Source organism: Rattus rattus, chromosome 2 (genome assembly GCF_011064425.1).
Source record: "Rattus rattus isolate New Zealand chromosome 2, Rrattus_CSIRO_v1, whole genome shotgun sequence".
Classification (NCBI taxonomy): Eukaryota; Metazoa; Chordata; class Mammalia; order Rodentia; family Muridae; genus Rattus; species Rattus rattus.
In genome coordinates this window covers 34,792,316-34,853,263 of record NC_046155.1, presented here as the reverse complement: position 1 = coordinate 34,853,263, position 60,948 = coordinate 34,792,316, and the positions used below count along the sequence as shown (strand labels likewise).

Genomic DNA, 60,948 nt, shown 5'->3' with positions numbered 1-60,948 from the left:
GATCTTAATTTCCTATCTCTTCTTACTCATATACCATTCCTCAGTTATTTGGAAAGGAATTCTACGAAAAATGTGCTGGGTCCAGCGAGCTTGGCAGTTTTTGACATCCTAACATCGAACTTCATGATCGTTTTCTGACCGAAAGGACAGGTATGGGGGGGGTGTTTAAAAACACCAGTGTGTAAAAAGGTCTTGCACCCGCCGAACAACTCGGAACCATCATTAAATAAAAAAGGGACAATCTGGGCCACTACGGTCCGTGGAGTCTCCATGACCACGAAAGATGTCCGAGGCTGAAGCTGGCAACCCCCATTTGCTGGAGATTGAGGTTCGGGTAAACAAGGATTAAGGAAACCCTACTGCGAAGAGGCGGAAGGCGAAAACAAGCTGGTCCAAATCTCGTGAGCCGAGGCCCCCTTGAGGGCGGGGAGCCGGAAGTCTCGCGAGATGACCAGGTTTTCCCGCGAAAGAGAAGCGCGCGAACTTCTCGCGCCGTGGGGTGAGTGAGCCGACCTGCCTTGCTGCACTGTGAGGAATTAGCTCGCGGCGTTTGAGGAGACCGGAGTCCAGCCATGCCTGCGGAGCGGCCCGCGAGCAGCAGCGGTGAGCCGGCGGCGTGGAGGCTGTACCCCGGGGAGGGAGGAACCGGGCTGAGGGGGAAAGAGGCGTGAGGAGCCGCCGGCGGCGACCTTGTCTGCTGGGTGGCACGGAAGGGTGTCCACAAGTCTCCCTTGCACCTCTCTTCAGGAGCTGGGTCCGGGCAGACGTGCTTTGCCACCCAGACGCTAGCTATGGCTTTTGCTTCGGATGCAACCGGGAAGGGAGGAGGGCCGTGACTTTCGCTAACTTGGAACTTAGATCACGTTCTGAAAGCCCTGCATCCTCCCTTAGGGCCCTTGGCTCCAGAAATGGCTGAGCAAACGGAGCCTGCAGTGATTACCCCAGCCATGCTGGAGGAGGAAGAACAGCTCGAGGCTGAGGGACTTGAGAAGGAACGGAAGATGTTAGAAGAGGTAATGCCCCGTGGCCCGAGGCGCTTTCCGCCTTCCCTCCCACCCCGGGTGTTCTTCACCTCTTGCTTGGCTTTTCCTTGAACTTCAAAGCAGCCCTGGCCACTTGGCTATTCCCTACTTGAAATCTTGGCAACGTGCTTGATGGGGTCGTTTGCAACGTTTCTTGAGAGAACGTTTCAAATTGCTTTTTTTTGGTTATTAAGTTTTAGCCAAAGTCACTGATGAATACTTTGTTTGGCCATCTTTGCTTTTTAAATATGTACTCTCACTGTATGGCTGCTGGCTAACATTAATCTTTAATGCCCAGAGTCATAATGTATGTCCCACTACACAGAGATGGTAGAAGTTGACATCAATCAAAGGCTGGGCTGTAATCCAGGTCTACTGATTATTCCCTTCCCCTCTGTTTTTCTGTTGAGTTTGTTTGTTTTTGAGACAGTATTAGGCTGGCCTCCGGACCCCAGGGTCCCTCTGCCTAGCTTCCTTCCCAGTGCTGGGATTACTGGAGTGTGCAATCATTCCCTACTCCTAAGGATTTCTTAGCAATTTATTTCTGTTTGCTGCCTAAGTGATCAACTTGCTTTAGTTTTCTATAAGTAAGATTCTTTAGCTAAAGTTGAGTTGTACGTTTTCGTGACAAGTTACAGTATTTGTAGTTTCTTTAAACAGAATCTTTTAAAACTTAGTAAAAGCAGCTTTTAACATTTGGCAAGTTCTTGATTAGTATTATGAAGTCCCACCCTGCCGCTTAATTGTTGCATATGTAGGAAAAGGTGTTATATTCATGGGAAGTTCTTAAATCCTTAGTTTTTTCCTTTGCATTTATTTCATCCTGTCAATACAACATGATTCTCTTTGGGATTTTTTTAGTCTTAATTTTGTAGCCTAGGCTGGGCTGAAACTCACAGTAATTCTCTATTCTGAGCCTTCTGAGTGTATAGGCCTGTGCCACCTTTTCTAACTTATATTCTTTTTTAAAAACATTTTTTTCCTTTGTTATTTTGAGAGGTGTGCGTGTGTGTGTGTGTCTGTGTGTGTGTGCATGTGTGTGTGTGTGTGTGCGTGTCTGTGCGTGTGTGTCTGTGTGTGCGTGCGTGCGTGTGAGTGTGTGAGAGTGTGGTATTCATTGGAGTGCTGGGAAACAAACCTGGCACTCTGTAAGAGCAGGTGCACTGTCCCCTGCTGAGCCATCTTTCCAGCCCAGATTATTTTCCCAAGTGAACAAGCTGAGATAGTTGATCATAAAGTAAATGTGCCAGAGTCCAGCTGCAGCAGGGCTCAGGTCTCAAAGAGGTGTAGAGTCAGCAGGGAAGGAGACTGACACTGTCTAAAGACAAGTCAAATCGGCCAAGACCGCTGGTTTATTGAAGGCTTTACACCTTTTATATTCTATATTTGCATAGTAGCTTAATCACAGGTAATGTTGAAAAAATGATCTCACAAATTGTTAAGTTCAGCAAGATTCTAAGTCCCTGTTGTTCTCTTAGTTTCAGCAACCCTTTACATCCCCTCCTGCAGGCTGTCTGCCTTTGTGGTCAGGAGGTCCCAGACATTGAGTCCTGAGAAACACACACTTATGAGCAATTTCATTCCTCAAGGGGCAGTGTTTGCACAATAAGCATTGAGCTGTTTCCTACTTGGGTTCCTGTGTGCCTTCCTCTTACAGTACGGGCCTGCTCTCCTCGTTCTCTCACCAAAGGGAAGGTCCTGTATTTTACTCTTCTTTCATTAGCCTACCATCCCCCTTCAGTGGCTGCTGCTCTGTATAGTAGAGGGGAACAAGTCAGCCTTAACTTCTTAACAGAATCTGGTTCTCGTAGGGATACCATTCATCCTGTAAGTCGGGGAATCAGTTGCGGACACTATCCTATACTCAGAAACTGAACTCTTGCCCTCAATTGCCAAGGCCTCAGACTCTGGGTTCCCATTGTTTCTGTCAATTGTGTGCTTTCGTCCTTGGGAGTAGGTGTAAGTGCCTAGGAGTTTCTGGAACCATCTTTCAGTTAATAAATCTTTAACGCCTCTACTCTCAGTGCCGAGGGCACAATGGGGGTTCTTGTGTGGGAGTAGGCAGGGTTAATCATGCTGTTAATTCTCTGTGGTACAGGCTTTCCTCCAAAGGATTATCTTATTTAGAGAGATTACTATGTATACAAAGCTCATATAGCATTTCCCAAAGGAAAAAGCATAAGGAACTCCCATAACAAAATCAAAGATGAAGGTAAAAGGATGCTGCAGAACTGTGGTCGGCAGTCCTGATATGCTGGAACTTTGTCAAGCAGCAGTGGTCTCCAAGCAGGTCCACACTATCAATATTGCAGTCAAATTTCATCTCAGGCTGTGTCCATGTTCCTGTTCCTTGAAAGATATACTGTAATGGAATATTGAACTTACCATAAATAGAAAGCCACTTGGTTTAGGAAATTCACATTGATTATGATTCACATTACATATTTTGTATGTCAGTCTTCCATATTGTGTGTTTGTGTTGCACATGAAGAATGAACAGAAATTGATGTAAAGTGTCTTCCATTCTCCATTTAATTAAAAATTATTAATGTGAGTGGGTCTGTATATCCCATGGCACATGGTGGAAGTCAGAGGACAGCTTTATGGAGTCTGTTCTCCTTCCATCTGCCTTTATATGGGTTCCAGGGATTGAACATAGGTTGTCAGGCTTGATTGGCAAGAACCTTTTTTTTTTTTTTTTTAAATTTTTTTTATTTATTCTCCATTAGTTTAAATCCAGGATGGGTACAGCATCACACAGATTCTGTGTCCAATGGCCTTTGCAGGAAGGTTGCTTCGGAATTTGGCACGAACCATGCCACTGTTTCCATGGGCCCGAGTTACTTTTCCCCAGATCTGTTTTGTTTGGTTTGCCTCCAGGAGTCACGGTATTGTTTTTTGCTTTGTACACATAAGCACACCTCTTGCCTAAGTAGAACTCAGTTTCATCTCAGGCATAAACACTTTCAATTTTAAGAAGATCCGTGTGCTCTCTTTGGTTCTGGAGGCCTCGCTTGTAGCCAGCAAAAATGGCCTTGCACCACAACCTTGCAGACATACTTGTTTTTTGTTTTTTTTTTTTTTTTTTAGAAGTCCTGTTCCCAGCAGGCCTCCAAATGCCTTTTTTTTTTTTTAACTGACTCATTTTAAGATAAAACCTCTTATTGATCATCCATCATACCCATTCATCTAGATAGGATAGGACAGCAAGCCCCAGGAATCCTCCTGTCTACAGGTCAGTGTTGAAATTACAAGCTTCATTGTGCTCACTTTTATGGGGTTCTGGGAGTCCAAAAAGCTATACACATAACTCAATAAATGTTATATAAAAGTAATACAAAAAGTAGAGGTTTGTAATTCAAAAGTGTAAGTGACATGAAACCAATGATCTAGGTGGGTGTGGTGGCCCATGTGTAATCCAGTATCTGGGAGGTAGATGCAGGAGAATCAGTTCAAGGTCATCTTCTGTTTGAGTAAGTTTGAGGTGAGCCTCAGCTCTTAAAAGAAAGCTAAAGCATAAAGGCAGAACTCTGGGGAACACAAAATGCTGGCATGGATAGTAAGACCTGAGCAGTACCATACGTACAGTGAACTTCGAGAAGAGGTCTGTACTGATGAGACTGCTCAGCCGGTAAATTGTTGGGTGTATGAGACTGGCGATCTGGAACTGGATCCTCAAGACCCATGTAAAGGTAGGAGTGAGTTAACTCCAAAGTTTTCTTTTGCTTTTCACAAATGGGTGTGCAAGCCTGCAAATGTTGCCTTTATACAGACAGACAAATAAGAAAGAGGTTTATTTCAATGTCACTGTTTTGATCCAAGGTTGAGGGGCTGAATTTGGTGATGACATTCTTGAAGGCTGAATCTCCAAGTAGCAGAGGGCATCACATAGCACAGGATTTGTTTTTTCTGAGTTTTTATTTTGAGGTAGGATATATATCCCAGGTTAGCTTGGAATTCCCTTTATAACTGTGACTATCCTTGATTACTGGGATTAAAGGCATAGGCCACTGTGCCTGGGCAACAGCAGTTTTAAAGTTATAAAAAGATGTGGTAGCCTCTGGCCAGTGAGAGTTTTGTTTGTTTTGGTTAGCATAAAAGTTATGGATTTCATATGGTATTTTTCATACATGTCATATTTTGTTGTCAATTTCTTCCCTCCTATTTTCCCTCACCCCTCCTTTTAGTGGTTTTCATTCTTTGGGTTTTGTTTTTGTGTTTATTCTAATTTTCTTTTCATTGCTTTGTTTAGTGTACTTGAAGACAGAGTCTTGTATAGTTAGGCTGGCACCTAACTTGCTGTGTAGAAAGAAGGATGGCGTTGAATAATATTTGTGCCTCTTTAATTTAGTATCCTGGAATATTTTTCTTTGGATAGGCTCGAAAGTCTTGGGACAGAGAGTCCACTGAAATTCGGTACCGCAGACTGCAGCATTTGCTTGAAAAAAGCAATATCTACTCAAAATTTTTGTTGACTAAAATGGAACAACAGCAGTTGGAGGTATGTATGTGTGATTAACTAGAAAATAGGTTAGGAGCAGCTTTTTGAAGTATAAATTAGTACAGTTAAGTGTAGAGATTTCAAGTTTATTCTTTGAATTTAAAAAAAAATTATTTTATGTTAATGATTTTGTTGTCTGCGTATTTGTATGTGTACGTACCATGGTCTGCGAAGAAGTATTAGATCCCCTGGGATGAGTTACAGACACTCGTGGGCTACCATTTGGGTGTTGGAAGTTGAACCTGGGTCCTGGAAGAACAGTCAGAGCTCTTCATAGCTGAGCCGTGGCTCCAGATCTTGTTTTGACCAGTGAACGTATAGATTTGTGTAATCACCAACACAATTGAGATAATGCGCATTTCCATTCTATAACATACTCTTATGACATCACCAAACTTTATGATGACTCTCACTATTGATTGGTAGTGCTTTACCAGGATATTATATTAGTGGAACCACTGTATTACAGTATTATAGAACTTTGGTTTCATTTTATTTTCTGTCATGTAATTCCTAAAGCCCTGGGTTCTCCACAGTGGTATCTTTTTGTATACTGAAGCGTTAACACATTGTTGGGCCTAGAATTTAATCCTGAAACAGGATTAGAGGTGTACACCAACCTCAAAGTTGTTAGTTGATCCCTTGTGGTCATTGCTTTAATCATTCTTACCTGTGTAGTGAAGCCCCAAAGAGGCATGAGAGCGCCTGTTTATGGATCAATTGGAAGAATCGTGTTCTGGAGAGAGCACTGAAGCTCTAGGCCCCTTTTGCCATGCTGTTCCTTACCTATGTCTTTATTAGGTATTCATCAGTATCTTTTGTAATAGATCTCATTTCATGGTCAAAACAAAGGTTGAACAACTTTTGAACATTTCATTTGGCAGTGGGATTGAGGAGGACTGGGAGCCTAAGCGTTTAGTCTGTAAGATCTGGTACTTTAGGACAGAGAGATTATGTAGAGTCAGAACTAGATTGAGTTGAGTTTCGATGTTCAGTAGCTGTATATTCACTGCTCGCATTATGTCAACAAAAAAACTCAGCTTTTCCAGTTAAAGTACAAAGTTTGAGCAAGTAATTGTTGATGAAAGAATAGGAAAAACCCAGTTTTTTCCCTTCAGTATAAGTTAACTAGGTATGTACTCTTCTATTTTTCAGATTTTATTATGTAGTACATTTATCGGTTAAATTTTTTTTTGATTTTAAAAAAATAAAATAAAATAAAATTTTATCGTAGACTGGCTTTGAACTCAGGATCCTTCTGATTCTGCCTCCTTAGTGCTGTGATTATAGCCGAACACTATCATGAGCAACTGCTTTCTCTCCTTCCCTTCCCTCTATTGTCTTTATTTCTTTAGCGGTACTAGGGTTTTAATCAAGTGTTAGGGTTCATCTCAGATTACTAGGCAAATAATCTGAGTACTCTGAATACACTGACCCCTACACATACAGTTTCCGTTTTAGGATATCTGTCTGTCTGTCTATCTGGGAAGGCTAGGCTACCACAATTGTATGAATATTCCCATCAAGTTTTTCATCCTGTCTGTCTTCATCAATTTTTCCACTATGTGCTGATATTTTTCTAGTATTACAGATTTATTTGCATTTTCCCTTGATCTTATAGCATATCTGAGTATCTTTTTTATGTTTGAAAATCTTCTCCTCAAAGTCACTTAAACCTCATTACCTTATAGACCATTTTCCAGAATATACTTGTCTCTATCACAGTGATCAACTAAGACTTTACTACATTTGCCAAAGGTCTTTGGAAACATTGTTCAAATCTTTGTGGTAAAATAATAAACACAAAATAAGTCTTAAGCTTAATGAGTTATAAGACAACTTCTGTTTTAGCCATCTCTTATACTGATGTGAATTAGTATATATACATACATATCTTGCTTAAAGTTGAAGATACAGAACCAGCGAGATAGCTGAGCAGGTAAAGGTGTTTGGTCTCAAACCTGGCAACCTTCCTTTGATTTTCAGCCCATGTAATCAGTGTCATGGATGTGTTCACATATACACACAAAAAATGAAATTTTGTTAAGATAAGTTGTAAGGTAAATATGACACTGCTCTGTAGGACTTCCTTTTTAGTTTAGGGAGTAAACTTATTCCTTTTCCTTTTTTTTTTTTTTTTTTTTTAAATGGGCAGATTGTTTTACCAATTTATTCTTTCTGTTGGTTGTGGCTTTGACCACAGACTTAGAAGTACTTAGCCTGAAATCTGAGAAACCAGTTTTCTCTGCTTCTCAGATCTCTTTGGTACTTAACCTTGGAGATGTTATAAGTTTTCAGTTTTGAATTTTATCTCATCTCAAAGACTTGGTTTCTGTTTGTTTGCCCTTGAGATTGAACTCAGGCTGTGAGCTAAGCAGTCAGAAGGTTTTCTTCTCAGAGTTCACTGTCCTTTTGAAAACTTGTTTAATATAATTGGATCTCTATTTAGTTCTGTGTGGCAGAAGAGGTAAGTCTGTTTCCTATAATCCCATAAAGCCTAGAAGTAAAAGTTCTTGTTTTTAATTGTTAGGTAATTTTTTTTTAGTTTGAATACATGATGATGTAATTGTAATGCATACTTTTTGGCACAAGTCCTAAGGAAAAAAAATTATCTTACAGGAACAGAAGAAAAAAGAGAAGTTGGAGAAAAAAAAACGGTCATTAAAAGTTACAGAGGTAATACGATGAGCCAGTATTTCTTTTTTTTTTTCTTTTTTTCGGGGCTGGGGACCGAACCCAGGATCTTGCGCTTCCTAGGCAAGTGCTCTACCACTGAGCCAAATCCCCATCCCCGAGCCAGGATTTCTTAGTGCTGGGGATTCTCTACCTCTGAAAGAGTCATCCTTTTGGGAAAATTGTTACTTATTTCATCGCATACTTAATTTCAGATTTATTCTTCCATTGTCTTTTAAAAAATATAATTTATGTGTATGTTTTTTGTTTTGCCTGGATGTGTGTAAGTGTACCATGTGTGTGGAATGCCCCTGAGAGCCAAGAGTGGGTGTTATATATTCAGCTTGTCCATCTGTTTGGTGCTTGTTGCTTTAATTTTCAACTCTTTTCAAGTTTTCTTAGAGTGTAGCATATTTTTTTAAAGTTGCATTTAATATCAATATAAAACTTCCTGATATATATATGTATGTGCATATATATGTTTTTTGGTATGATCACGCACTATGTTTGAATGACCATGGAGTATTAGAATAGGGCATTGGATCTTCCAAAGCAGTTGTTTGTGACCTTCCCAATGTGGCTTCTAGGAACCAAACTGTTTGTAAGAACATGAAGTACTATTAACCATTGAGTCATCTTTACAGTCCCTGATCAATACCTTTTATGTAATGCTATGCCTGGTGTACACACAAGCAAAATGATCATGAAATTTCAAGGTTGATCATCTGGTTAGTGAATTCTAGGCCAGCTAAGGCTATATAGTGAGAATCTATCAAAACAAACAAAAAAGAAAGTGTAATAATATAAGAATCCTTAGTAAAAATAACATTCTAGGGTCTTGAGAGGTAGCTCAACAATTAAGGGCACTGGACGTTTTCCCAGAGGCCCTGGGTTCCATTCCTAGTACCCACGTGGAGGTTTTATTGTTCTGTTTTTTTTCTAGACAGGTGTCTGGCTGTCTGGACACTCACTCTGTAGACCAGGATGCACCTGCCTCTGCCTCTGCCTCTTAAGTGTTGAGATTATAGACGTGTGCCACCACCACCTGGTTCACATTCATGGTTCTTTCTAAGGGAATCTGATGTCCTCTTTTATTGGCACCAGGGGTGTACAGGGTGCACAGAATCCACATGTAGGGAAAACATAAAACTAATAAAAAATAGTAACATTCTAAATCTTTGTTTTCTAGGGTAAAAATTTAATTGATGGAAATGAAGAGAATACAGGTAATAGACTTTGTTTCAGCTTGAAGGATGTATGTATGTTTGTATTTCTGTTTTTAGCTGCTATTAAAAAGTTAAATGGTTTTGTTTTATAGTCATGAAAAAGAAAAGAGGAAGAGAAGATGAATCTTATAATATTTCAGAGGTCATGTCAAAAGAGGTAATAATATAAGGAGATTACATAATGCTTGATGTCTAAAATCTACTGTTGGTTTTACTTTAAAAATGTATTTACTTGCTGGGTGGTGGTGGTGCATGCCTTTAATCTTACCATTTTGGTGGCACAGGCAGGCAGATTTCTATGAATACAAGGTTACTATGGTCTACTAAGTTCCAGGATAGCCAAGGCTACACAGAGAAATCCTATCTCGAAAAACATAACAAAAATGTATTTATTTAACTGGACTGAGTGATGCATGCTTTTTAATTCCAGTAATTGGGAGGCAGAGGCAGGCAGATCTCTAGTTTCCAGTGTGGTCTACATTGTTTCAGGCTAGATAGGGCCTATCTTAAGTGAAAGGCATTTATTTGATAAAAAAAGAATTTTATTTTATTTGTATGGTTTTGCTTACTTATATATATATGCAGTGTCCTCAGTCCAGAAGAGAACATCAGATCCCCAGGAACCAGAATTACAGAAAGATTGTGAATTACCATGTGAGTGTTAGGAATTGAACTTAGGTTCCCTGGAAGAGCAACCACTGAGCCATCTCTCTAACCCTAATATTAGCTGTTTTTGTTTGTTTGTTTGCTTGTTTTGTTAATAGAGTCTAAGTGTATCAATCAGACTGGCCTCTAACTTGGAATTCTGCTACCCTAGCCTTCTGAGTGCTGGATATACAATAGTGTGCAGTTATCAATCTTCATCATGTTTATTAGGTATCAAGTGGATTTTTTAAAATTTAATTTTACACTCCAGATTTTATTCCCCTCCCAGTCCACCTTCTGACTGTTCTGTATCCCATACCCTAACACCCCTACCCCACTCCACCCCCACCCCCGTCTCTACAAGGATGGCCCTACCCCATTCCCCCCACCCCCCCAATCTTCTAAACTCCCTGGGACCTCCAGTCCTTGAGGGTTAGGTGCATCTTCTCTGACTGAACCCAGACCTGACAGTCCTCTGCTATGTATGTGTTGGAGGCCTCATATCAGCTGGTGTATGCTGCCTGGTTGGTGGTCCAGTGTCTGAGAGATCTCAGGGGTCCAGGTTAATTGAGACTGCTGGTCCTCCTACAGGGTTGTCCTCCTCCTCAGCTTCCTCCAGCTTTTCCCTAATTCGACAGAGAGGTAAGCAGCTTCTGTTCATTGGTTGGGTGTCCATATATACATCTGACTCTTTCAGCTGCTTGTTGGGTCTTTCAGAGGGCAGGCATGATAGGTAGGACCCTTTTTTTGAGTGCTCCATAGGCCCAGTAATGGTGTCAGGCCTTGGGGCCTCCCCTTGAGGTGGACTCCACTTTGGGCCTGTTGCTGGACCTTCTTTTCCTCAGGCTCTTCTCCATTTCCATCCCTGTAGTTCTTTCAGATAAGAACAATTATGGACTGGAGTTTTGACTATGGGATAGCAATCCCATCACTCACCTGATGCCCTGTCTTTCTGCTGGAGGTGGGCTCTACAAGTTCCCTCTCTCCACTGTAGGGCCTTTCATCTAGGATCCCCTGCTTTAAGTCCTGAGAGTCTCTCATCTCCCAGGTCACTGGTACATTCTGGAGGGTCCTCCTAACCTCCTACCTCAAGGTCACCTGTTTCCATTCTTTTTGCTGGCCCTCAGGGCTTCAGTCCTTTTCCCCCACAAATACCAGATCATGTTCCCCTCCCCTCCATCCCCTTTCCCTTCCAGGTCCCTCCCTCCTTTCTTCTCCCTCCCAAGTGGGATTCAGGTGTCCTCACTTGGGCCCTTCAGTTTGAGTTCTGTGGACTGTATCTTGGGTATTCTATACTTTTCTTTTCTTTTCTTGGTTAATATCCACTTATTACTGAGAGCATACTGTGCACATCCTTCTGGGTCTGAGTTACCTCACTCAGGATGATATTTTCTAGTTCTATTCATTTGCCTGCAAAACTCAGGATGTCCTCATTCTTCATAGCTGAGTAGTATAACAATGTGTAAATGAACCACATTCTCTGTATCCATTCTTCTGTTGTGAGACAGCTAGGTTGTTTCCAACTTCTGGCTATCACAAATAAGGCCTCTATGAACATAGTGGAACATGTACTCCTGTGGCCTGGTGGGGCATCTTTTGGGTATATTCCCAAGAGTGGTGTTTCTGGATCTTTAGACAGGACTGTTTCCGGTTTTTTGAGGAACCTCCAAATTGATTTTCAGAGTGGTTGTACTAGTTCGCAATCCCGCCAGCAATGGAAGAGTGTTCCTCTTTCTCCACATCATCACTAGCATGTGTTGTCACCTGAGGTTTTGATCCTAGCCATTCTGATTGATATAAGGTAGAATCTCGGGTTTGTTTTGATTTATATTTCTCTAATCACTAAGGACTTTGAACATTTATTTAGGTTCTTCTCAGCCATTCGAGATTCCTCTGTTGTGAATTCTTGGTTTAGTTCTATACACCACTTTTTGATTGGGTTGATTGATTTTTGTTTTTTGGTGGTTAGCTCCTTGAGTTCTTTATATATTTTGGATATTAGCCCTCTATTGGATGTGAGGCTAGTGAAGATTTTTTTTTCCCCAATCTGTAGGATGATGATTTGCCTTATTGACTATGTCCTTTGCCTTACAGAAGCTTTCCAGTTTCATGAGGTCCCATTTGTTAGTTCTTAGAGCGTTAGCCACTGGAGTTCTGTTTAGGAAATTTCCCCCTTTGCCAATGAGTTCAAGGCTCTTTCCCACTTTCTCTTCGATTAGATTGAGTGTATCTGGTTTTATGTTGAGGCACTTGATCCACTGGATTTGAGCTTTGTGCGAGGTGACAAATATGGGTCTATTTTCATTTTTCTATATACAGGCAGCCAGTTAGACCAGCACCACTTATTGAAGATGCTTTCTTTTTTTCATTGTATATTTTTGGCTTTGTCAAAGATCAAGTGTGCCTAAGTGTGTAGTTTTATTTCTACGTCTTCAGTTCTAGTCCATTGATCAACCTGTCTGTCTCTGTATCAATACCATGCAGTTTTTATCACTATTGCTCTGTAGTATAGCTTGAGGTCAGGGATGGTGATTCCCACAGCAGTCTTATTGTTAAGAATTGTTTTCCCTATTCTGGCTTTTTTGCCTTTCCAGATGAATTTGAGAATCGCTCTTTCCATGTCTTGGAAGAATTTTGTTGTGATTTTGATGGGAATTGCATTAAATGTGTAGATTTTTGCCTTTTGGTAGGATGGGCATTTTTACTATGTTAATTCTGCCAATCCATGAGCATGAGAGATCTCTCCATTTTCTGATATCTTCCTTGATTTCTTTCTTGAGAGACTTGAAGCTATTGTTACAGATCTTTCACTTGTTTGGTTAGACTTACCCCAAGATATTTTATATTTCTGGCTATTGTGAAGGATATTGTTTCCCTAATTTCTTTCTCAGCCTGTTTATCCTTTAAGTAGAAGAAGGCTACTGATTTATTTGAATTAGTTTTACATCCTGCCACTTTGCTGAAGTTGTTTATCAGCAGTAGAAGTTCTCTGGCAGAATTTTTGGGGTTGCTTATATATACTATCATATCATCTGCAAATAGTGATACTTTATTTCTTCTTTGCCAATTTGTATCCCCTTAATCTCCTTTTGTTGTTTCTAGCTGGCACTTCGAGAACTACATTGAATAGATACAGGGAGAGTGGGCATCCTTGTCTTGTCCCCGATTTTAGTGGGATTGCTTCAAGTATTTCTCCATTTAATTTGATACTGGCTGTTGGTTTGCAGTAAATTGCTATTATTATGTTAGGTATGGGCCTAAATTCTTGATCTCTCCAATACCTTTAACATGAAGGGGTGTTATATTTTGTCAAATGCTTTTTCTGAATTTAAGGAGATGATCTTGTGAGTTTGTTTATATAGTGGATTATGTTAATGCATTTTTGTATATTGAACCAACCTTGCATCCCTGGGATGAAGCCTTCTTGATCTTGGTGAATGATGGTTTTGATGTGTTCTTGGATTCGGTTCGCAAGAGTATTGAGTATTTTTGCGTCGATATTCATAAGCGAGATTGGCCTGAAGTTCCCTTTTTTGGTTGTGTCCTTGTGTGGTTTAGGTATCAGAGTAATTGGCTTCATAAAATGAATTAGGTAGTGTTCCTTCTATTTCTATTTTATGGAATAGTTTGTGGAATATTGGTATCAGGTCTTCTTTGAAGGTCTGGTAAAATTCTGAACTAAATCCATCTGGCCCTGGGCTCTTCTTGGTTGGGAAATTTTTAATGACTTCTGTTTCCTTATGGAATAAGGGCCTGTTTAGAAAGTTTACCCGCTCTTTTTTAAGTTTGGTATGTGGCATCTGTCTAGAAAACTATCCTTTCTAGTTTTGTTGAGTATAGGCTTTTGTAGTAGGATCTGATGGTTTTTTTTGAATTTCTTCTATTTCTGTTGTTACATCTCCCTTTTCATTTCTGATTTTGTGAATTTGGATACTGCCTCTGGGCCCTTTAGTTAGTTTGGCTAGGGGTTTAATCTAATTTGTTGATTCTCTCAAAGAACCAGTTATTTGTTTTGTTGATTGTATTATTGTCTTTGTTTCTATTTGGTTGATTTCAGCCCTGAGTTTGACTATTTGCTGCCTTTTACTATTGAGTTTGGTTTTTTTTTTTTTGCTCTCGAGCTCTCAGGTGTGCTATTAAGTTGCTAGTATAAGACGTTTACAGTTTCTTTATCAGGGCACTTAGTGCTATGAATTTTCCTCTTAGAGCTGCTTTCATTGTGTTCCATAAATTTTGGTATGATGTGTTAACATTTTCATTAAATTCTAAAATGTCTTCAATTTCTTTATTTCTTCCCTGACCAAATTATCATTGAGTAGAGAGTTGTTCAGTTTCCAGGTGTTATGTGGGCTTTCTGTTATTTTCGTTATTATTGAAGACCAGCCTTAGGCCATGGTGGTCTGATAGGGTGCATGGGATCATTTCAATCTTGTATTGGTTGAGGATTGTTTTGTGACCAATTATATGGTCAGTTTTGGAGAAGGTACCATGAGGTGCTGAGGTGTATTCTTTTGTTTTAGGGTAAAGTGTTCTGTAGTATTTGTTAAATCCATTTGGTTCATAACCCCTATTTTCACTGTGTCTCTGTTTAGTTTCTGTTTCAATAACCTGTCCATTGGTGAGAGTGGGGTGTTGAAGTCTCCCACTATTACTATGTGGTGTTCAATGTGTGCTTTAAGATTTAGTAAAGTTTCTTTCATGAATGTAGGTGCCCTTGCATTTGGGGTATAGATGTTCATAATTGAGACTCTTTCCTGATGGATTTTCCCTCTGATGAATAGGAAGTGTTCTTCATCATGATTGATAATTTGTTTGAAAGTCTATTTTACTGTGTATTTGTATGGCAGCTTCAGCTTGTTTCTTGGGACCATTGCTTGGAAGATCTTTTTCCATCCTTTTACTCTGAGACAGTGTCTGTCTTTGTTATTGAGGTATGTTTCTTGTATGCAGCAAAATGCTGAGTCTTGTTTGTGTATCCAATCTGTTAGCTTGTATCTTTTGATAGGTGAGTTGAGTCCACTAATATTGAGTGATATTAAAGACAGGTGACTATTGGTTCCTGTTATATTTGTTTTTGTGAGTGGCTTCATGTGCTTGTGATTCTCTCCTTTTGGCTACTTTGTGAGATGTTTAATGTCTTGTCTTTTCTTTGGACTAGGTATTTTCCTTGTGTTGGAATTTTCCTGCTACGATCCTCTGTAGGGCTGGATTGGTAGATAGATACTGTTTGGATTTGTTTTTTTACTGGAATATTTGGTTAGTCCATTTATGTTGATTGAGTTTTGCTGTGTATAGTAACCTGGGCTGACATTTGTGTTCTCTTAGAGTCTGCATGACCTCTGACCAGGCTCTTCTGGTTTTCATAGTCTCTGAGAAGTCTGGTGTAATTCTGTTAGGTTTACCTTTGTACGTTACTTGGCCCTTTTCCCTTGCAGCTTTTAATATTCATATTCATTCTCTCTCTCTCTCTCTCTCTCTCTCTCTCTCGATCAGTGCGTTTGGTGTTTTGATTTTTATGTGGCGAGAGGATTTTCTTTTCTGGTCCAATTTGTTTGGTGTTCTGTAGGTTTCTTGTACCTTTATGGCCATCTGTTTCTTAGGTTGGAGAAATTTTCTTCTATAAATTTGTTGAAGACGTTTTCAGGTCTTTTGCGCTGGGAATCTTTGTTGCCCTCTATTCCAATTATTCTTAGATTTGGTTTTTTCATTGTGTCCTGAATTTCCTGGATTTTTATTTTGTGGGGTAGTTAGGAGTTTTTTATGTTTTGAGTTTTCTTTGACAGTTTTGTTAGTCTCTTCTAAGGTATTTTCTACATTTGAGATTTTCCTCTTCTATCTCTTGCATTCTCTTGGTGAAACTTATACATCTGTAATTCCTGATCTGTTTCCTAGGTTTTCCATATCCAGATTTAGCTTTGTATTTTGTTTATTGTTTTTACTTCCACTTTTAGGTCTTGGATCGCTTTTTGTAATTCCTTCACCTGTTTGATTGTGTTTTTCTGTATTTTTTGATTGTGTTTTTCTGTATTTCTTGAAGGGATTTATTTGTTTCTTTAAGGGCTTCTACCTGTTTACCTGTGTTTTCCTATTTTTTTTAATTATTTATTTATTTTTTTTTTAAAGATTTATTTATGAGTACATTGTAGCTGTCTTCAGACACACCAGAAAGAGGGCATCAGATCCCATTACAGATGGTTGTGAGCTATCATGTGGTTGCTGGGAATTGAACTCAGGACTTCTAGAAGGGCAGTCAGTGCTCTTAACCACTGAGCTATCTCTCCATCCCTCCTGTATTTCATTATTGAATTATTTACTCCTTAAAGGACTCTATTATCTTCATGAGATAGGATTTTAGGTCAGCTTCCTGATTTTCAGCTATGTTGGTGTATTCAGGGCTTGCTATAGTGAGAGGACTGGGTTCTGATGATACTCAAGTGTATTGGCTTCTGTTGCTTATGGTCTTGAGCTTGCCCCTCACATCTCTAGTACTTGCTGGTCTGGGTGACTCTTGTCTGGAGTCTGCCTCTTTTGTTCCTGGGTTGTTTCAGGTCTCCTTGTAAGCCTGTGGCCCTGGCTGTAGCCGACCTCCTGTGGGGCCTTCCAACTGGAGGGTCTTCAGAGGGGCAGAGAAGCTGCTGATTTGTTGTCCTGGCTACAGTAGATCTCCTGGGAGGCCTTCAGACTGTTGGGTCTTCAGAGGAGCAGTCATACTGTTGTCCTGTGAGAAGCTGTTCTCTGGGGGAGGGGAAGGGGGAGTGTGTGGGGGTTACAGACTGGGGTTTTGTTTTTCTGTGTGCAGTAGAACTCCAGGGATGCTTTCAGTCTTTTGGGTCAGTTGTCTTGCATGCCACAGAGCCTCCAGAAAGTCTTCAGACTGTGGTGTCGGTTGCTCAGTTGCTCTGTGTACAAAGAAGCTCCTGGGATGTCTCTGGTCACGGTGTCCGATGCCCTGGTTGTAGCAGATCTCCTGAAGTGCCTCAGGATATTGTGTCAGATGCTCTGAGTGTAGTGGTTCTTCTGGTATGTCTTAGGATATGGTATCTTCTGGGAGCAGACTAGCTAACATTCTGTCCTGGCAGAAAGGACCAGGTGAAAGGGGAGTGGTATTCAGCAGGTGGGGGTTTTGGGGTGTGATGTTTCCCCAAGTCCACTGGGCTCCCAGAGGCAGTAGGAGGGTTCTTACCAAATACTCTTGAGTGCAGTGGATTTTCTGGTATTCCTCAGGATATATAGCTCTTCTGGGGAGCAAACTAGCTAGCAGTCTGTCCCAGCAGAAAGGACAGGATGGAAGGGGTATATCAAGTGGATTTTAATAAAATTATAACATTCTTGGTAGAGAAAGTAAAGGTTTCTGGTTTATAGGAACAATGTGTAGAGATTCATAGACTACTTTGTATGGGGCTACAGCAAAGATGCTAAGAAGTGCTCATGTAGGAAGATGGTACCAGCCATTTATCGAAGGAATCCATGAATCTTTGGTTTACAGATACACGCACCTTTGTACATAATTCAGACCTGAAGAGAGCTTGAGGTTCCTTGGAGCTGTAGTTAAAGATATTTGTAAGATGCCCTGATTATTATGTGTATACAGGAATTTTGAATTCTGGTACTTATGATTGTATAGTAATCTTTGTTAGTTTTTGGGCCATTTTCCCAATTCTTTTTATCCTTTTTCCCCTTTGAGGCAGAGTCTTACTGTTTAGCTTGGCTAGCTTAGAATTAGCTGTGCAATAAAGCTGGCCTTGAACTCAAAGAGATCAGCATGTCTCTGCCTTTCTAATTCTGGGGTTAAAGTCATATACTATTCTCAGCTCATGCTTTAAAGTATTTCATTCCAGTTCTTGTCGCTGAACTCTTGCTTCTTCATGACCACCCCCAACCCTGGGGCCTAACTCAGTCAGCTATGCATTTGTGCATTGACCACTGTTCACTATAAAAGGGCACATCTTTAATTAAGGATGAGAGTAATTTACCTGGGTCATGCTGTTGGGCTGTGGAAGTGGCAGTCCTTTTTTTGTTTTGTTTTATTCTTCAGAGACAGGGTTTCTCTGTTTAACAGTCTTGGCTATCCTATAGACCAGGGTGGTTCAAACCACCTGTCTTTGCCTCCTTGGTGCTGGGATTACAGGCGTGCACCGCTAGAGCATGGTAGAAGTGGTAGTCTCATACATTATTAATTTTTATGTTTTCAATCTTACAGGAAATTTTGTCAGTGGCTAAAAAACATAAGGATAATGAGGTAACATTTTAAATTTTATTACTATTTGTGTCTCTGCATGAATGCATATGCATGCCATGGTATATGTTATGGAGCTCAGAAGAACAGATTGAGGGCAGGGTCCTTTACCTGCTGTGCCATCTTGCAGGCCCTTTTCTCTTGTTTGTTTGTTTCTTGTTTACTTTATATTAATTTAGTTATTGGATGTATGGCATGCAGGTATCAGGACAACTTGTAGAAATTATTTTTTTATCATGTGTGGGTCCTTAGGATTGAACAAGTCAGACCATTCATCATCAAGGTTGCTAGCAAATGTTGAGCCATCTTGCCCTTTCTAACATTTTTAAGGAGAATTTATGGCATTTTGAGTCTGGTCTGGTGAACCTGGAGGATTATGAGTTTGAGTCCTGACTGGCATTTATCATGAGTTCAAGGCCAGCCTGAGATACATAGGAGGTAGTTACAAACAAAGAAGGCTTTTCTAACTGGTAAAAATCTTTAATTGATTATTAAGTTATTATTGAGTTTCAAAATAGGTATATACTGGCATTCCTTTTTTAAAGATTGTTTTTATTTATGTGTCTATAAAATACACATATGCATTTAAGTACATGAAGAGGCCATAAAAGGGATCTCCCAGAGCAAGAGTACAGGCGAGTGCCGGCAAGTGAATTCTATTCTTCTGCAAGATCTCCAAACTGTGAAGACCTAAGCTATGTCTCCAGCCCTATTATTTTTTTGTGACTTCACATTTATATGGGAAAGGAAGGTCTTGGAGATTGTGACTGTGCATACAGATTTCTTTCTCTAGAACTAGTACCTACAGTATGTAGATTTTGTTATATTTTCTTTTTTGATAAAAGTCTCATGCATGATGCATGTGTGTGCTTCTCAATGTATATGTGGAAGTTAGGACAACTTTAGAGTCTGGTTTTTCATTGCAACTCAAGTCTCCAAGATTGTACAGCAAATGCTTTTACCTACTGAGCTATGCCACCAGCCTGTTGCACTTTCTGATAGATAAATAGTGAACATAGTAACATTTAATACCAAGGCTTTAATTAAATATTTCTCATTACAGGATGAAAACTCTTCCACTACTAATCTTTGTGTAGAAGATCTTCAGAAAAATAAGGATTCAAATAGTATGATTAAAGATAGATTGTCTCAAACTGTTAGGCAGAATTCTAAATTCTTTTTTGACCCAGTTCGGAAATGTAACGGACAGCCTGTACCCTTTCAACAACCCAAGCATTTCACAGGAGGAGTGATGAGGTGGTACCAAGTAGAAGGCATGGAATGGCTTAGGGTAATGAGTTTTCTCTCTTTTTATTTTTAAATTACTTTTGTGTCTATGTGGGGATTAGGGTGTGCACCACAGCACATGTGTATGTATCAGAAGATGATTTTGTGGAGTTGATTCTCTCCACCTTTATGTTAATATTTTACAGTTGAACTTAGAAGACTTGCATCCCAAATGTTTTTATCTGCTAAGCTGTCATGTCATTCCAGATTTTATCATCTTCATCATTCTCTTTATTTGGTGTGTGAGTGTGTGATAAGCATGTGTTGACTCATGTGCTGCCGTGGTGTATGATTTGATGCGTCATAGTAACTTGGGAGTTAATTCCACCTTGAGGATGCTGGGGATTGAATACAGTATAGCCTAGCTTGCGTAGTAGGGCTTTTATCTGCTGAGGACTCGGCACCATTTTTTGTCTTTAAAACATGTTTTGTTTTTGTTTGAAAGAGAAGCAAGTTTCACATAACTTGAGACTGGCTTGGAAATGGTGAGTCAGGAAGGAACTTGAACTCCTGGCCCTGCTGCATCCATTTCTTCAAGTGATGGATGGCATTGCATTTCCTATGAAACCTGTCTTGAGTTGTCAGTGTAGGTGTGTATGCCAGCTCTGCCAGCTGGCTCAGGAGCTTGTGGAGACTCTCCTGCCTTTGCAGGAGTGCAGGGATTACAGGTGCATGTGTGCTGCTGTGTCCAGCTTTTGTGTGGTTTGGGTTTCCAAGCACAGTTCGTTAGTCTCAAGCACATTTCCCCAGCCCTTGTCTTACCTGCTTTTGTTTTGTTTTTAGAGACACAGTTTCACTTTGGAGCTTTGGTTGACCCAGGTTTCACCACATACTTAGGCTAGTGTAGTCTCGAATTCAGAGGTTCATCTTCCTCTGCTTTCTGAATGCTGAGATCAAAATTATGTAGTGCCACACCTGATACAAGGTTTTTAATTTTTGATCTTGCATATGGAATCCTTTCTCTAATTAAGAAGCATGATACACTACTATGCAAAATTTTCCATTTTAATATAGAAGAAGTATTTGCATTTTTTTTAACATTTATTATTGTGTGTGTTGAGTGGCGCATGTGCGCCTTGTACTGGTTGTCTGCTTAATCCTTGAGAGTGCCTTAGATCCTTTCTGGCTGGCGTTGCAGGTGACTGTGGAATACCTAGGGTAGGTGTTGGGATGCTTTGGAAGAGAAGCAAGTGCTCCTAACTGCTGAGTCCTTGTGTATATTTTCTGAGTGTTTTAAAGTGGAAATTTTAAATTTTAAAATGAGTGTTAGACCTTCAACACTTTCTATGTTCTAGATAAAGGACTTCTTATAACTTAGAGTTTATTATGCTAAATTCATAGTTTTGATTATGCTTTTAAAAATGAAGCCTTTGTTAATTCAGGAAATGTTTGTATTAACATTTATGTATAATGCATTCTTTTGTACAGATGCTTTGGGAAAATGGAATTAATGGCATTTTAGCAGATGAAATGGGTTTGGGGAAGACGGTTCAGTGCATTGCTACAATTGCTTTGATGATTCAGAGGGGAGTACCTGGACCTTTCCTTGTTTGTGGCCCTTTGTCTACACTTCCTAACTGGATGGCTGAGTTCAAAAGATTTACTCCAGAAGTAAGATATACTTTTACATTAATACATTGCACGTATTGAAATATAGACCACTCACAGTAACTGAAGTGATTTTTATATACATTGCAACTGCTTTAACTTACTCAATTTGAGTAGGACCATTCTTTGATTTATATATAGAATTGGGATTGGTAATGTGATACATTTTTCTTAGATTGTTTTTGGAATTCCATAAATTATTTCATCTGAGTCAGACGTACATTAAAATTTCTTTGGTTGTCCATATTTTTCTGCTTGTTTTTGAGACACAATTTTACTCTGTATAGCCCAGCTGTCCTCAGATAGGTTAGCCCAGTTTGACATTGGGTTTTCTAGTCTGCTTCCTCATCCAATTGACTGTTTATTATCTCGTGTCTATTTTTATTTTTAAATGTGTTTCACATGAGTACCTGGTGCCAGTATAAGCATCCAATCCCCTGGAACTGGAGTTACAAGTTATAATGTGCATTGGTGTTCTGCCTGCATGTGTGTCTGTGTGAATATGTGAGATCTTGGAGTTACAGCCAGTTGTCAGCTGCCATGTGGGTGCTGGGATTTGAACCTGGGTCCTCTGGAAGAACAATAGCTGCTCTTTTAACAGCTGAGCCATCTCTCTAGTCCTATCCCCCTCGTGTGTGTTATTAACATTTTTCCCCAATACATACTATTCCTCCTATATTTCTTGTATATGTCAGCTTATCAAATAATAAGTTCTAAATCACAAGAATTAACTGTTTTTATGTTTATAAATTTTTGTTTTCAAGTTAAACACATACAAGTACTGCATACACATGCTATCTTACCTATGTCCTTATGAGAATATATTCCTAAAGTAGCTTACCCATCTGCTTCATAAAACCTCTTTGTTTTGTTTTTGTGGGTTTAGGGGTGCTTTTTTTTCCCTTGTTTTTCTTATGTTAGTCAAATGATTTGTTAACTTAGTCATAGGAAAATAAAGCTAAAATATTCTTTGAGGAAGGGACTTGTTCTGTATTTTCCAAATCCTTTATATTTTTCTTTGAATCAATATACCCTTGTAGATTCCTACTCTGCTGTATCATGGAAACCGGCAGGAACGTCGAAAATTAGTAAAGAATATTCACAAAAGACAAGGGACGTTGCAGATTCATCCTGTTGTAATCACATCATTTGAAATAGCTATGAGAGACCAGAATGCTTTACAGGTACACATGGTTGCTTTGTAGATGATTAATCAGATTTTTAATTCATACTGTTATTATCCAATAACAGTTGTTTTATTGTGGGTGAAGTAGTAGATACACTTTGCATTTCCTTTAGAAATTGGAGACTTTTGTCCATGGAAAAATTGTGATTAAGTTTGATGTCTGTTAGTAGAATTACTGGCATTTTATGCTATAGCTATATTAAAAGTATTAGGATTGGTCATGCATTAATATAATTATGTTGTAGACAAATTTGAGATGTGTAGTTGGACTTCATTCATTCAGTTTTATTCAAATATGAATAGATTTGCAGAAAAAAATCATTTTCATGTTGTCTTTTAGAACTAGATGGTGCTCTGTTCTTTCCCTTCATTGTTTTAGCTGCTTATTTACTAATGTCGTACTATGCCATTAGTTGCCTTTCTCCCTCACCCACTCTATGTGAATTGTGTACAGTTCTCTGCATTTTCCTCTCTGATCATGTACTGTTCATTCTGATTAAGTTTATCCTTACCTTTTTCTTTTTCCTGTGTCTTTTTGGTTTTTCAAGACAGGATTTCTCTGTCCAACCCTGCCTGTCCTGGAACTCCCTTGATAGACCAGGCTGGTCTTGAATTTAGAGATCTTCCTGTCTCTGTATCCTACGTGCTGCTGTTAAAGGCATGAGCCACCACCATGTGGCTTTTTCTCTGTCTTATTAAGATGGGATCTGTATATGGCTCTGACTGTCCTGAACGTCACTGTTCAAACCTAGCTAGCTTCGTACTTACCTAGATCCACCTGCCTCTCCTCCAGAGCACTTAGATTAAAGGCATGTACTACCACTGCCCAGACCTTTAAACTTTTTCTTACATACAACAAAGAAAGCATGCATGATGGCTTCAACGTGACATCAAAACACTCAGATTTAAGTGGAATTGTAATGTCTAATACATTCACAAGTAGTGTTTATCAAATGTTCCATTTGTATATATGGTATTGTTGAATATGATTGGTAATAGCCATACCTTTATAGTTTTTTTTTATTTTTTTTTAAAGATTTATTTCACACTCTGTACTGTGAGTAGTATTCTGTAGCTGTCTTCAAACACACCATAAGAGGGCATCAGATCCCATTACAGATGGTTGTGAGCTACCATGTGGGATTAAATTTAGGATCTCTGGAAGAATAACCAGTTCTCTTAACTGCTGAGCCATGTTTCCTACCCAGCTTTACAGTTTAATAAAAGCATATTATGAGTGTAATCTCAGTTCCAAAAGACAGAGAGACAGGAAGATTGGTATGGTTTGGGATAGTATAGACCACATAGTTATACCCTGTCTTCAACACACACACACACACACACACACACACACACACACACACACACACACACACACACACACACACACACACTGAGGGGAGAGAGAGAGAGAGAGAGAGAGAGAGAGAGAGAGCAAAGTAAACGAGTTTTCAAGTGCACGCAAAGAGTTTTCTTTACAGCAAGCGATGAGAAGAAAATAACATGTATGGTGGCACATCTTTAACCCCAATACTTGGCAGGCCGATCTCTGAGTTTGAGGCTAGCCTGGTCCACAAAACTAGCCAGCACTACATGGTAAGACCTTTCCTCAAGAATTATATATGGAGTACTTGTAATTCTACATTAGAATTGTTTTGTGGTAAATACTGTTGAGATAACATATAATTTATATATAACTCAGGCTACATTCTGTCTTGTAACTTGTTTCTTCTTTTTTTTTTTTTTTTACATTTATTTACTTTATGTATGTGAGTACACTGTCTTCAGACATACCAGAACTGGGCATTGGATCCCATTACAGATGGTTGTGAATCACCATGTGGTTGTTAGGAATTCCTCTGGAAGAGTTGTCAGTGCTCTTAACCACTGAGCCATCTCTTCAGCCTGTAACTTGTTTCTTATTTAAATATGTAACCTGAAGATCTATGTTTTATTTCCACTTTATCTTGCCTATATTGTCTTTCCCACTGAGCCATTGAATCATTGCCAGGATTTCAGTTTTAGCAATGGGGCTGCTGTAGATGACAGTGAAAGTTTTAATGCTTACTTACTTGTTACTTACTCAAGTTTCATCTTATTCCTCTTGGTTTTTCTCTGGTCTCTCATTCATTTACAAAGGCTGTTTTGCATTTTATGTTCCTTTTTTCCCCTATCTTTATTAACTTGGGTATTTCTTATTTACATTTCTATTGTTATTCCCTTTACCTTTCTGGGCCAAAGTCACCCTAACCCCTCCCTCTCCCCTTCTATGTGGGTGTTCCCCTCCTCATCCTCTCCCCCCATTACCGCCCTCCCCTCAACAGTCACGTTCACTGGGGGTTCAGTCTTGGCAGGACCAAGGGCTTCCCTTCCCTTTCCACTGGTGCTCTTACTAGGCTATTCATATGTTTCTTTCTTTCTTTTTTTTTTTTTTCTCTTTTTTCTTTTTTTAGGAGCTGGGGACCGAACCCAGGGCCTTGCGCTTGCTAGGCAAGCGCTCTACCACTGAGCTAAATCCCCAACCCCTCATAAGTTTCATTTTTAAATAGATGTTTTATAGTGGGAGATTATTTGGCTTTCTATGTTACCAGAAAAGCAATCTTTGTAGTTGTCAACATTTAAAGAGTAGTAATATGTGTTTTTCATTGTTAGGAATTTACTGTATAATTTTAAAATGTACTCATTTCATATATTTTATCTAATTTGATAATACTTTTAGTAAAAGGAAATGTATTATGCTTTTTATTTGACGTGTATGGGTGTTTTGTCTGGATATGTAACTGTGCCTGATATGTGCCTGGTGCCCTCTGAGGTCAGAAGAGAGCATTGGATGCCCTGGGTTTGGGGTGACAGAACCTCCATGTGTATGCTTGGAACCTAACCCAGATCCTTTGTCAGAGCAGTAAGTCCTCTTAACCATTAAGGCATCTCTAGCCACCTTTTTTTTTTCTTTCTTTCGGATATATTTTTAGCTAATCATACTGTCAAAGATATCTTGGCTTGACAGTCTGATGTTTCTGATTTAGAAATCAATTTCTGTATTGTTACAAAATGATTTGGATAGATTTTTTTACTTGCTTGATCAACATAAAAGAAAGGACAAGTGAGAGAACAATTTTTAGGACGTTTCAAATATAAATAAGTGCTTTTTTTTTTTTTTTAAATATTGCTAAATATGGATTCTGGAGCTAGGGAACCCCTAAAGTCACTGAAAGAAGTTGAGGAAAATTATCAGATTAAAATAATATCAGTCTTATATGTAAGTGTCAAAATGAAAATTCTAAAAATGTTTTAAAATTTTGTAGCAAACTAGTCTTGGTGCTTCATGCCTTTAAGCTTAGCCTAGTCTGGAGGCAAAGTCAGGTGCATCTGACATCCAGGCCAGCCAGGAATATGTAGAGATACACTGTCTAAAGAAAATAAGTAAATAAAAAGTAAAAAACAAGTAATAAAACCAAAGTTTGGAGCACATGTAACTAGTGGAAGATTTCTTTCTTTTACCTATCGTCGTCGTCATCATCATCATCATCATCATCATCATCATCATCATCATCATCATCATTATTATTTTGATCCTAGTTTTCCAGGACTCTAATGACAAAGCACTAAGGGAAAAGCTAAAGATGACTTTGACTTTAGAATGAATGAAAGTATTAACACATGATATTGGGGGTTTCCAATGAGCTGTATTTCAAGCACATAATACTCTGGACTTTAAATTTTATTATCTTTATGACACCAGGAGAAAGGAATAATCCTAGTAGATACTAAAATGACATTTAATGAAATTCAATAGATGTCCCTCACAAGAATTTTTATGGGTAGAAGAAATATTTCTAGGAAAAAATTATGAGATTGATTCTTAAAATTTCTTTCCTCAATTCATTTTCTAGCATTGCTATTGGAAATACTTAATAGTAGATGAAGGACACAGGATTAAGAATATGAAGTGCCGGCTAATCAGGGAGTTAAAACGGTTCAATGCTGATAACAAACTTCTTTTGACTGGTACTCCCTTGCAAAACAATTTATCAGAACTTTGGTCATTGCTAAACTTTTTGTTACCAGATGTATTTGATGACTTGAAAAGGTAGGTAAGGCAGTTACTTGTTTTATGTCTTCTTAAAACCTCAAAAATCTGTTCTTAGCTGAAACTGATTCTTTTCTACTTGGTAGCTGACCTTAAATGATATTTTAGCAATTTTTTTTGTGCTGTATATTATGTGTTCTACTTTTGACAGAATATATGTGAGAGAAGATAAAGACTTAAAACATTCAGATTGATTAAAAGGAAACAAAAATAATCCTGTAAGGGGCTGGGAAGATGGCGCAGCGCGTGTAGACAGCCAAATCTGAAGCCTGAATTCAGTCCTGAAAGCCTGCACCAGTAGAAGGAGAGGCAGTGGCGTCTTCAGTTTGCTTTTCTACCTCTCTTCCTGTCGTGGCACATGTGTGCACTCCTTCCCTAAATAATTGTGCATGAACAATGACAAAAAAAAAGAAACATAGTCAAAGTAAAACATGAACTTTTAAATACTCACGAGATTATAGGACATTGATTTTTGCTTTCTAAGATACTTCGTGTGCATAATTCCAATTCACAGGATAGCCCAGGCAGCCTACATACTCTTTATCTCATAGAAGGAAACCTGCATGGAGGTTTCAGAAACATAGGGCTAGTTAGCAGCAGAGAGAAGTTGTAAGATTCCCAGTTTCAACTTAAACCTTATATTGTTGGTATTACTATTTAAACTTTAAACTTATTTTCAAAAAGTTTTCTCAATATCTTCAGGATGGAAGAAGCTGTATACTAAACTATGTGCTTTGGACTACAGATGTAGCCCAGTGAAAAAAAGCTGCTGCTTAGCCTACTTGAAGCCCTAGGTTCTATTCTTAGCAGGACAGAAACAAATGAGAAATAAGAAGTATTAGTGTCATTTCTTTTTTACTTGTATATGATATGAATTTTTTAGGAAAAAAAAAAGTCTCTTTAGGTTTCAGCATAATCGCTTCCTTTTCCTTTGGATGAAGTTTTAATTTTATTTAAAAAGAAATTGCCTTTTGAATCCTTGGAACAATGTTCCTGTTTCATAATACACAAATTAATATGAAATTTATGCTGTGTATAATGCAGTATGTCTGTAATATCAGCACTTGTGTGTATAGAAGGTCAGGAAGACCTGGAGTTCCTGGTCAGACCTGAATCTACAGTGAATTTGAGTCAGCCTGGCCTAAATGAGAACCTATCTCCATTTTATATCTCTATATATGTGTGTATGTATGTATGTGTATGAATATGTATGTACATGTATGAAGTTATAAACATGTGCCGTGTTAGAATAATTAAATTCATATGATAGAGTAACCTGGATTAATTTTCTTTTCCAGCTTTGAGTCTTGGTTTGATATCACTAGTCTTTCTGAAACTGCTGAAGATATTATAGCTAAAGAAAGAGAACAGAACGTTTTACACATGCTGCACCAGGTACCAAGTCTCCTTACTCTGCTCACTTTATACTTAGAAATCAAATAGGAATTGTAGAGACTTAAACTTTGTAGGTGACTTGAAAAACCGTAATCTTTCTTTTCCAAGTCAGCATCCTTACCAGTGTAACTGTATTGTTTGTCCTTACATTCATTCACCTGTCACTCTTTAACAGTGCGTATATATGTATTCTGTGAAGTAAACAACTTTTCATTAAAAAGATTAAAGTTTTTCTGTGTCACTATTTAGTACATTACATTTTTGTTTATTTCCTTAGTTTTAAAGAATTTAATTTCATTTTTGTGAATACACTGTCACTGTCTTCAGAAACATCAAAAGAGGGTATCAGATCCCATTACAGATGGCTGTGAGCCACCATGTGGTTGCTGGGAATTGAACTCAGGACCTCTGGAAGAGCAGTCAGTGCTCTTAACCGCTGAGCCATCTCTCCAGCCTTTTTTTTTTTTTTTTTTTAAAAAGAGGGGTTTAACTATGTAGCCATGACAGGCCTCAATATATAGACAGAGTAGCCTTAAACTCAGATTTGCCTGCCTCTGCAGTCCTGGGATTAGGACTAGGCAGGCACATTGATATCAGTTATGCTTTAGTATCCTGATGCTCTGCCCCACTATACTTAAGTTATATATGATTTTATACCATTTTTTTCTTTAGTAATAAATAAATTTAAAATATCTGTACTTTTTCTTTAGAAGAAAATTCTAGGTTGAAATCTCTTTTCTTTTTTTTAAGTTTCCATTGCCTCTTATTTAAAATTTTAGACTACCCTTCACCTATATTTTGGGAGTGTGTCCCAGACAAGCACTCTACCACTGAACCAATTCCCCAGCAAATTACATAAGCTTTGAAAATACAGGCAATTGCTCTTCAGAAAGAATTTATATATTCACAAAAATTACATGGGACCAAAAACTTTAAAAATTAAACTATATACCAGTTTCGAGGATTAGAAATGTTTCAGAATCAGAGTTGAAGAAAAGTTGATAAACCCAGGCATAGTCTCATTAGCACACCAAAGAGATTGAGATACTCAAATGTCTCTGGATCTGTTGTAGTGTTTTTATGAATTGCTTGTTCTAACATCTTTCTCAGTACTTCATAAGTGTGCTGTAAGTAACTTACTGCTCTATATATTGTTAACATTTTCTCTCTCAGCATTATTTATGTAAACTTTCTCCCCTCCCATAGACAAGATTTATTTGTAGACCAGGTTGGCCTCTAACTCAGATCTACCTGCCCCTGCCACTGGAAGACTAAAAGTAAAGGCATGTGCAGCCCGCCCAGCTACTTGTGTAAGCTTGTAATGGTGTCTTTGGGTGTATATGTTTGTTTGTTTGTTTGTTTGTTTGTTTAAGTTATCAAGTGCTAGTCTGGTATGAGGAAATCTGGTGATACATAGTCTTCTAAAACTTAATAGGAAGAGAGGGTAAAGAGTGCTTTGAGTGAGTGTTCCTAAGGAGAGAAAAAGATAACTAATGTTCATATTTATTTGTTCATATTTAAATTTTAGATTTTAACGCCTTTTCTACTGAGAAGACTGAAGTCTGATGTTGCTCTTGAAGTCCCTCCTAAGCGGGAAGTGGTTGTTTATGCACCACTTTGCAATAAACAAGAGATCTTCTATACAGCTATTGTGAACCGCACAATTGCAAACATGTTTGGATCTTGTGAGGTAACTGTTGATGGGTGATACAACATTTTATGACTAATTTTTAGTCTTTTGTCTCCTCACCTATTCTCAGGACTTTGCGAGTAAGGCCCCAAACAGAAGATACTTTCTGTTACTTATAGTCCTCCTAAACTTGAAGTGATCAGCTGTGTATTAGTTGTTTGATCAGCTGTGTATTAGTTGTTTTGTGGTCATTGGAGATGTGTTTAAAACTTACATACCTATATGTTCAACAGCCTGGGTTTGATGGTTCTTTTATATTAGAAAACAAACAGCCAGACATAATCATCACATGTGGTAATGGGCTTCATAAGACATTTTCAGTGAAGTGTATCATGTACTTTGATCACATTTGTTGTCCTATATGTCACCCACCTCACCACCTTTAGAAGGCCCATTTTTTACAGCCACAGAATCTTTGAGGGGCACTGTTCTAAAGGCTCATCAACTAGACCAACCCTCTCCAACTCTGTTTCCTTTATAGAGATGTAGCAGTGACCAAGAGAGGATTCAAGAATATTTCAAAATTTCAAATAATATCTAGTGTATTAAAAGATGTGGTGGGATTGCTTTATTATCCCTTGTGCATAAAAGTATACTTCATTCATATTTAGAACTTTGCAGGTTTTGTTTTATTTATTTATTTATTTATTTATTTATTTATTTATTTATTTATTTATTTATTTATTTATTGGGACAGGGTTCCTCTGTGTAGCCTTGTCCTGTCTTGGAATATACACTGTAAACTTGGCTGGCCTTGAACTCAGAGATTTGCCTGCCTCTGCTTCTTGGGCATGCACCTCCACTGCCTGGCTTCTGCATTTTTTAAACGGATGGCTTTTTATGTGTTCTCTTTAGACGGAAACAGTTGAGTTAAGTCCTACTGGAAGACCAAAACGGCGAAGTAGAAAGTCAATAAATTACAGCGAACTAGATCAGTTTCCTAGTGAATTAGAAAAACTAATAAGTCAAATACAGCCAGAAGTAAAAAGAGAGAGGTAAGAGTTTAAAGGTACCTTTAGGTATTTAAATTGTGTTTTTTACATTTGTCATACTTAACATACTTACTGTGCTTTTGTAGGACTGTTGTGGAAGGTAATATCCCTATAGAATCTGAAGTTAATCTGAAGCTGCAGAATATAATGATGCTACTTCGAAAGTGCTGCAATCATCCATATATGATTGAGTACCCTATAGACCCTGTCACACAGGAGTTTAAGGTAAAAGATTAGCTAGTTTTTTTTTTTTTTTTCTCTGTGGCTTTTTTTTATTAAGGCAAAATCTTTTGTATAAAAGTTTAAACACTGAGCAATTTCATTCATTTACTTATTCTTTTTGCTATTTTGAGATAGGATCTCCTATGTATCCTGGAACTCACTCTGTACACTAGGCTGGCCTAAAATTCACTGAGATTTGCTTGTCTCTGCCCCTAATTGCTGGGATTCAAAGCATGTGCCACTCCTCCTGTCTCTAGCTCCAACATACTCCTTACTTTTATTTACTACAGGTAGTGTGTACCTGTATGTATGGAACAGTATTCATGGGGGACGTCAGGACAGCTTTGTGTGGTTCTCTTCCCTCTTTATGTTGATTCCAGTAATCAGATATCAGATCATCAAGCTAAAAGTGCATTTATTATTTCTTTAGCCTTAATCTTTATAGTGTTTAAAGCTCATTTGTTTTCTTTAATTTTTATTAAGAGTTCTGATGGTAATTTTTGTATATATTTTACTAGGTTATACACAACAAACAATGCAATGTATGAACTGTTCTTTTTTTTTTTTTAAAGATTTATTTATTTTACACATATGAGTACACTGTAACTGTCTTCAGACACACCAGAAATTCAATTAAGTGTTAAGATTGGGTGTGGTAACACGTACCTTTTATACCAGCGCTCCTATTGGGAGATAGAGGCAGGCAGATCTCTGAGATTAAAAACCAGAAAAATAAAATGGCACATGATTGGAAATGGTATTAACAGTTTTCTTCCTGTTTCTTGTGTACTTTTAAGATTGATGAAGAATTGGTAACAAATTCTGGGAAGTTCCTAATTTTGGATCGAATGCTGCCAGAACTTAAAAAAAGAAGTCACAAGGTAGTACTTCTGAATAGAATTTTAACCATTTCTTTTCTTATGAACCAGTATAATTATTAACATAGATGTACTTAAATTCCAGGTTCTGGTTTTTTCACAAATGACAAGCATGTTGGACATCTTGATGGATTATTGCCATCTTAGAAACTTTACCTTTAGCAGACTTGATGGGTCCATGTCTTATTCGGAAAGAGAAAAAAATGTAAGACCACACATGACTGACTGACTGACTTTCTTTCTTTCTCTCTCTCTCTCTCTCTCTCTCTCTCTCTCTCTCTCTTTTTTTTTTTAACCACTGCTGTGAGAATAATGGAACAATAGGGGATTAGTTCCTGCTTTTTATCCTAGTTTTCAACTTTTTCTTTTTTAAAGATTTATTTATTATATATAAGTATACTGTAACTGTCTTCAGACACACCAGAGAGGGCATCAGATCCCATTACAGATGTTTGTGAGCCACTATGTACTTGCTGGGAATTGAACTCAGGACCTCTGGAAGAGCAGTCAGTGCTCTTAACCACTGAGCCATCTCTCCAGCCCCATGAACTGTTTTCTTATGCAAAACTTTTCTAGTTTTGTTTGCTGTTTAATTTTTAGGAGCCTTCAGGGGTGGGCTGTCTTGGAACTCACTATGTAGACCAGGATGGCCTTTGCCTCCTTGGTGTTGGAATTAAAGATGTGCACCACCATACCTCTGGTTACAATAGAATCTTTTTGTTGGCGTTTTTGTTTTGTTTGTATTCCTTTGTTTTCAAGACAGGGTCTCTGTATAGCCCTGGCTGTCCTGGAGCTGGCTCTAGATCAGGCTGGCCTGTAACACAGAGTTGTGCCTGCCTCTGCCTCCTAAGTGCTAGAATTAAAAGCATGTGCCATCGTTTGCCTGCATGTATGTATATGCATTATGTGTATGCATCATGCTTGTTTGGGCCAAAAGAAGGGGTCTGATCTTGGCAGCTGAAATTATGGCTTATGAGCTGCCATGTGGGTGCTGGGACATAAACCTGCCTCCTCTTTAAGAACAGCACGAGTTCTCAACCAGTGAGCCATCGCTGTAGTCTCTAATTTTGGTTTTTTAGCACAGGCTGGCCACAACCATTTTATATAAGCAAAGCTGGCCTTGGACTTCATTCAGATCCTTCACTCAGTGCCTCCTCAGTGCTTAGATTGCTGACAGGGGCCACCACACCTGGCTATATATACAAAGCTTTTGAAGGAGTTGTAGGAAATGTAAATCATATTTCATGATGAAGTTCATAGTTGGATTTGAATGTAATTTTGTTGTGTCTTTTTGTTTTTTTGTCGTTCTCTTGAAAAGTAATTATTTCAATTTAAAAAGATTGAATAATGACTGTCTTGTATTTATAGTATGTGCATGAGTGTTTACCTGTACGTGTTTTGTACCACATGAATGAATACCTGGCACCTAGGTAGACTAGAAGAGCGTCTACAATCTCTAGGAACTGACTCCCAGGCACTGAGAGCAATCAGCACCCGCCACACTATCCTAGGTTTATTTTCTAATCATTTCCTTATATTATGTTTTTATGTGTATGAAGATATACATGGTCTGTAACTTACATGGAAGTTAAAGGACAACGTGGTGGAGTTATTCTCTTTCCATCATGTGGGTTACAGGGTTTGAACTTGGTTTGTTAATCTAAGACACAGCTATTTTTATGGGCAGTGTTTGGTTTTGTCAGACAAGGTTGCACTATATGGTCCTGGGTAGCTCTGAACCAGAGTGTAGGTCAGACTTGGAATACTATTGTTGTCTTGACCTCCTCCAGCGTTAGGATTGCAAGTGTGAACCACTACATATAACTTCTGTTTTCTGGATGCATTTAGATTATATATTTGTCATTGACATTTGGGTAAGAGTTTTTGTTTTTTGTTTTTTTCTTTTTCTTTTCTTTTTTTCGGAGCTGGGGACCGAACCTAGGGCCTTGTGCTTGCTAAGCAAGCGCTCTACCACTGAGCTAAATCCCCAACCCCTGGGTAAGAGTTTTTATGGAGCCAATAAAATATATATGTTATTGCACAGAAAGTATGTGCTTCTTCCTAGTTAAGTAATCCATCTCATTTTTTAGTTCTGTTTCTGTTTTGTGCGTGTTTTTGCATGCATGCATGCGTGTGTCTGTTGATTGGCTTTGTATGTTTTTGTTGTGCGGATGTGCATATGTGCATACCCCAAGGTAAAGAAGACATTCAATGTCATCTTTCTTTGTTCTCCATCATGTCTTAGAGACAGCGTGTCTTACTGAACCTAGAACTCATTAATTAGGCTGGCTGTCTAGCTAGTGACCTCCAGGGATTAGCCTGTCTCTGCCATTTCAGTCTCTTCCACCAGCTCTGCATTAGTGAGCAGGGCGCCACTTAGTCTCTTCATGTGTGCCAGGGATCTGAACTGAGAGTCTTTTGCATGTATGGTAGGCACTTTACTGACTGAGCCATCTATTAAACTAGTCTTGTCTGTTTTTTGATACTGGATGCGATATGTACCTTTAACAAAATAAAAATATCTTACATAATGTAAATGTTTGAAAAGCAATGTTTATGTAAACAGAGTGTTTATTAGCTAATATAATTGTTTCCTAGCTCTGTTGGAAAAGACTTAATAGTGATATTTAAAAATAATGCCTCCCCACCCATGTTTAAATTTCGTTTCTTTTTATATTTTTTTGTTTTTATGTTTCTTTTGCATTTAGATATACAGTTTCAACACGGATCCAGAGGTTTTTCTTTTCTTAGTGAGTACACGAGCTGGTGGCTTAGGCATTAATTTGACTGCAGCAGATACAGTGATCATTTATGATAGTGATTGGGTAAGAAGTACGGCAATATGTTGACTATATTTCTGTTCTGAAAATGTTATTGTTTACTTTGTACATACTGAAATTTCATTCATCTATTTTGAAAAGTGCCTCTTTGCAGGAAGGAATTTATCAAGTTTTCTATGGATAAAAACTTAGGACATTTTTAGAGTATTTAAATAATTTTAAGTTACTGTGTGTGTGTGTGTGTCTGTCTCTCTGTCTCATGTAGAGGTCAGAGGACAGTCTGGGGGAGTTGGTTCTCTTTACCATGTGGGTTCTGGGGATTAAATTCAAGTGGTCAGGCTTTCTGGCATATATCTTTACCCTCTGAACCATCTCAGTGGCCCCCATGGGAGCATTTAAGTAGAAAACTTTACAATTGTTACGTGAGAGTTGGAATTTATACAACAATTCTGGAAGTTTAAATGAATTTCTCACCAGATAGTGTACATGATTATTTTTTAACATTTTTTTAGGTTTAACAATTCTGCTAACTGTACATTTCTTTTCAACTTTAAGAATCCTCAGTCTGATCTCCAGGCCCAAGATAGATGTCATAGAATTGGTCAGACAAAGCCAGTTGTTGTCTATCGCCTTGTAACAGCAAATACTATTGACCAGAAAATTGTGGAAAGAGCAGCTGCTAAAAGAAAGTTGGAGAAGCTGATAATCCATAAAAGTAAGTGATTTTTAATTTGCTTAAAATAGTGTATTTATTTTATTATTCTGTATGTATAGTTGCCTGCATGTATGTCTTTCATGTACAAGCCTAGTGATCAGGGAGGCCAGAAGAGGATTTTGGGTTAGTAAATTTGTCCTTCTACTTGTCCTTCCACTCGAGGGCTTCTCTGTCTACTGGAGGTGAAATCTTCAAGTTCTCTCTTCTCATTGTTGGGAATTTTGGCTAAGGTCACCCCATTGAGTTCTGAAGGTCTCTCACCTTCTGGGTCTCTAGTACTGTCAAGAGGGTCTTCCCTCTACCTCCCACCCCGAAGGCTGCATATTTCTATTCACCTGGCCCTCTGGGCTTCCCTCTTGTCCCCATCCCCCCATACCTGATCCTGTTCCTCTTCTCCCCCTCCTCTCTACCACCCAGGTTGGTCCCTCCATCCCTCCCTCCCTCCGTCTGTTGGTCCTTCCCTCCCTCCCTCCTTCCTTCCCTCCCTCTAGTTCCCATGATTATTTTCTTTCCTCTTCTAAGTCGGATTGAAACATCCTCATTTGGTTATTTCTGCTTGTTATACTTCCTATTGTCTGCGGGATTTTATGTACTTTTTGTCTGTTATCCACTTATCAGTGAGTATATACCATGTGTGTCCTTTTGGGTCTGTGTTACCTCTCAGGATATTTCCTAGTTCCATCTATTTGTCTGCAAAATTCATAATGTCCTTGTTTTTGATAGCTGAATAGTATTCCATTGTGTAAATGAACCACATTTTTTTGTATCTATTCTTCGCTTGAGGGACATCTTTGTGTCCCATAAGTTTGTGTATGTTGTATGTTCATTTTCATTAATTCTGTAAAGTCTTTGATTTCTTTATTTCTTCCCTGACCAAGTTATCATTGAGCAGAGAGTTGTTCAGTTTACATGAGTGTGTGGCCTTTCTGTTGCTTTTGTTGTTACTAAAGTTCAGCCTTAGTCCGTGGTGATATGATAGGATGCATGGGATTATTTCAATCTTACATCCATTGAGTCTTGTTTTGTGTCTGATTATACTGTTAGTTTTGGAGAAGGTTCCATGAGGTGCTGAGAAGAAGCTATATTCTTTTGTTTTAGGATGAAATGTTCTATAGATAATCAGTTAAATCCATTTGATTCATAACTTTTCTTAGTTTCACTGTGTCTGTTTAGTTTCTTTTTCCACATTCTGTCCATTGGTGAGGGTGGGATGTTGAAGTCTCTCACTATTATTGTGAAAGGTTCAATGTGTTTTGAACTTTAGTATGTTTCTTTTATGAGATGTTAGTGCCCTTGGGCATAGATGTTCATAATTGAGACTCTCTTGGTTGATTTTTCCTTTGATGAGTATGTAGTGTCCTTCCCCTTCTTTTTTAATAACTTTTGGTTGAAAGTCTATCATTGGATATCAGAATGGTTACTCGCACTTGTTTCTTGGGACTGTTTGCTTCAAAGACTTTTTTCCAGCCTTTTACTCTGTTTGTCATTGAGGTGTGTTTTTTTGATGCAGTAAAATGCTGAATCCTGCTTGCATTTCCAGTCTGTTTAGTTTATGTCTTTTTTTTTTTTTTTTAAAGATTTATTTATTTATTTTGTATAGTATTCTGCCTGCATATGTGATTGCAGGCCAGAAGAGGGCACCAGATCTCATTACAGATGGTTGTGAGCCACCATGTGGTTGCTGGGAATTGAACTCATGACCTCTGGAAGAGCAGTCAGTGCTCTTAACCACTGAGCCATCTCTCCAGCCCGGTTTATGTCTTTTTACTGGGGAATGAAGTCTGTTGATACTGAGAGATTAAAGACAGATGATTGTTAGTTTCTTGTTTGTGGTAGGTATGTCTGATTCTCTCCTTTGGGATTTGTCGTGAGATGATTTCTTGTTTTTTTCCTTTGGTGTAGGTACCTTCCTTGTGTTGGAGTTTTTCTAGAATCCTCTGTACGTCTGGATGGATAGATAGATATTGCTTAAGTTTGGCTTTATTCTGGAATATTTTGGTCTCACCTATGTCCCTGGTTACTTTGGCCCTCCTGGGAGGCAGACAGTCTGTATGGTGTCTCTATGCAGCCCGCTAATCTGACCAGGGTGGAGAAGAATACCCAAAGAGTAAAATGTCTTACTGATTTTCATAATCCTCTTCTGCCTGCACATACTTCTTTATGGTGTCTGACTCATTTTTATTTTTAATTTTATAGTCATCGTGGATTTTACATGTGCCTTTACATGGGTTCTAGACACTGAATTCAGATCTTTTAGCCTTTCATTGGCCCTCATACCTGGTTTTGAGGGAAAAGTGGGTTAAATGTGAGACACAATTAATTTGACTTAGTGGAAAATTTAAATTATAGTTAAAAATGAGTAATGAGATTATCTTTCATAATTTTACCAGTGATAAATAAGAAATTTAATAAAATTATAATTTGCCTAACTATTAACTATTTTTAGTTTATATACATTTTCTCCATGATTATATATTTTCAAGTTGTTACCAGTGTTTGAAGATAGGAATTCAACAAAATATTCAGGAATATACTAATCCAGACTTATAGATATATGCATATATTAAAATACATAAATTTGCTTACATTTTTAACTTTAATTCCCTCACAATTGTGTCCTGACTGGATTCTCTGTCTCCTCCCCTCCCATGTCTGTCCCTCACCTCCCGTCTTTCCCCCCCCCCCATATCTGTCCCCCTCACCATCTACTCCTCCCTTTCCTTAAATAAAAGTCAGGCCTCCTAGGGATAGCAATCAAACAAAAGCACATAAATCTTATGTGTATACTTCATTGATTATGACAAATTTATAACCCCAGGATGTTTCCATGTATGCCTTCTAATCATTCCTCATGCTTCTCTGACAGACACGGATTTGTTTTTTGTCAAAAATTATCTTTTTCTTTAATTCTTAAGCTGTTTTTTTTTCCTAATTACTTTTGCTTAGTGTATTTTGAGGTTCATCTATATATTTATGTTAGAGGAATTTTGTTTTACTCAGTTCATTAACATTTCTACTGGTGGACATTTGAAATGTTAACCAGCTTGAGTTTATTATGAATGAGCTAATTGTTTGAGTCGTTGTTTATATGTTGCCTCTTTTCTTAAGCAGGGCTATGTGTTTGTCAGTAAATACTAAACCTTTGCCAAATGACTACAATTTTATACTTCCAACAAGATCCAATAGTTTTAAAAGTTATAGGCCATTGAAATGACACAGTGGATCCATACACACAAAGTACATCAGTAAATGTTAAATTTTCTTTCAAATTATAGTATATTGTAGTTTTCAAAGAAGTTTTATTATTTATTGATTTGTTTTGTTCTTCTTTACCTCCCCAGATCATTTCAAAGGTGGTCAGTCTGGGTTAAGTCAATCTAAGAATTTCTTAGATGCAAAGGAATTAATGGAGTTATTAAAATCTAGAGATTATGAAAGGTAAAATTGAAAATTTTTAACATTTAATAATAAAAGAGTGAGTGTGTGTATGCTTCTGCTACTGTACCTTTGTGGAGATCAGAGGACAACTTACAAGAGTTGGTTCTTTTTTTGTACCGTGTAAGCCCTGAGGATTGAACTCAGGTTATTTGGCTTGGTGGAGGGAACCTTTGCCCACTGAGCCATTTTGTTGGTTCAAAATTTATTTTTTTACACTTCTTGCTTTTGTATTTTATGTATATTGATGTTTTGCTGCTTGTATTTCTGTATCAATGCATGCCTTACACCTTCAGAAGCAAGATGTGGGTATTTTCCAGAGCTAGAGTTAAATATAGATAAGCTGCATGGTGGTATGTGAGAATGGTACACAGGTCCTCTATGAAAGCAATCAGTCCTGTTTAAGCTCTCTTGCCTGTCTGCACAATTACTTAATTTGAAATGTAATGTAGAGTTCTTTATAAATTCTCATATACTTGGACTTGCTTTTTATAGGGAAGTAAAAGGATCCAGAGAGAAGGTCATTAGTGATGAAGATCTAGAATTGTTATTAGATCGAAGTGATCTCATTGGTAAGTTATTTGCCTTTCTTTAAAATGAAAACTTTGAAATCTATTCAGAAAGTAGTGTAATGAAGCTCTGGTATAGTTTATTCAGCCATAATTGTTGCTACCATTTAGTGAGTATTATTTTCTCTTTCTCTTTTGTTGGAGATTTAAAACATCATTCAAGACATTATAACTGAGTACTTCTCCGAGGTGTTAAATTGAGCACTTAGGGTCAGTGTTACACTTAGAATGTTGGCACTAAGAATGTAACTTCATCTGTTACTTAGTTCATTATGTTTTCTCAGTTGTCTCACTTTTTTACTGCAGTTTTAAAATAGTGTCCAAATTGTGTTCCTTATTTTTCTTAAATCACTATTCATCTTTTGTTTTTCTGTGTTAGTGGTTTTCTGGAGGACCTCAGTGATTTTTTTTTTTTTTCCTGCAAAGTGGCCTATTACCTGAAATTACTCATTGTCTTAATGTCCCATATCTGAGCCATGAGCAGTGAGTGTCTTGTCATCTTTAAAGAAAGCACATTGTATCTGTGTTTTCATTTTCAATGAGATAAGATTAATCAGATTCAGGCATTTCTTTCTATTAATTTCTGTGAATTCTTAGAGAATACATCAAAAGCCTGCTTTGACTATTCATGTACCCTTTCCCAACTCTTCCTAGATCAATCAATACCCTACTGTGTATTCTTTAATTTTTAAAACCTTCAGGATTAGTATATGCTGTCAAATATTCTCCACTGGAACATGTTCAACTTAACCAGGAACTGTACTCTTAAACCTGTGTTTTCCTGTTGCTTACTTGTGTTTTAGAGAATATGGGAAGTTCAAGTGAAGGCATTTTACACTACCCAGAAGGCAGGTCTTAAACAGCCATTTGGGAAGTTATTTCTAAACTTAGGAATAACCAAGGATAGATAGTAGCTGTCACTTTAACAGTGTAGAAGGAAGTTCTAACCCCCATAAGATAATGGACTATATTATGTGTGTATGAGGTCTAAGAAACAAGAATTGAAATTGTGGAACCAGGTAGTGGTGGCTATGGTGGTAGAACACACACACACACACACACACACACACACACACACACACACACACACACACACACACACACACACACACACACACACACACACACATACACACCCTTTATCCGAAGCCAGGGAGGCAGAGGCAGGGAATTCTCTTTGAATTCAAGGCCAGCTTGGTCTATAGAGCTAATTCTAGAACAGCATGGGCTATAGAAAGAAATCCTATCTTAAAAAAATAAAACAGAAAAAAAGAATTGAAGTGCTGTCAAAAGATGAGGTAACAGGTAAATGATCCCATGCCCATCAGGAACTGAATTCTGAAATAAAATAAAATAGGTAGCGCACAAGACTGACTGGGGAGGTGTTTTCTATACCCAGAACTTAAGACATGCTGGTCATGATTGCACATATGCCAGTAACCGTCATTGGGAGAGGTCGGGGGAAGGATGGAGATAGGAAGATTGTGCAGGTTTGCTTGACTCCCAGTAGTTCCAGGTTTAGTGATAGACCCTGTCTCAGAGGAATAAAGGGAAGAGTGATGGAGAAGACACCTGACATCCTTTTGACCTTTACTTACTCTCAGATGTGTGCACACAGACACGATACACTTGGTGTGTGTATAGAGAGCATAAAGTGAGATTTTGTTAATGGTAAAGAATTCTGTGAGATGGCACATAAACAGAAATTTGTACTGGTTCTAAGATGAAGTTTAGTTTTCCACAGTGTCTACTTTTAAAAAGTTGCTTTTTAGATCTATTTTATATTATGTGTGTATGAAAGTTTGGCCTGCATGTGTGTCTGTAGCAGGTACATGCCTGGTTCCTGCAGAGGTTAGAAAAGGTTATGTCCGGAACTGGATGGTTGTGAGATGTGGGTGCTAGAGCTCTGCAGGAACAACTGACGCACTGATCTCTCCAACCATTCGCGTTCAAATTAAGCTTGATTATCTTTTAAAAGAGCCTCTGAGAAAATAGGTTAGTTTTTTGTTTATAGCTTTGTGTACATAAATTTGTATCAGCAAAACGAGGCTAAATTTATATTGTTTCCTGTGTTGATTGGAGCTTAAATTAACAGGCAGTATTAAAGTGAACTCTATGGGTAAGGGAAAGAATATCTCACAATTCTCTGGGTTTTTATAGTTTAGAGAGAGAACTTGTGGCATCCTCAACATCATATTAGAAATTTCTCGTGTTTTTTCTTTAGATTTATTATGCCTTTAAAAATATATGTATTCTGATATTTCTCTCTTAGATCAAATGAAGGCTTCAAGACCAATTAAAGAGAAAACGGGGATATTCAAAATACTAGAAAATTCTGAAGATTCCAGTGCTGAATGTTTGTTTTAAAGGGAAGCAAAATGGATTTTAAAAACTTTTGTTTACATCCATTCTGGTAATTTGCCTGTTGGCTTTGAAATTCATATTGTTCACTTTACTTTTATGATTATATCAGTTAATATACTGTAACTAGTATTATTGCATACTTGATAATTTCGTGGATTTTATTTAGTATAAAATTCCTGTAAATTTAGATTTTCAGTTAGTTTTTGGGACTGGGTAGTACTTTTGAGTTTTGTTATTATGTACTTAACCATTGCCAAGTTTATCAGTCTTCCTGTGGAAGTTTAGTAAGTGTCTCCCCCACCCCCTTTAGTAATATAATTCATGGGATTTTTGACTTCAGTTATGGAGCAGGCTTTTGGTAGGGGAGAGATTGATTGAAATTGTACTTTCTGTTGCTGAAGTAAAGTTTTTGAGTTTTCAGTCAATAAGATGACTTATCAAATAAATGTTTATTGTAATATGATCTGGTCACATTATTTTGTCAGAAAACTAATGATTTAGTTAAAATAGTAAGGCTTATTTAATACTAGGATTCAACAGTATTGTATGAACTGACTTCATTGTTTTGTAAGGATATCATATAACAATTTTGTAAGAAAAGTTCAAAGAAAATGTAAGATCTTGATTTAAAAAAAAAAAAACAAAACCAGAATTTAGTAGTGATATATTGTACAAAAGAATAGAAGTTGAAGGGAGAAACCAAGAGAGTGTGTAGAAGGGATGCAGATACAACCAGAGTGATGTGTATAAGAAACTCAGGATACAGGGGCTGGAGAGATGGCTTAGTGGTTAAGAACACTGACCTTCAATTCCCAGCAACCACATGGTTGCTCACTACCATCTGTAATTGGATATGATGCCCTCTTCTGGTGTGTCTGAAGACAGCAGCAGTAACAGTGTACTCACTGAATTAAAATAAATAAATCTTTTTTTTTTTTTTTAAAAGAGACCCAAGATACAAATTAAGGGAGCATACCAGCCACAGTGGGAACAATCTAGGCCCTAAGTAGGTTATATCACAGTGAAGAAAGAAATCCTGAGTTTACCCTACCTAGGAGAGGGGATATGTTCAATGACCCATTTATTTATTTCCTTTAAAAAGACTTTTGTGTGTTTATAGATACTGTTTGATCCTCTGGAGCTGGAATTATAAGAGGTCATTAACTTCCTGACACTGGTGCCAAGAAACAAACACAAGTCCTTTGGAAGTGCAACAAAAACACTGAGCTGTCTTTTTAGCCCCTGAACCTTGTATCTACTTACTGATTGTCCTATGGAAATTGTTATGCTTTCTGATTGGGGGAAAAGGGAGGGGTCAAGACATGATTTCTCTGCATAGTACTGGCTGTCCTGGAACTCATTCTGTAGACCAGGCTGGGTTAGAGCTTTTTGAGATCTGTTCGCCTTTACCTCCCAAGTGTTGACATTAAATCAGTGCAGCACCACCATGTGCCTGATCTTTAGCAAAGGCATCCTTCCTTTCCAAGGTGATAGCCCAGAGCCTTAGACATGCCCGGCAAGCACTTGGCTGTCCTTAGACGTTCTTAGTTCATTTTGAGTGTTTTAGGTTATCCAGGTTGTCCTTTATTAATATCTACCTTGTCTTTGTCTAAGTAGCTAGGATCATGGTACACACCACACCCAGTTTGTTTAGTTTAACAGTCACTTTCTGGGGTTGATAGAAGATTTGCAAGTCAGAAAAGTGTATCACAAAAACTAATAAAATTTTGTGATTGCCAGTCCTGTAGTAATTTAATGTGATCTGTGGGAAATCAATGAGCTAGTAGCTATAGTTTCCTTACTTGTAAACTGCAGAAACGTAGTCTTGGCATTGGTATAAGGATTAAATTATGTGCAATACAGCTGCAAAATACAATTTTCTTTCATCTCAGAAATGGGATATTTTTTTTCCTTTTTTTTTTTTTTTTTTTTTGTTATTTTCTTTTAGGGAGTTTTTTGTTTCATTTTTTTTTTTAAGGACTGAGCTAAATCCCCAACCCCAGGGATTTTTTTTTTTGAAATGGGATATTATTATATTTGCATCTCTTAGGACACCGTCCTTTAACATGTGAGCTGGAGTCTTTTGGAGGGAATGTATGATTAAAGGTTTTCATATAATATTGTAGTTTTAACTTCTTATCCCAACCATACAGTGCAGTTTTACAGAGGGTACAGGTAAGCCATGACTTTATGGATAGTGGGTCTTGTAGATAGAGTTTTCTTCTCTGAAAACTTTCTAAAGTTTTAAACACTGTTCAAGGCAGTCATAAAAACAGACTGGCATGAGGAGCTGAAGATATTGCTCAGTGATTCAGAGCACTGGCTGTTCTTCCAGCGCCCACGTGGCAGCTCACATCTGTAACTCCTGTTCCAAAGGATCTGATGGCCTCTTGCCCTCTGCAGGGACCAGGCATATCCATCATACACAGACTTACATGTAGGCATAGTACCTATACATGTAGAAGACATAATACATTTTCTGGGGCTGGTGAATGGTTATAGAGATGAGGTGGTTGAGAACTGCTGTTGTGTAGGTTGTACTGCCTCTAATACTGCACATTTTATTTTTCCTTATTGTGTTTAAAGGACCCGACCACGTTGCTGTCCGCATATTCTAGTTAGTGTGTATCTCACATTTTGCCCACTGCTGTTTGGCTTTTTACAGTTGCTGGTGAATTTTCATCCTCAACCAGCAATACCTGTTTTTTCACAGTTTTCTCAATTTTCTTCAACCTTACTAGTTTTGGCCACTCTTATTATAAAGTAGTATGCCATTTAAATTTTGATAGTCCTGTGTGGTTTTGCATCTTCTTAGTTTTTGTTTTTAGATTCTTTGTTATGTACACAGTGTTCTGCCTGCATCTATGTCTGCATGTGCCAGAATAGGACGCCAAGATCCCATTACAGATGTTGTGAACCACCATGTATTAGTTGGGAATTGAACTCAGGATCTTTGGAAGAGCAGTCGGTGCTCTCAACCTCTGAGCCATCTTCTTAGTTTTTGATTTTGTCAGTCTTGCTGTAGTTTTGCTTGTATAATCTACATCAGAATCCACTTCAAGTTCTGTTGAGTATCTCTATGGTCATATTCCATTGTTTTATGTATTCATCTTATTTTATTCAGTTATTAGATACTTGGATAATCTAAATAACTGAGTATTTAGTGCTTATTGTTTATATATTTAAAGTTATTATTTTCTCTATTCCTTTAGACATCCCATAAACTTTGTTGGTTGTATTTTCACGGTTACTTATTCTTTTCTTAAATTTTCAGGTTAGCCGAAGGATTTCTTAGATATTTATCTTGCAGATAAATTACTTTTTAAAAGTTAACTTCTTTGTCGCCATTTACCTACATTGTATTATTTTCAGAAGGCATTACTAGTGTGGTGCTCAGTGCATCATATTGCTTGTTGTTTATTGCTTCTGTGACAGGATCTCCTGGACTGGCTTCACATTTGTTTTACATCCAAGAACAGCCTTGAACTACTGATCTTCCCGCCTCCATCCATCAAGTGCAGGCAGTGCAGGCTTGCTCCACCACACAGGCACGCTGTTAACTTTTAGATGACACACTTTCTTTTGGTTCAATACATAGTTTTGTAAATGTCTTCATTTATACTTGAAAAGAATATATATGGTTTGATTATTGCTTACAAATTGTTTTATTCTTTAATAAATATCTATAATGACTTAATTTGTTAATTTTCCTTTTGAGAAGCTTATGTATTAAAAATATAGTTCTCTAATACATCAAATCTCTGTAGAAATACACTGCTAGGTGACCAGATTCTACTGTTGGTATCATGTGTCTCAGGAAAGCTTCCCTTCGAGTATTCTTGTCAGCACTATTGTGCATTAGTCCTGTCTCAGTTTATTATCTTTAGGTTTTATTGAATTTTGTTTTGTGTCCTGGAGCGCTGCTTGTGTGCTAGGTGACTGTATATGGAAGTAAGAGGACACTTAGAACAGTCAGTTCTCTTTTTCCATCTGGGAATAAATTCAGGTCATGAGTCTTAGTACTAAGCTCCAAGCCATCTCACCAACTCCTCTTTCATCATATTTACCGAAGGAATCATTGCATAGTTTTGTGTATAATCTGATTAAGTTTTATTTTCTATATTTCATTTGTTTTTGTGAATGTTTTTTATCTGTGACCATGTTTATATCATTTTGTGACAATTCCTGGGAGATACAACGCACAAATAGGGATACATTTATAGGGATAAATACTGATACCACCAGAGTCCAGTTTGATGAACCAAGGATTTTCTTATTAGGATTATTAGGATTACTTACAGGAGACAGCTTATCCAAGCATAGATGACAGCTCACAAAAGCTGCAAAGCGCAAGTAGGGGTGGGGTGGGGCTACAAAGCCGGAACATATTGCAGAGCCTGCAGACAGGTTAGAGAATGTCCCTTCTGGAGACCCTATGTCTAATCTCTGCCAGGTGCAGCTGGACTGGCTTTAAAGTTGTTTGTCTTCTGATTAAGGAGCCTCTTTGTAGTATGGGATGTTACAAAATACATGGCTCGCAGAAGTTAGAGGATATACTTTGTCAGAACTAGTTCCCATTCCTGTGAGTTCCAGAGATTGAACTCAGGATATCAGGTTTGATTGCTGGCATTCTTACCCATTGAGTCAACCACATAACCCTTGTCACTGAATTCTTTTGTATCAGAGTCAATATTTTATCATATCTTGTTTCTCTAATATAGGTGTTTTTTTTTTGTTTGTTTGTTTTTTTCTTGTTCTCACAACCACTCATGGTACCATAATTTCTGTTAGTGTCTTCTAGGAGCAGAAGGGAGAGGGGGGAAAAAAAAAACCATGCACCTGTATAGAGCTCTAGTGGTACCATTGGTCAGTGCAAGGTATATATGTGTATGTAAATTATTAAATGGTACTCCAACCATTGTCTCATAGCTGTTGTCCTCTGCCCTATCCACACTTGTACAAGAAAAGAGCACTTTATACAACCACTGCATGAAACTTGTATGATTACTTTAATCTCCGTGTAAGAGTTAAGAGGAAAGACTTTGGAAACGAGTGTAGTTTTAGGAAGTTACTTTCCAGTGGTTGAAAAAAAAAAAAAAAGAAAGAAACCAAAGATTGAGGCTTTCTTGAGACAAACATGTGGTTGCTTTTTTAAAGAGACCAAGTTTACAACATAAATCTTAGCCTACTTACCCAACAACAACACATCCAAGAATGTGATCATGGTCTATATTGATGACTTGGGTCTGTGGATCTATCTTTACCTCTACATCTCCCAGCATTGGATCCTACTAGAACTGTACAAAATTCTGAGTACTCTTTCACTGGGCTATCTTTAGTTTAAAACAGTTCATGTTTTCAGGGTTTTTCAAACGTCTACTAGTCAACATTTTGTAAACTATCTGATAAATGGGAAACATTTTCTAAAACTAAGGAAAAAGTTAAAAACCTTAAAAGGGTATGGAAGTTGGTGATTTGGTAGCATTTTCCCCCTCCCTTTTACATTTATCTATTTTTTAAAAAATGATGTTAATTCTGTGTGTTTATTTTGTGTGTACATGTGCATGCACATGGGTGCCACAGTTCACATCTGGAGGTCAGAGAACTACTTGAGTCACATCTTCCTTTTCACCATGTGGGTCCTAGGGATCAAATTCAGGCTGTCATCTTGGTGGCAAGCATCTTTAACTGTTGAGCCCATATTTGTCTAACTTTCTCACCCTGGATATTCCTTTTTCTCTTTAGTTGCTTTCTATTCTGCCTAACTTATATCTACAATAAAACAATACTCTTCCTAGTGACCCTGAAAATTTTGTAAAAGCCACCTCTTTATGGCCTATCAAGGCTCTTGGCAACTTTAAGAGTGTCCATAAGTCGACAGCTTCTCATGCAAGTTCCTGTGTTCTCATGTTCTGTATCATTATTACAAGCATAGCTGGCTTCTTATTTGTTTCTTTTTGTAGTCTTAGTACTCTTTTTGTGCAGCAGCACATAATGTTCTGGGGCATAGTAAGTCCTTATAAACTCAGCATGTCTACCAGGGCAACCTTAGAATTAGAATAAGACAGAGCTCCCTAGCATAGTTCACCTGTTGGCAGCTGTCCTTGTCTTCAATCTCTTGTAAGTGCTACTGTGCCAAAAGAGACTACTGTTCACCAATCAGCTCTCTTGGAAGCCCCTTAGTATTATGGGAATAGCAATGGTACCAGACTAACTGGTATAGATTGCCACTAGAGTTACATTGCTGCCTATCATTCCTTAGCACTGGGTGACTTGGCCAGTAAATCTCCCCAGGTTACCATTTAGAATTGTCCCTTTATGCTTAAGAACCTTGCTACTCCAGAGGATGGCCCTGTTGGGCACCAATGGAAGGAGAAGCCCTTAGTCCTGCCAAGGATAGACCTCCCAGTGTAAGGGAATGTGGAGGTTGGGAAGGGGAACACCTTTATAGAAGAAGGGGAAGGAAATGGGATAGGGAGGGGGCTTATGTCGGGAAAATCAGGAAAGGGAATAACATTTGAAATGTAAATAAAAAATCCAAAAAAAAAGCTTGCTCCTCTTCATCTGATTCTTATGGTGGTGGTGGGCACATGTCTCATTGCAGCCTTCCCAGTGGCCTTGATCTAGTCAGGTTTTGAGAGATACCACCATTCAGATCCCAGCCATCTGATTGCTGGAATTCACTATGCCTGACACCTCTTGCCTTCTAGATATCCAAAATAAAAAGAAAAGTCACCTGTCTATACATAGAGTTAGGAAAGAATGTCCAGTCTTGCCAGGATACTCGTAATAGTAGTTAGAATCAGTGGTACTTTTAATTTCTCAGAACATGTAAGACTGGACTGTTGAAGAAAAATTCAATTTAATTTTCATGTACTCAAAAGTCTCTGGTCACCAGTTTAACTAGACATAATGATCTTATCAGTTTCTTATCTATAAATGGGCCTTTATCTTTCCCCAGATAATTCTAAAATTTGTGCCCTAAGACTGACTTACAACAATTTAAAAAACTTTCTCCATTTTCCTTTTTTAAAAAAAGGTTTGTTTTTATGTGTGTGTATATCTGCAGCTGTTTATTACTCTGTGTGTGTGTGTGTGTGTGTGTGTGTGTGTGTGTGTGTGTGTGTGTGTGTGTGTGTACCTGTGGAGGCCAGAGGAGTATGTTCAATCCCTTGGAGCTGAAGCCTTCTGAGATGGTTGTAGGAACAGAATTGTGATATTTTGCAACAGTCAAAAGCATTCTGAACCACATTTCTTCAGCTGAGTTTTCTCCAAAGGGTTGTTTTTTTTTTTTCTTCTGATGTTTGTTTGATCTGCATGGAAGTTTTTTAGCACACTATTGCACAGACACACAAACAGTAAATCTGCAAGGGCATGAACATACAGCACATCCACGGTTAGTCTTATTGCCATACTTTTATTGCTTTACAATCATTTAATTCTAACCCTCTAAAAAGAAGTACTTCAATCTCAATGGTAGACGCTATAGCGAGCATATACTTAGGATATCCTAGGTTCATATTCGAGGCGATCTCATCTTGCTTGCTACTGGAGATTACATCTCAGATGATATAATCCCAGCCTAAAACATACCATTGGTGGTAACTTCAATCCTGAGTTAGAGATGACTACATCCCTTCCTTAGAAATGACCTTACTTGGATAGCCCTCTTATGACTCCCCAGAGAAAAGGAAGAAAGATGACTTCATCCCAGATATTGAAATCTCGATGCCAGTCACACCCATGAACTTTGCTAGGGTTCACAGGGCAATGGGCATTTATTGCTCCATTTCTTCACAGGAGATGACATTTTGTAAATGTATTTGTGGAGTGATTGGCCCTGATAAAAGAGGATGTAGGGAGCTCTGCCTCTTCCTTCATGTGAGGACACAATAAAAAAAATTAATGTTTATAAACCAAGATGTAAGTAGAATGTCAAATTGCCTGACACTTAGCCTGTAAGTTCTCAACTCTCCAGTGCTGTGAAGTGAATTTTTGGCCCTTAAAAGCTATCCACAATCTTTAATCATCTGGGAAATGCAAACCAAAACAACCCTGAGATTCCACCTCACACCAGTCAGAATGGCTAAGATAAAAAACTCAGGTGACAACAGATGTGGGAAAAGAGGAACACTCTTCCATTGTTGGTGGGATTTCAAGCTGGTACAACCACTCTGGAAATCAGTCTGGAGGTTCCTCAGAAAATTGGACATCATACTACCTGAGGACCCAGCTATACCACTCCTGGGCTCCAACATATAACAAAGACACATGCTCCACTATGTTCACAAAGCCTTTTTTATAATAGCCAGAAGCTGGAAAGAATCCAGATGTCCTTCAACAGAGGAATGGATACAGAAATTGTGGTATGTCTATACAATGGTGTACTACTTAGCTATCAAATTCATGAAATTTATAGGCAAATGGATGGAACTTGAAAATATCTTGACGTAACTCAATCACAAAAAAAACCACACATGGTATGCACTCACTGATAAGTGAATATTAGCCCAAAAGCTCAAATTACCCAAGATACAACCCACAGACCACATGAAGCTCAAGAAGAAGGACGACCAAAGTGTAGATGCTTCAGTCCTTAGAAGGGGGAACAAAAATATTCATAGGAGGAGGAAATACGGAGACAAAGTTTGGAGCAGAGAATGAAGGGAAGACCATCCAGAGACTGTCTCACCTGGGGATCCAGCCCCTATACATAGAGCCACCAAACCCAGACAATATTGCCGATGCCAAGAAGTACCTGCTGACAGGATCATGGTATAGGTATCTCCTGAGAGGGTCTGCCAGAGCATGACATACAGAAGCGAATGCCAGCAGCCAACCATTGAACTGAGAATGGGGTCCCGATTGGAGGAGTCAGAGAAAGGATTGAAGGAACTGAAGGGCTTTGCAACCCCATAAAAACAGCAATACCAACCAACCAGAGCTCCCAGGGACTAAACTACTATCCAAACACATGGACAGACCCATGGCTCCAGCTGCATATGTAGCAGAGGATGGCCTTGGTCCTGCCAAGACTGGACCTCCCAGTGTACGTGAATGTCAGGGTGGGGAGGCAGGAAGGGGTGGGTTGTTGGGTGGGAGAAATGTAAGTAATAACCAATAAAAATATTTATTTTCATTTTTATGTATTTGCATGTATCAATGTAAGTGTATGTCATGTGTGTGGGTGCTCATAGAGGCCAGAAGAGAATTTCTTATCCTCTGGAGCTGGAGTTAGAGGCAGTTATGCGTCACCCTATGTGGATGTGGGTTACTGAACTCAGGACCTTAAGAAGAGCAGTAGCATGTTAACCACAGAATCATCTCTGTCTGTCTATGTGACCCTACATGGCTTAAATTATTTCTGTATATACTGTGATAGAAGTACTTTAAAATAGATTGATTAGTTACTTAGTCAATTTATGAAGGATGGTTTTTTAAAAAATCTGTGCTTTGAGACAAAGTCTTGCTTCTTAACATTGTCATGAACTCATCGTGTAAATCAAGCTGGCCTTGAACGTTTGACATTTTTACTGCCTCTGCTTCTTGAATGCTGAGGTGACAGCTGAATGCCAGCAGGCAAGGCAGAGGGAGGACATTTGGCTTTTTTGTTACACTAATCATATCTCTCTCTGCTTACTTTCTATATGTTCTGTCATGCTGAATAAAAGTGGTGAACATTTTTTTTTGTTCTTAGTTTTATGGGGATTTAAAATTATGTTTTACCAAAACTATATGTTTTTCTATTCTTATTTTAATATTGCTGTGAGATTTTCCCCCTACAGTGAACAGCATTTTTTTTCTCTCCAATGGTTTCCTTGTGTGTATTAAGCTGAATTTATGTGTTGCCTCCTTTGTTTAGTAAATAAATGTGAAGTTGGGATTTATGTACATATAAGAAAGGAATGTAAGTGGAATTACCGAATAAGAAGGAAGGCAGTGTTACAATTATAAATCTTATGTCGTTAATTAAAGCCTCCAGTGCCAGGAATGGATTATTCATTTGCTGAAGGGATCCTGTGAAGTTCCCCTAAAGATAGGGTATCCAAGACTGTTGTTTCCTCTCCACAACCTGATGGTAAAACCCTATTGCTGAAGACAACACTTTTGTCATTGAACACAGTGAAGTCAAGCTGGTGTCTTACAATGTTGGATATTATGCATGCTATCAGAGGAGAAAAGTATCAATATCCCTCAGCTACAAATGTTGTAACCTACAACACTGACCTGCCTGCAAAATGTGCTGATATAATAATGGCATAATGTTTTACCACTACCCCTCTTCTTGGGGGTGGTTTTCAAGTCAGGGTTTTTCTGTATTCCTGGCTATTCTGGAACTCACCCTGTAGACCAGCTTGGGCTCCAACTCAGGGATACAACTACTGGGATTAGAAACACACACCACCATTGTCCTTGTAAGCAACCCCATTTTGATTGGATTTGAAACCCACTCCATGAGGTCCATGAGTTGCAATCTATAACTGATGCTGCAGAGAATCCGAGAATAGATAAGTCATGGGCCTAGGGGAAAAGTTAATACTATTTTTCTGCTAAAGGGACATAGCAGTGAAATGACCTCTAGTGACACACTGCTATGTATGTAGATCAGTGCCTTGCTCAGCTCTCCTCAGAGAAGCTTCTGGCAGCAGATGGGAATTAACATGGAGACCCACAACTGGACAATGTGCACAGTGAGAGACTTTGGAGCGCTCAATCCTAAATGGGATCCATCCATCAAACCCGTCTCCTCATGACTCAGAGATCTATACAGAAGAGGAGGATGAAGGATTGTAAGCCAGAGGCAATGGAGGACTCCAGGGAAACAGCAGGACGGTTGCATATATGAACTCACATAGACTGGCAGCATGCATAGTGCTGCTCAGGTTCAGGCAAGGTGAGATCCCAGAACTGAGATGGGGAGGTGGATTCAGTGCCCCAGCCCTAGCCAAGAAGTGGGTTAGAGTTGATTCAGTTTTCTCCAGGGGAATGTCGCTGGATCTATCAATCACATTCATGGATGGGCCACTTGACAAAGCAAATACCATGGATTTATTTGTGGATGTTTTGTTTTGGTAGTACTTGCTTGTTTTGATTTTTAAAAGAGATATATTTATTTATTATGTATATAGTGTTTTGCCTGAATTTATGCCTACAGGCCAGAATATAGGACCAGAACTCATTATAGATGGTTATGAGCCACCATATGAATGCTGGGAATTGAACTTGGGACCTCTGGAAGAGTAGCCAGTGTTCTTAACCTCTGAGCTATCTCTCCAGCCCTAGTTTTGGATTTTTGTTGTTTTTTTTTTTTAACCTTTTTTTTATGTGTATGGAGGTAGAGGAGATCTGAAAGGAGTTAGGAAGGGGAAGGAACATGATTAAAGTATATTGTATAAAATTTAAAAAAAAATTAAAAGTTTCAATTAAAAAAAGTTAACTACATTTCCACTGGCATGAATCACCTTATGGTATATTTGTCATATATTGCTTGATTAATGAACACACTTTTTTGCATAAAGAAAAACATTTATTTGGGTCTTACATACAGTTTTAGAGGTTTAGTCCATTATCATCATAGGAAGCATGGTGGCAAGCAGACAGACATGGTTTAGAACAATAGCTACATCAGGATCAGCAGGCAGCAGGAAGAGAAGGTAGCAATGGGTTTGACTTGAGCTTCTGAAACCTAAAAGCCCAACTTAAGCTATATGCCCTTTCCAAAAAGGTCATGCCTACTCCAATAAGGTCATACTTCCTAATAGCACCATACTTAGTGGGCCTAATAGAAACCATTTTCATTAAATCAGCACAACCTGTCAGAATAGTTAAAACCAATAAAACAAGTGACAGTGTGCTGGTGAAGATTTGGAGCCAAGAGAACACTCATTTATTGCTGGTGAGAATGTAAACTTATATAGTCACTTTGGAAATCAGTGTTGTGGATGAACACATTTTTAAGAGTTATGTGAACATATAAATGAGTGTATTGACATACAGTTCTATTTCTCTGTAATGTCTTTGCAATGTATCGTATCACAGTAATACTGATGTTTGACATTAAAGAAGGTATTTTACTTTGTGGGAAAAAGTGCTTTCTGCTTTTGTCACAAGGCCAACATTGTTCCTTCCATTTCCATCGCAAGGAAAGCCACGTGAATCTGGACAGTTTTAATTACACAACCCACTCATCTGCCTATCATGACTTTGAGGCTAATCTACTTCATACCATTCCAGTTGAATAATATTTGGTGTTTAATAAATTTTGTGTTCTGTCCTAGGTCAAAAAACTGTGGTCTTCGAGATCTGGTCCTCTGTGGTTGCTTTTTTTCTTCCCCTTAGGTAACCTCCCCTTGGACCTGCTTGATTTGATTAGTTCTCTAATACAGACCATGAACTATCTCCTTGTGAATGAATGATCCAGATTAGATCAAAGTTCAGTGAGAACATGTTATTTGGATTAACCATTTTGTTGGTATCAAGTGTCCTTTTGATTCCCAGTTATCATGCTTACCACAGACTGAGTCATTCCCAAATATTCTGTAGAACAGGGCTGTGCCACTTTAGCTTTGGTCTTCACGATTCCTGTGAGTTAGCTCATGCCTGAGGCTAAGCAGTTCCCACTGTTATCATATCCATGGGCAGGAGGGGAAGCTGAAATGCACTACAGGCTCACCACCAACTCTCATCTCTCTGACCCGAAGCCTCCGCCATAGTTCTCTTGAAGTCTGACAGCCGCCCTTTCCAGAAAGCCCATGGCCCTAGGCCAGACTCAGGATGGGCACAGCCTGGTCTGTCGTTTGTATTAGGTGATCTTTTATTTGTGTCGTGTGTTGTTTGCTTTATGGTTCTTAGGCTGAGGGCAGCTTTTTATATGACTGAAGCTCAGTTTGCACTCTCCCTCAAGATCTACCCATTTAGTGGAGATTCTCAGACTGGACACAGTTATGAGTCCCTGTTTGGTGGACTTTTCCAAACTTCAGCATGTTGGTATAGAATGCCCCTGCCGCCCTTAATGTTTAAGAACAGTGACTTTAGGCTCTCGTGTTCCTGGAGTCTTTCATTGTTAACCATCTTTCCTCCATTGGATGCATTCACGTTATCAACCAGGTTTTCTCTCCTGGGGGACATTTCTAGACTTTTGTCCTTCAGCCAGTGCTCTGCAGAGAAGTTTATAAACTCTTGACACAGGCACTAGAGATCACCGTGTCTTGAGTCTGTGTCTAGTTTCCTATTATATCTCTCTATAGTACCTGTTGCTGTTTTTCATGTTATTTATACATAGTAATACGTTTGATTGCGACGTTTCCTTTTAAAAATCTTATCATTACTGTGTTTGTGTGTGTGCATGTACTTAGTACGTGTGCTTCCATGTAAATGGGCAGGTCAGTGGACATCTATGGAGTCATTTCTCTCCTTTCATTTTTCACGTGAGTCTGGGAATCAGTCTCTAGTTCCCAGGTTGTATGACAAGTGCTGTACTTCCTGAGCCACCTCGTCAGCCCTGACATTTTCATACTTGTATTTTGATCATATTCACCCTTCTTGTTCCTCTTTCTGCACTGTGAATCAAAGAATCAAAATGATCATCACCCCTTGTGGGACACATTTAAATTGCCATCTGATAGCTTGCAGTGAGAAATCAAAGTGCCTTCTGTCATATTCCTGCCCAAACTGCACAACCAGATGTCTTAGAATTTTATTGTTATAAAGAGACATCATGACCAACTCTTATAAAGGAAAACATTTAATTGGGTGTGGCTTACACTTTCAGAGGTTCAGTCCATAATCATCATGGTGGTGGTTGTGGCAGCAGGCAGACTTGGTGCTGGGGAGCTGAGAGTTGGACAACTTTATCTGCAGGCAGCAGAAGGAAACATGTTACACTTGAGCATAGGACACCTTTAAGTCTGCCTCCACAGTGACACACTTCCTCACTTCCTCCAACAAGGCCACACCCACTCCACAAAGGCCACACCTCCTAAGAGTGCCACGCCCTAAGGGTAAGCATTCAAACAAGAATCTATAGGGCATTCCTATTCATACCACCACACCAGAATCTGGTTATAAGGAAATTGGATAATCTCAAATCCTGAGACATTTTGTAAACATCCAACCTCTGCTCTGTCAAAGTGACCAGGTCACAGAAAGACAGGAAACTATCCGAGGCTTTGGTGGACTAAGGAGAAATAAGAATTAGTTGAAAAATGTGAGTGAGCATTGTGAAGTGCATATTAAGATTTACTACTGACAAAAGAAATAAGAAGTAGATGGCATAATGCATTAATTTTAATGTTTGAATTCTGAGGGTTATATTATGATTACATATGAAAATTGCCTTTTTAAAACAGGACTTGTATGCTATAATATTTCTGATTGGGAAATTAGCTGATTCGCAAATGTTTAAAATATTGTATGGAATTCAACTCTTCTCTACATCTATGGTTGTAAAAACTGTAGGAATATGCAAATATAAAAAGTATTTGTAGTAATAATTATTTAATAAATCCTGGCATGGGATTACTACCTGCTTCAATGGTTTAAATTCCCTAATGAAACACACACACACACACACACACACACACACACACACACACACACACGGTCTTTATATTTGGTAGGCCCTAGGCAGCACAATAGCAGGGCAAATGCCTATCTCCACGGTATTAGAACCTACCTCCCACTGATAATTCTGAATTACTGTTTACTAATTTCTCACTTCTCAGGCATGGATTCTCCTCTCCTTCCTCCTCCTCCTCGAGGTCCCAAGCCCAGGAATCCTCAATCCAGCCTGCCTCTCTCTTTAGCTATTGGCTGGTGACATCTTTAATTACCAGTCAGAATTAACTGGAGGCAGGTTCCCAGTTAACCTGGTCTACATAGAGTTCCATACCAGCCAGGGGTACCTAGTGAGACTTGTTTTAACAAAAAGAGAGCAAAACACCATAGACAAACAAACATAAAACAGTAATTAAAAGTAAAAGAACAAGGCTGAATATACAATGTTCAGGTGAAAGTGAAACAACCAATTCCATGATAATAAAAGTATAAGAAATGTTAAGCATTCAGAAAAGATGAACAAGACTCATTTTACCCTGCCCTCTGACTTCCTGTCTAGAGGTGGGCTGTTGTTCTTCACACCAATATTTGTGATATGCGATTTGGAGTCCTAGTTTTTAAAGCTATGAACTTAATGAAACTTTTTCTTAAGTGACCGTTCTCATTAATTCTGTTGTAGCGATGAATATTGGACAGATGCACCGATCTAAAGCATCATAGCAGATCATGTGATGAAGGCAGGAAGCACAGGGAATTTATGTGGCCTAGAAAAATGATGTTTTTTATCCTGTGTGTTGGTTTCACAGACATGTTCACTTTGTAAAAGTGTACTGATGAATGTTTATAACTCTTGTATGTGTTTTAGACTCCAGTAAAACATGGTGGCACATGGATGTAGCTTCATCCCAGCTAGGCTAGAAGCTGTGGAAGGAGGAATGCTTGAGTACTTACGTTCTAGACCAGCCTGGGCAATAGAGCCTCAATATAAGAACATTTTCATTCGCTTAATTCATGATTCTACCCAAGTCGAGGTTCTCATTCCTAGACACTATGTGTTGGGATGCATCCTGTGAATTCTATAGCCCATCACTGGTTTCATATTTTGTTAAGTGTTCATCCTTCCTCACTAGCCTAAAAGCAATCTAGAATTGTATCTGATTGGCTGTAATAAAGAACTGACAGCCAATAGCTGGTCAGGGAGTGGAAGGTAGAACAGAGAGAGAGAGAAAAACAGAGAGAGAGAGAGAGAGAGAGAGAGAGAGAGAGAGAGAGAGAGAGAGAGAGAGAGATATTGATTGAGACAGAGACAGAGTGTCTGGACAGAGGACATGGAGGTGAGTGGACTGAGCTGAGTAGAGAGGGAGAGCTAGCCACATGGCAGGACGTAGTACCAGGATTAGTCTGTAAACTAGATAGGTAGCTGGGAGACTCCTAGCTAAAAGGCCTAAGCTTTAAAATATTAAAAGGCCTGCATCATTAGTTAGTCTGAGAAAGTCCTGTTCTATCTCCAGAGGGCTTCAGTGAAACAACTTTGACACTAGAGTCACTTACCTGGGAATGGGAACTTGGGTTCTAAAACAACGTCTACTATTGATTGGTCCATCACATCATGTATTTCTTCCTCACTCCTAAAAAGTAAACCAGGCTTGTGATATACCCTGAAATCCCTTATGCTTCTCCTTTGCCACAACACTTAAAATTCTACAAAGAAATAGGATTTATCAGAAGCCTCAGCAGGAGAGTGGAGCAGAGATATCGATCTCTTAATAAATTAATAGTATTGAATTAATGTAGTCCAAAATAACACAGGACTTAAAGCAATACAATAACTCATTTTTTTTTGTCCCCATTAAAGCACTTACTAAGATTTGAGATTGGGATTGGAAAAGATGGTACAATATGTAAAGAAAAGCTTAATGAATTAAATTAAATTTCAGGGATCCACATGGTAGAAGGAGAGAATGGGCCCCTATGTTGTGTTATGACCTCCATTTTAGTGTTGTGACACATGTGATCCCCCAAACAGAATCATACAAATTAAAAAAGTAAATAAATGTGGTCCCCCCAAGCAGAGACACACACACCAAACAAACAAACAAGCAAACAAACAAACACACAAGTAGTAGTAAAAATAAAAAGATGAGATCACTCAAATTCCAAGATTATAAAACCAAACTCTTCTGACCTCATTTTAAACTAACTGGGTATGTTAATTATTTACCTAGTTAACGTGTACTTTGAAAGTCATTGATTAGGCTGAATCAAGACCGAATCATGTTACACAATAAGTAAATGTTCTCCATATTCCACAGAGTTTAGCACCCAGGTATGGTATAATAATAATAAATCTTATTGTAAATTGGAGAAAGGATAGATTTAGGTCCCCTTTTCCAGAAGCCCAGGAGGCACAGCCTTACTTGAAAGAAAAAGCAACTGGCATAAAGTGGTGGATTATGTCACTTTGTGTGATGGTAGTAATCACTTAATTATGTAAACCAGAGTATCCTATTGTACACCTTAAATGTAGGCAATAAAAGTAAAACTTTAAGCAGTAAAAAATACTGTAGAGGCCACCGCCATGCCATCCAGACTGAGGAAGACCCGGAAATTCCGGGGCCATGTGAGCCACAGCCACGGTCGCATCGGTAAGCACCGCGAGCACCCAGGAGGCCGCGGGAATGCTGGAGGCACGCAATTACCACAGGATCAACTTTGACAAATATCATCCGGGTTACTTTGGCAAAGTCGGCATGAGGCATTACCACTTGAAGAGGAGCCAGAGCTTCTGCCCAACTGTCAACCTGGATAAATTATGGACGTTGGTCAGCGAGCAGACACGGGTCAATGCAGCAAAAAACAAGACTGCAGCTGCTCCCATCATTGATGTTTTACCAATCAGGCTACTACAGAGTTCTGGGGAAGGGGAAGCTTCCTAAGCAACCTGTCATCGTGAAGGCCAAATTCTTCAGCAGAAGAGCTGAAGAGAAGATAAAGGGTGTTGGAGGTACCTGTGTTCTGGTGGCTTAAAGCCACTTCAGAGGTTAATTAAATGCAAACATTTTCCATGAAAAAAAAAATACTGTAGAAATGAAGTAGCAGTTAAGAGCACTGGCTGCTTTTCCAGAGAATCTCACCTGTTTGTAACTCTAGTTCCACAGCTTCTGAGACCCTCACACAGACATACATGGAGGCAAAACAGGGTTGAACTATAAGATAAAAAACCAGTGTGGTGTATCCCGAGTGATGTCTGTGAGTGGCATTATGACCATTCTGTTATCCCGCATTCTTTGCCAAAAGGGCTTTGTACGCAAAAGGTACCTTTATTATATGAGCTAATTACATGACTTAATTGGTGAGTAATCATGGCTAATATTACTATAGCATGCTAAAGGAAGTATCCTAACAACTGGGAAGATTTACTGTGTAAACATTACATTATTTACAAGTATATGGTTTACCTTCACTGCTAAAACTCAGTCTAAGAATGCAATGATCTTTGGATCAATGATTTACTAGATTAGCCCTGAGTTTAGATTGTATGTTGAAACTCTCTGGGGTATTTGAAAAAAAGAAAAAAAAAGACAGTAAATGGGTGATATGGGAGGGGGTGCCTTAGTTGGCCCATGCTGAGGCACACCTGCCCACATCCCCCCCTTCTCCCCTCCCCCGAGGTACCAGCCGTATATGGGTCTAGTATAAAAGAGAGTTTATTTGGGGGCATGGGAAAGGGGGTTGAGAAGGAAGTTGAGGCAGAGAAAGAGAAGTACAGAGAGAGAGAGAGAGGAAAGAAAGGAGAAGAGGCAGACCAGGAATATGTGGAGAGGATGAGAGAGGACTTGAGAGGAAAGAGAGAGAGGGTAAGAGGGAGTGAGGGAGAGGGAGAGAAGGAGAGAAGGAGAGAAGGAGAGAGGGAAAGAGAGGGAGAGAGAGAGAGAAAGGTTAGAGAGCAAAGAGAGGCTAGTCATTTTTATGGCAAGCCAGGCTCTTGTCTGGATGTTGCCAAGTAACAGTTGGGTAGAGTCAAGAAGGAATGCTAAGAAGCTAACTTTGGGTCCCACCCCTGGTTAGTTACACAGATTTGTGGTAGTAGAAAGAGGAAGAACAGTTTTCACTTGTGTATTTTAACAGGTCAGGGTCCACAAAGAAGAAATACTAAAGCGTATCTAGCTGATTGATCACTTAGTTCTCAGAAGCTCATGTTGAATTGGCAGCTAGCATTATAAAAGTCCTGGACAGCAAGCTCACAGGAGTCTCCCTGAGAAGGCTGCCATGGATCCAGTCCTAGTCCTGGTGCTCACTCTCTCCTCTCTGCTTCTCCTCTCACTCTGGAGACAGAGCTCTGGGAGAGGGAAGCTCCCTCCTGGTCCAACACCTCTCCCAATCATTGGAAACGCCCTTCAGATATATATGAAGGACATCGGCCAATCAATAAAAAAGGTAAGTATTTTTTAAGCTTCTCCACTGTTACAAAAGACAATTAATCACTATTATCATTTAACTGTTTTCTTGTAAAGCAAATATTCCCATAGGTTCTTACATTTAGAGTGCCATTGTCAGAAACAATAGAATACTGTAGTGTATACAGTTCTCTGAGTGTGTGTGTGTGTGTGTGTGTGTGTGTGTGTTTGTGTGTGTAGACGTAAGGGTTGCAAGAGTGGGTAAAAAGGCCAGAGGCTGGGCTGGAGAGATGGCTCAGTAGTTAAGAGCACTGACTGCTCTTCCAAAAGTCCTAAGTTTATAATCCCAGCAACCACATGGTGGCTCACAACCATCTGCAATGAGATCTGATGTCCTCTTCTGGTGTATCTGAAGACAGCTACAGTGTGCTCATATAAATAAATAAATCTTAAAAAAAAAGCCAGAGGTTGAAGTTGACTG

General features: G+C 38.6%; 2 protein-coding genes and 2 pseudogenes across 2 annotated transcripts in view; 3 read left to right on the top strand and 1 right to left on the bottom strand.

The window, feature by feature from the left end:
• The first annotated feature begins 486 nt into the window (after nt 1-486).
• Hells (helicase, lymphoid specific) lies at nt 487-42,152 on the top strand. Its single transcript, XM_032891830.1, has 22 exons — nt 487-603; nt 892-1,013; nt 5,401-5,523; nt 8,143-8,199; nt 9,386-9,422; nt 9,515-9,579; nt 18,268-18,306; nt 19,367-19,594; nt 21,019-21,201; nt 22,239-22,382; nt 26,278-26,474; nt 27,773-27,869; nt 29,398-29,559; nt 30,415-30,554; nt 30,638-30,776; nt 31,571-31,654; nt 31,737-31,856; nt 34,360-34,476; nt 34,987-35,146; nt 38,488-38,584; nt 39,077-39,153; nt 41,423-42,152. The coding sequence occupies exons 1-22, from the start codon at nt 573-575 to the stop codon at nt 41,515-41,517; spliced, it is 2,514 nt and encodes an 837-aa protein (XP_032747721.1). The 5' UTR covers nt 487-572; the 3' UTR covers nt 41,518-42,152.
• LOC116891115 lies at nt 3,753-4,080 on the bottom strand (annotated as a pseudogene).
• A 16,496-nt stretch (nt 42,153-58,648) lies between the features above and the next one.
• On the top strand, nt 58,649-59,147 carry LOC116893784 (annotated as a pseudogene).
• A 1,186-nt stretch (nt 59,148-60,333) lies between these two features.
• Nucleotides 60,334-60,948, top strand: part of LOC116893061 (cytochrome P450 2C11) — a 13,640-nt gene continuing 13,025 nt past the window's right edge. The window contains exon 1 of the mRNA XM_032895022.1: nt 60,334-60,507. Coding sequence (XP_032750913.1) covers nt 60,340-60,507 — 168 coding nt within the window. The 5' untranslated portion in view covers nt 60,334-60,339. The remainder of the gene's footprint in view (nt 60,508-60,948) is intronic.

What these genes read in the sequence shown, in the direction of transcription:
- Hells (XM_032891830.1), top strand. Translation starts at nt 573, where the DNA reads ATGCCTGCGGAGCGGCCCGCGAGCAGCAGCG. An exon ending in GTATTTGATGACTTGAAAAG is followed by an intron (nt 26,475 to 27,772) that starts GTAGGTAAGGCA and finishes TTTCTTTTCCAG; the next exon opens with CTTTGAGTCTTGGTTTGATA. An exon ending in AGATCGAAGTGATCTCATTG is followed by an intron (nt 39,154 to 41,422) that starts GTAAGTTATTTG and finishes TTTCTCTCTTAG; the next exon opens with ATCAAATGAAGGCTTCAAGA.